Source organism: Ascaphus truei, chromosome 1, assembly GCF_040206685.1.
Source record: "Ascaphus truei isolate aAscTru1 chromosome 1, aAscTru1.hap1, whole genome shotgun sequence".
Lineage (NCBI taxonomy): Eukaryota > Metazoa > Chordata > Amphibia > Anura > Ascaphidae > Ascaphus > Ascaphus truei.
The window spans coordinates 111,302,628-111,374,716 of record NC_134483.1 but is presented as its reverse complement, the minus strand read 5'-3'; the positions used below and the strand labels follow the sequence as shown (position 1 = coordinate 111,374,716).

At 42.0% G+C, this 72,089-nt stretch overlaps 1 protein-coding gene across 1 annotated transcript; it reads left to right on the top strand.

Annotated features, from left to right (window-relative positions):
* The first annotated feature begins 17,410 nt into the window (after positions 1-17,410).
* Positions 17,411-68,075, top strand: ELL2 (elongation factor for RNA polymerase II 2). The gene is made up of 12 exons (XM_075593318.1): positions 17,411-17,596; positions 37,250-37,297; positions 53,049-53,170; positions 53,729-53,892; positions 55,381-55,640; positions 58,256-58,380; positions 58,838-58,922; positions 59,352-59,916; positions 61,268-61,331; positions 61,514-61,685; positions 63,750-63,794; positions 64,168-68,075. Exons 1-12 carry the CDS (start codon positions 17,465-17,467, stop codon positions 64,282-64,284), a joined length of 1,899 nt encoding a protein of 632 aa, XP_075449433.1. The 5' UTR covers positions 17,411-17,464; the 3' UTR covers positions 64,285-68,075.
* Positions 68,076-72,089: the final 4,014 nt, after the last annotated feature.

Here is a 72,089-nt window from a genome sequence, read left to right as displayed (position 1 = left end):
GATGGCCAATCTAATTTATGAGGAGAGGCTTGCTAAATTAGATTTATTTACATTAGAAAAGGTGTCTAAGAGGGGATATGATAACTATATACAAATATATTCGGGGGCAGTACAAGGAGCTTTCAAAAGAACTATTCATCCCAAGGGCAGTACAAATGACTCGGGGCCATCCCTTAAGGTTGGAGGAAAGGAGATTTCACCAGCAACAAAGGGCATTTAAAATGTGGTATTCATTAACCACGGAGACTGTGATGGCAGATGCAATAGATTTGTTAAAAAAAAAGTACAGGGATATACCAAATAAGTAAACATGGGAAGAATGTTGATCCAGGGAATAATCCGATTGCCAATTCTTGGAGTCAGGAAGGAATTTATTTTTCCCCATATATGATATCATTGGATGATATATCACTGGGGTTTTTTGTTTACCTTCCTCTGGATCAATAAGTAAGTATAGATATAGGATAAAGTATCTGTAGTCTAAATTTAGCATAAGTTGAACTTGACGGACGTACGTCTTTTTTCAACCTCATCTACTATGTAACTATGTAACTATGTAATATACCATTGCGTTATTACTAGCAGTGAGTGCTGTTCTGGAGTTCTTTTCAGATCCTTCTGGATCTACCTTGTCAAAACAAATACCAAAGCAAGACAAAGATCCAAAGTTGTGCGCCACTTATGTGTCAATTTTCCTATTAAATGATGACATTAAGATTTGTGCCCAAATCCTAGCAAATTGCTTAAAATCCCACTTTCCACAATGAATTAATCTGGGCCAGGTTTCTGGTAGAGAGGCCAGAGACAACACAGGAAAACCCATAAATCTAACACACTTCACCCAAAATAAACACAATCCTGCTATGTTCCTCTCAATGAACGCGGAGAAGGTGTTTGATAGGGTGGGCTCGGCCTTTATGGAAAATGTGCTGTAACAGATAGGACTAGGAGATCTGTTTACTAAATATGTTAAGGTACTTTATACCAACCCATCTGCTGGGGTAAAAGTAAATCGTGATCTTTTAGAATCCCATATAATTACTAACAGGACGAGACAAGGGTGTCCCCTGTCCCTCTTGATTTTCGCATTAATATTAGAGCCTATGATGGAAAGTATTAGATCCAACCCTGACATAACAGGGATCCAAATTTGGGACAAGTTCACACAAACTGTCCATGTATGCAGATGACATGAAGCTGGCCCTGACCCATTGATATCTATGCGCTCTGTCATGAAAGAAATACAATCATTCAGTTAGGTCTTAAACTTTAAAATTAACTACTCCAAATCGGAAGCGCTTAATATCTTGTGTTGGAAGCGCGTAAAACGATTTTGCAGTTCAAGTGGTGTTCTTTGGCAGTAAAATACCTCTGAATCCATATTTCCCGAAGGCCTGCACATTTCTTTGTGCAAAACTACCCCACACTATTACAAGTGATCAATGGGAATATTTTTTATATATCATGGATAGGCCGAATTAATGTAGTTAAAATTAATGTGCTCCTAAGAATACTGTATGCTCTACAAACCATCACAATTAAGTTAACAAGACATTTCCTTGGCTTGCTCCAATCCCTAGTTAATACATTTATTTCACTATGCAAATACACACCAGTAAAACTTTCCCGTTGCACAGGGCAAAGCAGCAGCAGGGCTTGGGGATTCCAGACTTCAATAGCTATTACATCTCAAACCAACTAGTATGTGTATGTAACAGAGTGCTCACCACAAATAAGGTGTGACCGTGAGGCCAAGGTGGGGATATATATATATATATAAACACCAACCCACAGCCGCGTTGGCGCGTCTGGAGTGTAGAATGGTCGAGGTAGCCGGGTCGGGGTTGGAGAGATATGGATAGTCAGAGATACTTGCCGAGGTTGGGATTGGAGAGGTGCGGATCGTCATGGTACTTTGCCGAGGTTGGGATTGGAGAGGTGCGGATCGTCATGGTACTTTGCCGAGGTTGGGATTGGAGAGGTGCGGATCGTCGTTGGTAGCCATGGTCAGGAGCATAGAAGAGCGGAGTCCAGAAGAATCACCAGGGTCAGGAACAGAGAAGCTAAGAACCGTACAAGACAAGACTGTGGAGGCAAGGGTAGCAGTGAACACTTCGCACATAGGAAGGTTTATGCTCAGCTGATTTGCCAGTGTGACGGCTGAGCATATAAAGGAGAGAGGTACCAATGAGGAGCAGGCGTGTCAGTAAGGTAGGGCGTGATAGGCTGAAGGGATGCAGGAGACAGGTGTGGGGAGAATTACGTGACACGTGCGCATGCTGACTGCGCACCGCGCCGATGACATCACCATGTGGGCAGAGTCTGGAGGCGGGACCGGAGGGACGCATATTTACCTCCGCGCGGGATGCGAGCGCGACCATAGCATGGCGGCTGGTTACAGGAGGAGGAAGGAGAGAGTCACGGTTGACGGGTGGAATGGGGGTCCCGAGCAGGGGTTGGGGTAAGCACCGGGTGATCCGAGAACCACGGATCCCGACAGTGTATAGGATTGGTATGGTAACTTCAACTCCAAAATTTGGGTCCAGCTTGAAAGTGAGCTCACCCTCTATGGGATGGAATTCTACAAGCCTGGGACAAAGTGGGAACCTCACGTCATTTAACCACATTTCCCTCCCCACTGATGCCCATGTGCGGGAATCCTGAGTTTCCTTCAGCTATGATCTCTTGGCATTCGGAAATTGATCGGCGCTAGGGTAGTAACATTGGTGTACATTATCCTTGTCAACAAGATTCTGCCCTTTGGTCATTATGAAAATAAATTCATTTGGTGCCTCATGGAGTATTGGCAGTACAGACAGCTGACTGACTATACATACAGTACATAAACAGAAACCGCAAATTCTGAGCTCTCACGTTAAAAAAAGTTATGGTGGGTATGTAGACGGACGTTCACAGAGGTACACAATTGGAGACTTTATAAGGTGAAATTATAATAGGCTTTATTGTGCCTTTTCCTTTTCATCAGGAAATCATCCAAACACAGGGGGGGGGGGAACAAAGCTTCTATTCACTTCGGAGTATTTCTAGTGAAATCCTATGCAATTAATTCACATCTCCCTTAGTCAAGCATGTCTCGCAGCCCCAAAACATATAGCATGAAATAAGCAGATATAAGCAGTCTCTTAATAATGAAAGTCTTATCTGTTAGCTGCTGTAGAGTAAGCTTCTCTGCGCTCCTGGAACCGCACCCGTGCGTGCACAGAAAATCAGCATCCAGGTTTAGAAGTCTTATTTGGTTTCTTGCAATCAGCTATGCTGGGCAGAGCTCAAGACCGGTCAGCTCCAGAGATGTGTGTTCTCTTGGTCAGTCTCTCCTTGGAGACTCAAGAACACTCCTCTGTCTCCAAAGTTCAGCTCAGTCAGAGCTAAGGAGTTAATTCCTGTCTCAACAGACAGGCTTTTGTAAGCAATCTAGATCAGGCAGGTGGTGTTTATTAATTGACTACCAGCAGTTAACCACCACACTGCTAGATTAAAGGCACATTACTTGAACAGGGATTACTCCCCTGTTACAGGGTACAAAAAAGTGACAAAAACCCTCCAACATAAAGTGTACAGCAAATAACTCACCAAATTCGAGTTTATTTGTACAGTAGGTGTCTTGAGAAGGCTTGGCATAATCTGGCTGTGAAGTGAAAGGGGGTCACTGCCAACTTCTCCGATCCTGCACCACTGAAGAAGCTGAATTACAGGTGACTTTAGATATCAAGAGTGTGGGACACATATAAGGAGAGGCTCAAGCATATTATACACAATACCCTGTTTACATTTAATGTTCTGTGGCTCCCGGGGCTGGACTTTAATGCAACACACGCCACTGGTAGTAATGGAGATGCCACCTGAGTTCCTCATGAGAGGCTATTATGGTAGGAGTGGAGGACGGGAACAGGTACAAAAGTATTGCTAAGGGGGTGCAGACACTGAATAATCCTCAACAGTAAAGTTTCATGATAAGAGCCCAACTGATGTGCGAGTCATTTCATTTTTAATTTCGATTTTACTCAGTATTGGTATTTGCTTTTATTTTCTGTATCTATATAAGTTGTGCTTAGCGTTAAATGTAATAATATACGTAAAATAGGTTTGTCATTGCGATTTTACAGTTTCTGTACCGATATTCTGTGACGCGACACAATAAAGAATGGGCAACAAAAGAAAACTCACTTGTTTTCGTGCTGAGAAGGGTGCAAAGGGTGGTGACATCTGTGGGAGGTCAGAAAGTACTGTCCGGTACCCCCACAAAGGATTCCTCTGCTGGCTCCCTCGTTGATCCGCGGGGCCTGCAGTCACCGCCGGATCCGGGGAAGAGAACGCATCCTCACCGCTCCGTCGGTCCTCTGCATCTGCATGTTTCTCCTGGCTGGGAGCAGGCACATCTGACACAGCCTCACGAGAATCACTGTGCCTCCTCCTCCTGGTGGATCCAGGAGTATAGGCACAAACTGTGGGCCCAGCTCCAGCTTTTGCGCTGAGCCCAGCCCTTACTGTGGGCGGAACTTTGGTTTCATGCCGAACCAAGCACATTTCTTGCAAAGAGAGCATGCAACTTTACAAAGCTTCCCACGTATATCTCCTGTTTTGGCAGGAACCGCTATTGTACGCGATGCAGCTCCTCTGGCGGGGTGTAACGCTGCTGACTGCAGAACAGGATACGGACCCGCAGGGCAGCGGTAGGGAGTAAGTACACCGACCTTGGCCTGGGATCTGAAGCCTGGGATGCAGGGAAAGACAGGTGTAGGCACAGGCAAGGGGAAGACTCAGGACTCAGGAACAAGGCAGAATGTAATCCGGTCCAGGCAGGGGTCAAGACAAACTGGGTCAAAGGCAGAGCAAGGCATAGCGTACTAGACTACATTGCACGAGCAAAGACAAGTTGCAACTGCCTGCTATTTAAAGGCTAGAGGCATGCTTGCTTCAGTGGGATTGAAGTAACTTCCTGTCCATGGACCAAACAACCATACTGTATACAGTACTGGTACAATCAATCTTTTTTAATTATTGCCTTTTTCTTTTTTCTTTTCTCTTTCTTGTTCCTTTTTTGTTGCAGTTGATGTATTCGTGGATATTTTATGCCTGCAGAGATCAGATTGTGCCAATGACATTTGATGTTTCATGGTGCTTTTCGGTTATCCAGACTTTGAATTGTTTATACCCACCACAAGATGTTTTTATATCATTATACATCTTCAGATGGGTATTATGAATAGGGGTCTTTATTGATGGCTAGATAGGAACTTGGGAGTTTATTGTGTGCCACGGCACAGGGGCACAGTGGGCACTTTGAATCGGAGTGGGAGGAGCTAAGGGCACCCGGGCTGCGTGACGTAAGCATTAACGGTATCCCATTTTTGGGTTTCCGATTTGCGCCGTGCGCCATAGCAGCCTATGTGCATTTGCTTCCTAACCACAATCCCCTTCGGGTTGCCCTCACTGCCCCGTGTCTTTCTGCCGGGCGGTTCGCGCATGGGCGTTGGGCCATGGGGGTTTCTTGTGTATGCATGGGATTGCGGGCGTGACTTTGGTGGCGTCGGTTCCATGTTGCTAGGTACCCAACGGCCACTGCATGTCTCTGCTATCCGGATCACTACGCACCTCCCATTGCTATACACGCATTGCGCGATTGGTCTCAGCAGATTGTGGGGCATTGTGGGTATAACGTCATTGATTTTTGGCGCAAATTTCAGTAGTGGTTGGTGTATAAATAGCCTGTTTGTTTGTAATGTTATGTAACTCCTTGATAAAGTGCTTCACAGCACGAAACGCGTAGGAGTGGTGTTTCCTCCACCGTTTTTTTAATGCAGCTTCAATAAATTCATTTTTTATTTGCCACATGACCTCTTCCTTGTTTGCTGTGCGCCACACACATTACTTAGATTTCCATGGAGCGGTCAGAAGAGAGTCCAGGCTGCGGGCAAGGTACGCGGAACAGAAACTATGAACAGACATTAAAAACAGAGCAACCTTGAAACTCCCAGGAAAAGAACTCCATGGTCTGGTGCTATCCGGAGGACATCCAGCCTCCTTAAAGGCAGAGTGCCAGTAACTGCAAAGACAGCTGAATCCTCAGGGAGATCGGAAGTGAGAAGCAGCACTATATGCAAAGTAAGGGTTCATTAGTTAAATGCTTTGGCCAAAGGATTATAAGCCTGCTACCACGTCACGGTAAACCCTCATCAGCAGGTCCTACATTACCCGCAAACGGTTTTCTATACCTCTCTAATGGAGGGAGAAATGTCCCAATATCTCGGTAGCAAGAAGAGGACAAGCAGGAGTCCATGTGGAAGTCCAGGCAGGACAAAGCATACAATAACCAGCAACAAAAGGGGAAAGGCAGGCATCCAGGCGAGGAACATCTAGGGTGCAAGGCACTAGAAAGTAGGTGCTGGCCACGCCAAAGGCCCCATAGCGCCCCTCCCTTCTGGAGAGACGTCCTGACGATCCAAGATGGGGGGGGGGGGTCGGTGTTCCCTACCTCTGCAGGTCCATTGCATGACTCGTGCAACGCTGCTGACTGCAGGACAGGATACGGACCGCAGGGCAGAGGTAGGGAGTAAGTACACCGACCTTGGACTGGGAGGCAGGGGAAGACAGGTCCGGATCCGGGGAAGGTGCAGGCACAGGCAAGGGGAAGACTCAGAACTCAGGAACAAGGCAGGAGGTAATCCGGTCCAGTCAGGGGTCAAGACAAATAGGGTCAAGACAAACAGGGTCAAGACAAACAGGGTCAAGACAAACAGGGTCAAGGGCAGAGCAAAGCATAGAGTACTGGAGTACTTAGCACGAGCAAAGATTGTAAGGAATCTGCTCCTGGGTTTTGCTGAAACCTTGTCCTTACAGAACCTTGCAGCTTCTAGGAAACTCCACCCTTGTTTCTGCAATCAGCATCACCTGTTTCTGCAATTAGACTGCAGCCTGCTTCTTGCTGCCCCCTATGCAGCTCTGTCTGATTGGCTGTCTGTTCTATTTAACTCCTGTCCCGCCCACCAGGAAGTTGCTGAACATAGACTTTCTCAAGTAACTGTGTTTGCCACAGCCTGTGTTTGGCCTGCCTGGCCTTCTTGTCATAGTTCTCAGTTACTGACAGACTCCGCCGCAGTTACACTGTAGCCTCAGTGTTTCTTGTCCTGTCTGCAGTTCCTGTTCCCTGTGTCCTTCCAGTAGCCTCCACTGCTCTAAGCTGTAGCCGGCTAGGGGGTGCTGTTTTGTGCTGAAGCACTGGATCCCCTACCCCTCCTGCAGAGGCCTGCATCGGTGTTCCTGTTACCTGCTGCATATTCTCCTTGCAGAGGCCTGCATCGGTGTTCCTGTTACCTGCTGCATATTCTCCTTGCAGAGACCTGCATCGTTGTTCCTGTTACCTGCTGCAATCTCCTGCTTCCAGTGGCCTCCACTACTCACAGCTGTACCCGGCTAGGGAGTGCTGTTTTGAGCGGAAGCACTGGATCCCCCATTCCTGTTCCTTTCTACGTTGGAGTACCTTCGCTCAAGCGTCCCCTTGCCGAACCCCAACATGGATATCGTTTACCCAGCCTTCTCCTATCCTGACCTCGGCTTTTCCACGGATTATCCTGCCTTCTCCAGTCCTGACCTGGCTTTGTTTGACCACGGAATTCGCAACCCGGATCAGGCTTCGTGGTCTAAGGTCGGTGCATATCTATCCCCACCTCAGCCCCGCGGTCTGGTCCAGGCTTGTGGTGAGCACGTACGTTACAAAGACAAGTTGCAACTGCCTGCTATTTAAGGGCCAGAGGCAGCTACTGGCAATGAGAGCCAGAGAGAGGCTTACTTGCTGTCATGGGGGGTACGGCCAGGATTTGCCGGGAAGTAAGATGGCCACGCTTTCTTCCATGGGATTGAAGTCACTTCCTGTCAGGAACTGAGGGCAGGATTTGCCAGGAAGTGAGATGGTCCCGATTGCTTCAGTGAGGATGACGTAACTTCATGGCAGTAGCCATCTTAGGTATCAAACAGATCTCTTATACGGGGAAATTAGTCCCTCGGCTAGCGAGTCCAATGGGACACTACAACACGCACGATTTAGCAACTTGCACAAGCTTGCAATGGTGTACGCTCATCAAGCGATTCTCTCGGTTTGGTGGGAACCATTATTTCATGTGCAGCAGCTCCCTTTGGTGGTGGGTCGCGTCCTCAAGATCCACAGTTGAATATAGTAGCTTTATTGGTATGGACACACACAGGTAGAAATAGCAGGCTGCAGCACAGTCTCCTCCTCTACGCGTTTCACGTTCTGCTGGCGCTTCGTCTCCCACTCTCGCAGTGCAGTGCCTATGAGGATCCCAGCGTGAGTGGGTTGACTCCTCATAGAAACTATCCTCATAGAAACTAATACAAAGCCATTACCACAACTCACACAGCAATAGTAATAACTAAATTCTTTACCAGCAGATCCCTGCTCATAAGCACAACAACAATAACAATACAATAATACACTAATAACAGTAGTGGTTCCCCCAAAGTACTGAGGGTGCCCTGGGCACCTAGAACCTCAGTGTCCACAGAAAAATTCCCACTTTTGACAGGGTGAATGAACGTCACCAGCCATATGCCTGGAAAACCTATGTTTAGGCTTGCAGTGCAGCAGTGACGAGGTTAAGTTGAGAAGGGCTGCTTAATTAGTCTGACCCCAGCTGCATAATCAAGGTGTTAAAACCCCAGGCTGTACACACATGCAAGAGAGCTGGTGAGGAGACAGGACTGAAAATGCTGAAGAGATTACTGCTGTAAGGTCTGTGTTGCAAAGTACATGTGGGATGAACTGTCTGTCTCCTGTATACAAAAGAGAAGCTGCCTTATTTTTGTTTTGTCTGCTAAAAATAAGCTATTTTGTTTTGTCTGCTGAAGAAGAAGCTATTTTATTTTGTTTGCTGATGAGAAGCTATTTGTTTTTGGTGTGCTGTATGTTTTAGGGCTCAAATAAATAAGCCTTATCCAAAGAACCCGCCTGTGTGGTTGCATGTACCCTGCAACATATGGTGTCAACAAGTGCCGGGATTTTGAAAGGCCCCTGCAGTTAAAGGGCCACACACACACACACAAGAATGAGAAAAATGGAAGAATTTTTTTAAGAGTTTCTGTGCGAGCAGACCAGACAGCAGGGACAGTTAATGCATTAGCAGGCCCGGCTACAAGCAGAGAAAGATGAAAGACTATTGCAGCAGCAAACCCAGCTCCTAACCCAGCAGCAGGCAGCACAGGATGAGCGGATGGCCAAGCTGCTGACCCAATTTCAGGGGTCTGCCAGTCCAGAACTTGCAAACACACCCCCGGTACTCCTGAGGAAAATGGCTCCGAACGAGGATCCAGAGGCTTTTTTACTGACATTTGAAAGGGTTGCCGAAGCTCAGGGCTGGGCTGCAGATCGCTGGGCAATTGCGTTGGCCCCGCTCATCATAGGAGAAGCCCAGGCCTCATATCAGGGCCTCCCTGCAGATCAGGCAATGGACTACCGACAAGTAAAAGCCGCCATACTGGATCGCTTAGGTCTGACCCCAGAGACCTACCGGCAGCAGTTCCGGAACATGAAGTACACCGCTAAGATGAGACCCTGGGTCCTCACTCGGTGGTTATTGGACTTGTGTACGCGCTGGATACAACCCGAGGAGTGCACTAAGGAAGCAATTCTTAAGCAGGTGGTTTTGGAACAATTCCTACAGATAATACCCCCTTCCGCACGCTCGTGGGTAAAATGCCACGCTGCTGAAACCCTAGCTTTGGCGGTCCGACTCGTGGAGAACTTCCTTGGGGCTGAGGAGCAGGCGAGTGTCCTGGACCCGATGGATCCGACTCGACCGGCACTTGCGGACGCCCAAAGAGGGAGGTCGGATCAACGGGGAACCTACGGCCCGTCCATGTGCAACCGCCAAGTCCAACGGAAGGAGCAGTGATTCCAGCAAAGGTGGAGTCCAAATGCTGGTCCCCGCCGAGACCCTCATCTACTTCCTGATGTCAGCTCGTCGCAAAATGAGAGGAGCTTCCGAGGACGTCGCCCACAGGACCCACTAGATGCCTGGTCTCCAGTGTCCGATCCAGCAGAGCGCTATCCATGGCCCCCTCCTACGAGGGAACCCTCTCCATGTTCTGCCTGCGGAGAACAAGGCCACCGGCATGTGGACTGTCCACGGATAGATTGTTCATTCAGCAGGACCGTCGCCTCGGCCTTCACTGGAGAAAACCACAAGCTCTGGCTACTTCCAGCCCAGGTTGGGGGAAAAACTGTCCAGGCCCTTGTAGATTCGGGCTCTGGGAAAACTCTGGTCTTCCAGGGACTGTTACCGCCTAACATGTGTTCTTTTGACTCTCCATGGAGCACAGAATGTATACACGGCGATGTAAGACAGTATCCGACGGCCAAAATCCGGCTACAGGTAAAGGGTCAGGAGGCCTACCTCGAAGTAGGAGTCGTTCCTTGGCTCCCTGCCCCCCGTTGTGCTCGGCCGGGACTGGCCTTTCTTTTTGAACCTAATGGCCACAGTCTCTCACGAGGAGCCTTATTCTGTGGCTCAGGAGAACCCTGGCAAACTGTTCCCCTTCTTGGCAGACCTTTTCCCGAGCCGACACCGGGTTCCAAAGACTCGGAAGCAAAGACGCTCCGACAAACAGGACTGGTTGCAGAAATCTGGGTCTCAAGGTGACCATTCTAGTAGCCAGAGGTCACAAGTGATGGCTGGGGATGGCCAGAGGGAGGGGGATATGGGCCCTGGAGATTTACCAGAGCTATACCTCCCTGACTTTCGCCAGAGGCAAAGGAAAGACCCAGTCCTTGCTAGACAGTATGACAAGGTGGTAAAAATTGATGAGCAGATTTTAAATGCACAGGGGGTGATAGTATTCCCCCATTTTGAATTATCAAATGATATCCTGTATAGGGTGAATAGGCAGACACAAACAGGGGAGGTCACCAGACAGATATTGGTTACCAAGGCGTTTGTTAAATCTGTGTTCACTCTAGCCCATACTGTCCCTTGGGGTGGTCACCTGGGCGGGGATAAAACATTGGACCATATTTCGTCCCGATTCTATTGGCCAGGGATGCATAGTGATATTGCTAAGTTATGTGCGGCATGTCCGGAGTGCCAGCTAACTAATCCGAAGGGACAAAAACCAGCCTCTTTGGTTCCTCTACCCTTGGTGTCAGTTCCCTTTGAGAGGATTAGGGTAGACTTGGTAGGACCTCTAGAACCTTCTGCGAAAGGACACAGGTTTATTCTTGTAATAGTTGACTATGCAACAAGGTATCCTGAGGCGTTCCCCCTGAGAACAGCAACAGCGAAGCAAGTAGCCAACAAGTTGTTGGAGCTGTTCTCACGGGTTGGACTTCTCCAGGTTATGTTGACAGACCAAGGTACAAATTTTATGGCTAAATTGATGCAGGATGTTTTAAAATTATTAGAGGTCAAGTCAGTTCGGACATCAGTCTACCATCCACAGACTGACGGATTGGTGGAAAGATTTAACCGAACTCTAAAAGGGATGCTGAGAAAGTTTGTAGATTCAGAGAAGAGAGCCTGGGATGAACTTCTCCCTTTTCTGCTGGTTGCAGTGCGGGAAGTTCCCCAGGACTCCACAGGATTCTCTCCATTTGAACTGCTGTATGTCCGCCAACCCAGGGGTATCCTAGATCTCCTAAAGAAGTCCTGGGAGGAACAGCGGTCCCCTTCTAAGAATACCCTGCAATATGTACTAGACCTTAGGAAGCGCCTAGATGTGGTCGGCCATTTTGCTAGGGAGAATCTTAGATCAGCCCAGGACAGTCAGGAGAGACATTACAATCAGAATGCTCGCATGAGAGTGTTTTACCCGAGAGACCAGGTGATGTTATTATTACCCAGTTGCGAGAGTAAACTCCTGGCCAAATGGCAGGGCCCATTTGAAGTACTCCGCCGCACGGGTGATGTGGATTACGAGATCGCTCAACCAGGGTCCAGGAAGGGTAAACAAATTTACCATGTGAACGTCCTGAAACCCTGGAAGATGCAGCAGGCTCTATTCATCCACCCGGTGGAGGAGGAAACGAACTTGGGTCCTCAGCCCCCACGGGAGAACATCGTGGGTGATGATAAAATCCCAATGGGTAAACAGTTGTCCTCTGAACAAAAAGGTGACTTGTTAGCAATAATCACTCAAATTCCATTATGTTTTTTCTGATCTACCAGGGCAAACTAATTTAATTTCACATGCGATCGAGACAGCACCTGGGGTAAAAGTACGTTCCCGTCCTTATTGGTTGCCTGAAAGTCGTAGGGCCCTGGTAGAGAAGGAGGTACAAGAAATGTTACACTTAGGAGTGATTGAGGAATCATGCAGTGATTGGTGTAGTCCACTAGTTATGGTCCCTAAACCTGATGGGAAGGTAAGATTTTGTGTGGACCTCCGAAAGGTTAATGCGGTATCCAAGTTTGACGCATATCTGACGCCCTTGGTAACGCGGAATATATATCCACGCTGGACTTAACAAAAGGATATTGGCAAATACCCTTAGAGGAAAAGTCCAAGTGCAAAACAGCCTTTGTCACTCCCATGGGTTTATACCAGTTTGTGACAATGCCATTTGGACTGCATGGAGCCCCAGCCACATTTCAGAGACTCATTGATAAGGTGCTGAGACCCCATAGGGCTTATGCCGCAGCCTACCTAGATGACATTGCCATTTATAGTAAACATTGGCGGGCCCATCTAAATAGGCTGAAAGCGGTCCTCAAATCTCTAAGAGAGGCAGGGCTCACAGCCAACCCTAAGAAATGTGCCTTAGGTAAGGAGGAAACCAAATACTTAGGGCATGCAGTGGGAGGTGGAAAAGTAAGGCCACTAGCCGACAAGGTAGTTGCCCTGAAAGAAGTTCCGACCCCCCCAAACAAAAACGCATGTACGCTCTCTGCTGGGTTTAGCAGGGTACTACCGGCGGTTCATCCCCAACTACTCGGAAGTTGCAGCCCCATTAACGGACCTCACAAAAAAGTCCGCCCCTACACAAGTGGTATGGTCAAGGGAGTGTCAGAGAGCCTTCGAGGACATAAAAAGGTGTCTATCAGAGGGTCCCGTCCTTAGAAGCCCAGACTTCAACAGGCCTTTTGTAGTGCAAACCATTGCATCAGAGATAGGGCTAGGGGCAGTGTTGTCACAACAGTTTGAGGGAGTGGAACATCCGATCCTTTTTCTGAGTAGGAAATTGTTCCCGAGGGAAAAAACTACTCAGTGATTGAGAAGGAGTGCCTTGCAGTAAAGTGGGCAATCGAGACTTTGAGGCATTACCTGGCAGGAGTCCATTTTACTCTGGTGACGGACCATGCTCCATTAAAATGGTTAAATAGCATGAAGGACTCCAATGCTAGATTGACCAGGTGGTATATGGCCCTCCAACCCTTCTCATTTGAGATTCAGCACAGGCCTGGAAAAGAAAATGCAAATGCTGACTTTTTTTCTAGAGAAGGGGTGGAGGATCGGCTTCAGCCGTGCGTGGCCCCAGCCACACACTAACAGGGGAGGAATGTGACAGGGTGAATGAACGTCACCAGCCATATGCATGGAAAACCTATGTTTAGGCTTGCAGTGCAGCAGTGACGAGTTTAAGTTGACAAGGGCTGCTTAATTAGTCTGACCCCAGCTGCATAATCAAGGTGTTAAAACTCAAGGCTGTACACACATGCAAGAGAGCTGGTGAGGAGACAGGACTGAAAATGCTGAAGAGATTACTGCTGTAAGGTCTGTGTTGCGAAGTACATGTGTGATGAACTGTCTGTCTCCTGCATACAAAAGAGAAGCTGCCTTATTTTTGTTTTGTCTGCTAAAGAGAAGCTATTTTATTCTGTCTGCTAAAAAGAAGCTATTTTGTTTTGTCTGCTGATGAGAAGCTATTTGTTTTTGGTGTGCTGTATGTTTTAGGGCTCAAATAAATAAGCCTTATTCAAAGAACCCGCCTGTGTGGTTGCATGTTCCCTGCAACACCACCCCAAAATGTGTGAAGGTAGTGCACGGTTGGTACCTTCCTGGCTATCACCAGGGATTTAGAGGGATCCTCCGGTAGCAGAGTCGCATCAGTGGTCCCACGATACGGGGTCTGCAAAACTCCCCTCACGACTTACTGCTGGCTGCCACATGTGGTTATGTCCGAAGGCCGCAGGTCGCTGCTGCGCACGTCCGTCTGGTTGTACAGTGATGTGGGTCATCGGTCTCTACTGGGAAGGGTCCCAATCTAGGACCTTCCCTACAATACTGGTCTCAGTGGGGATCGGGACCTAACTGGGGCGTAGGGGCAAAGTCTTACTTGCTCCCTGGACACGTCCGTCCTCTTTGCTGACTCCGTGACGACTGAGCATGCCTTCCCCAGTCCGCGGAGGAAATTCCTGCTCCTAAGCCCCTCCCCCTACGGCGTCGCCAATCACAACATGACCGCCGCAGCACACAGTTCCATAGGCTTACATGCAGTGCCAATCCCAAGATGGTCACCGCAGCTTTCCCCCTATCTCCGATATGACGGAGCCTCAGATGACCGGGGCACCAGCGGGGCGACACAGAGCAGCTCCCCCTCACCCAGGCAAGTAAGGGGTGACTCTGCTATATATATATATACCCACCCACTTACTTATATGTATATATATATACATATATATATATATGACGCGCGGGGTCGTGACATCATGTTGCCATGGTAATATGATGTCATGTGACCCCGTGGCGTCATTTGACGCCGGGTTACCAGGACGACGCGACACGGGAAGGTAAGTGTGTTATAGAGGCCTCGCACTGCCTGCACCAGATTTTCTGGAGCGGGCACAGCAGTTCTAGAGATCCCGCGCTCTCCCCCCAGGCATTTAAAGTAAATGTTGGGGGACAGTGCGAGGCCTCTATAATACACTTACCTTCCTGCATTGTCCTGGTAAACCGGCGTCACATGACATCATATTACCATGGCAACATGATGTCACATGACCCTGCGTGTCATTTGACACGGGGGGTCGAGCGTGGGGTGCGGGTGCGAGGCGCTGTGGCGAGCTGGCAGTTTGCGCACCCCTGGTCTAAGACATGCAAATGAGCACACAGTAATATTTCCATTTGCTATATATATGTAGCCCCCTCTCCCCGTGACTATGGCAACAACGCGTGCTGAGTACCTGTCTGGCATACAGGAGGCCTGATCCTCTGCCACTGGGAGCCTGGGGGTGATCCCGTTCTCTCTCTGGTGACAGCGCCTCCACCTGGGAGGGATCATAGCACAGCTGGATAACCCCTCACAGGACCTAATACAGTCGGGGAATAAGTATACACACGCTGGTATAACGAACTTATCTTTACTGACTCACATAAACTAACAATACAGGTCCCACAATCCAATACCCACACACAATATATATACGCCACCCCGGTGAAACCCCCAAAGTACTGAGGGTGCCCTGGGTTAACCACCCCGGTGTCCACAGTCAGCACACCTGAAGTGTGTGTGGAGTAGTGCTACCAACTGTGTATGGCCGTTCGTGCACGTTGGGTACCTTCCGACCAGGCTGAATTGGATGGTGAATCCGCTGAACCGCAACATGGTCCCACGACGCGGTCTAACGGATCCTCTCCTGTCCGTCGGCGTCCTCCTCTTGAGGGAGCATTAGCTGGAATGTGTCCCTTAATGTCTCTGATAACATATGCCTGGGTCTGGTCCCAGACCGCAGGCCGAGTACACCGCGTGGCGTCCGTCACCGGTGTACTAACACGCTATGCAGCTACTGGGGGATGTGTCCTTATCTATGGGCCTTCCCTGCAGCAGTCACAACCTGAGGCGAGTCGGCCTACCTGGGACCTGGTGGGGCTATCTAGCCTAGTCCGGGAGCCACTTGTATCCGGACACTACCTACTCCCTCGCAGTCCCTGTTCCGACTGACGCGCGGTCTGCTTCCCACCAAACTGTACTCTTTCCTCTGCATGGATCTGTCCAATTGGCTGTGCTGCGCCACGTGATGAGCAGCCCCTGTGGCTGCTGGGACATGTAGTCCCTTGCGGAGCATCCCCCGAGGTGGCCACTGCAACTCTGCTCTATTGCTCATGCGCGAGCACCTAACATGACGGCGAACTGATCGGCGGTCCGCCACGGAGTTCCGGAGCACCAGAGCGCTCTCCACACCTAGCAGGGTCCTCCTGCAGCTCCCGCGCCCGCTGCAGAGGTAGGCGGAGAGCCCGGCTACATATATACCGGTGTATATATATATATATATATAAATACATATATATATATACCCATGCTGTGCTTAAAAGCTGTGTTAACAGGGACCATTAGTTTATTAGGGTTCCATGTAAAAATGGTTTTCAGGCAAAAGGTGACACGGTATGCTCATTTGCATGTCATTTCCCAGAGTTCCTTTCCACAGTGGAAGCAGTGTTTGCTAGGTGATAATGGTGAAAGCCAGGGTTGCAGACCTGTCTAAGACATGTGAATGTGCTCAAAAGTGATCTTTTTATTTTCTATATGTTATACAGTGGAAGTTTCTTGTTGCCTTTTTCACCCACCATAACTTAAAATGTGTATGGTGTATAATATATAGCAAATGGAAATATTACTGTATGCTCATTTGCATGTCAAATGATTCACCATTATCACCCAGCACACAGCACTTCCACTGCAGCAAGGGATTCTGGGAAATGACATGCAAATGAGCACACAGTGCCACCTTTTGCTTCAAAACCATTCAACATGGTTCCCCTATAGGCTTAAGCTTGCTGCATGGTCACAGCTTTGAGAAAGAGAGAAAGTGTGTGTGTGTGTGTGTGTGTGTGTGTGTGTGTGTGTGTGTGTGTATGTATGTATGTATGTATATATATATATATATTACAGATGTTATGCATGCTTTTCACAATGATGAGACAGTTTCAAGTTTTTAAATATGTTCAAAATAATATTCTCATATGTTTGTGGCTCTTCTACTCCTGAATGCTTTCTGATCTGCCCATTTGGAGAACTGGCTAAGAGCCCCTGACATACAGTAGATGAGCAGTCCCCGCTCCTGCCTCTGCTCCTGCCTCTGCCGCCTGTCCCCGCCGCCTCCTCTGCCTCCTCTGCCTCCTCCTCCTCCGCTTCCCTGCGCATCCGTACGATTCACAGAGCCTGATCACCACAGCTCAGCTGGGAAGAGACGTCACCCATGATGTCAGAAAATAACCAATTCAGACTTCCCTACGTCATCGCTGGCCCCTCCCACCCTGACTTCGTGACGTCGCACATAAAAAAACTCGTGTAAAACGTCCAGAGCAGCTATCAAGCCCCTGTCCCATTGTGCACCGCATACCAAGGTTTGGTGGGCGGAGCAGGAGCTGGGTAGGACAGTGGAGCCAATCAGCGTCGCAGGCTTTGGTGTGCAGCGCATGCAAGCACGGTAGGCTGCGCGGTATATACACTCCTGCTCGGCTTACAGTCGGGAGGGGAAGGAGAGGGAGTGAGAGCAAGATGGCGGCGCTCAGTGAGGAGGGCAGGTACGGGCTCTCCTGCGGGAGGGCGTCGCAGGATCATGTCACCGTACTGCACGTCAAACTCACCGAGACCGCCTTCAGGGCTCTGGAGAACTACCAGAACACTAAGGTGAGTGGCTGGGGGGGATATAGGAGAGACCCCCAAGGATGTTGGGGGGGGTATATAAGAGAGACCCCCACAGATAAGAGTGTGTGTGTGTGGGGGGGGGGGGTGTAGGAGGGAGACCCCCAGAGATAAGGGTGATTGGTGGTGGTGGTCAGGGAGTGGGCGGTATATTCCTGAAGGTGGGGTGGACGGAGGGAGACCCCCAGAGATAAGAGTGTGGTGGTGGTGGTGGTGGTGGTGGTGGTGGTGGTGGTGGTGGGGGGGGGGGGTATATAGGAGAGGCCCCCAGAGATCAAACATGGCGGTGGGAGGGATGCAGGAGCGACTCCAGAGGTTAGAATGGCAGGAGAGAAACTCGAGCGTTAAAATCTCTTCCATATATATGGGGGCAGGAGAGATCTCCGATGTGACGGGGGGGGGGGGGGGGGGTGTTAAATGGAGAGCACTGAGACAAGCCACCAGAGAGTGGGGCGAGAAGAGACCCTGAAACTGAAGAGACAAGCCACCAGAGAGTGGGGCGAGAAGAGACCCTGAAACTGAAGAGACAAGCCACCAGAGAGTGGGGCGAGAAGAGACCCTGAGACTGAAGAGAAGTCGCCACTGGAGCAGAGAGCCAGCTGATCCCTGGTCTCCCACATGCACATATTTCTTGCTTTAGGTCTATCATATTGGCTTTTCCTCCTCCTCGGAATACAGACATTTCCAAAATGTCACCCTTTTTATGATGCCCAGCACCAGTGCAACATTACGAGGGCATTTATAGTGCTGATTTTGAAGTGTATACTGTTTCAGGAAGCAGGGGGGGGAACTCTTTCTGCCCCATGTTGCACTCTTCGCTTTGCTCTGTGCTCAGCAACATTTTGGTTGCTTTGCCTCGAAGTTCGTTTAGTTCTCAGATAATACAAATGGCTCTGGAAACGCACTGCTTGGATTATCGTTATGTGCATTTAGGTATCTTTCATGCTTGACCCTTAAGTAATCTCTTCCCTCCCCAAGAAATACTGCCAAGTGGATCTTGGAAACTAATTCGCACAGCCCTGCTTACTTTTAGATATGTTTATTTATGTAACCCCCATTCCTCCTTGGCGCATATACCCTTAGCTTGGAGTTTTTAATAAAAAAGGGGAAACCCCAATATGTTTAAACCTGTTCTTAATCCAGGGTCATGATTTTTTGGGGGGTCTCGGTACTGTGGTTGGCTTGGTGTTGAGGGAGTTATATCCAGGCTGCTACTGTAGTCTTGGCCTCTCTGTACAGATAATTTATTTTGTTTTAAATATGGGCGTTATACGGGCCTAGTTGTACCTGTATGGGAAGAGCTGAGTAAGCTCTATAAAAGCTGGGGGTGGCTCATAATGCTGTGCTGTTGGAGTCTCACTTTAACCCTCCCCCATGTCTAGGGTTTGGGGGCAGCTGGTTAAACTGTTTTTAATGATCTCTGCCCCCTCCTGGGCAGCAAACAACCCCAGCCATTTCTAAGCCTCCGCCTCTGCTTTCCCCACACTTCAGGAACTTTTTAGATTCTAGTTTCACGTACATTTGCACAACCTGTTACTGCCATAAGATTAAATAGCATGCGATATGACCGTACGAAAAACTATATTGCACTATTTTAAATAGCTGTTTTTGTTTGCAGTCCAAAATGATTTGTGTTGAACGTGTTCTGTAATGGCAATACAAATGTTCTGCTACTTTCAAGGTACTTGGCTTTTTGTGTGTTTTTTTTTTTTTTTTAAGGTCTGGTGTAGTGCTTATGCAGAAGGGGTACATTTTAGTTGAGCTTTTTAACGTATGTGACGTTTCGGTTTACATGAAAGGGAATGGAAATGTTATATAGAATGAAGCAGTTTAAAAGTCTGGGACATGGTTGTGAAGGTAAATAGAAGATGAAGTATATATTTATACTTTGTGGACCTTTTTTAGTTGTGTGCTTTTTGTTTGGTTTCCTATTTGATGCCATCTCGTCTCTGGATCCTTCAGTAAACTGAGCCAAAGTCCCAGCTGAAAAAGGAGGAGGTTTTTTTTGCTGAGCTGTCAATTTCTATTTCTCTTGCCTTTGGCCCGTGGAGCATTTCTCCATTTTCTTTTAACTGTAAGGAAGTCTAGTGATTCTCAGATGAGGATTCTCAGATGCTTTTTCTTGTTTGATATTGCACTTAATCAAAGCGCTTTGTTTTGTTTTTCCTTTTTAAAACATTATTTACCTGATTTTGAAGTCGGCAGTTTAAAATTAAGTTTGTTTCTAAACATCTGTTTACTTGCTTTCCAACCAGTCCAACATTTTAATGTCTTTTTATATGAAAAAAATGCTAAACTGTGTGTACTTTATCTGATCTTGCATATTTAAAGCCCTGGCCTCCATTAACAAATCCATTGAGGGTAAATGAGATCATGGCAATGTATGACTCTATGCCTATTTTAAGTTGTGCCACAATTTAAAATGTTTATTGGCTTTGCAAATTTAGGCCTGAACCTAACTTTGTATGTCTTTAAATAATATGCATTATATTGTATTGGCTACATTAATTACAAAGCTAGTTAAAGGCTCCGATTTTAATTGAGTAAAAGGGGGGGGGGGTGATGCTTCCAGAATTACAGTGAATGTTTAAAAACTGATTTTGAAGTCATGTAACAAAAAATTGCATCTGCTTTCTGCCAAACTTCTGAAGACTTTCCATATGTAACTATACTAAAAAGGCAAAGTTAAAGCAATTTCTACTCCCACCACCTCCCTTAAACCCCCCTCCCCCCCCCCCCCCCCCCCCCCCCACAGCCAGTCATGGTGGAAATGAGACTGTAAGAATTGTCATGATATAGGGGAGTTCAGTCTTGTAGTAATTGTACCAAAAAGCTAAACAAGTATCTTAAACTCCTTTCCCCAAAATGTATTTGGAAATTGAGCAACGTAAAATTTAACTCTGATTATGTTTTATCAAACTGCAATAAAAGCACACGTTTGCAAATTTATTTTTAGACATTATATCCTATCCATGTGCTGCAGTGTATTTGGGTAAAATGCTACATTTTTTTTTTAGTTTAAAAGGCCGAAAATAATGTCAATGTAATTTCCAGCTCCACTTATTTACTCCAAATAACTTGCATTAGATTAGTTGTAGGTTGTGATATCTTTTATGGGATCGAGATTTGTGTTCTTGATAAACACAATCTCCCCCCCCCTCTTTTTTCTTTTTTTCTCTTTTTTTTTTCTCTTCTTAAACCTTAAGTTTCTTCTCGTACTCTATGTATATGTTTGTACGCTAACTGGTACTTCAAATCGACATTTATTTTAGATCAATGCTAGAATGTTTGAACTGTTGCCAAGAACATGTTGTGCAATTGGCCTCTCTTTGCATATTCACCTTGATCGCATATTTTACTATCACAAATATTAATTTTTTTTTTGTTTTTATGAAGAAATATCCACGTTTTTGTCCTTGCTTTGGAATATTCTAAAACCTGTTTTATATATCAATCCTGAGTTTGTAATTTTTAGTGTGGTTTTTTTTTTTTTCTCTCCCCCACCCCCCAGTTTTGGTATGAGTTTCCTTTCACCTTTAGTGAAAGTAGTATTCTGTAATAATATTTCTTTTTTATAAATAAAATCATGAAACTGCTATTTGGTAGAGAAATGCTCTAATTTTACTGCAGCTTGAATATGTGCTGCTAAGCCAGGGGTGGAAAAATCCTGGCCTCCTTAGAATTCTATCACAATGTTTGCAGTGCCGACTGATCTGTCAACCGTGACCAGCAAAAGTTCTCCCCAGCATGCTTTCATGCCTGATGCCGCTTTGCGGCTGAGCTGTGACTGGCTGCAGCGGTGACTGACAGGCGGTCACGGCCATGCTGCGAAGTGTGGCAGAGGAGAGCAATGGTAGAAGAGAGTTGAAGTTCTGCAGGACTCTGCCCACCTCTCCTCTCCATGCACACAGTGGCAGTGGGTTGTGTCAGTGTGCTTGCCGGTGGGTGAGGTAGCTGGAACACCCTCCACAAAACGCTGGCTCCTAAGTATTTTTATTTTTGTGCACCCCTGTGCAAAACATGATTGGGCTTTAAATGTGCAGTGTTACTGTGACCCAACAGCAGGTTAACACTGCTAGATTAGTACTCCTAAATTCATGGGGCTCGTGGACCGTATTTGGTGTGGCCCTCGGACCCTCTGCTCCTGCTAATTTCGTACTAGTTGCTTGGTACAATAAGCTTGCGGCCCTTCTACTAAATGTTCTTATGTGGCCCCTTTGGATAACTAGTTGAAGAACCCTGCTACATTCAGTGACACCTAAGCCGTGTCTGGGCCACTTTTTTAAAATCGAACTTGGGCACATTGATTATTAAATTGAATGACCTACTTTGTTAATTTTGTTTAAAAGACTGAAATATTTTTGAATTCATCATTTGCTTTACCTGTGTACCCTTTTTGTGCTACTGCAAAGTTCCTAAGTAGGGCTGTACCTTTAAATTAATGTTGGCTGTATGTGTGTGACTGTCCAAGGATTTTCGTAAAAAAAAATGTTTTAATGTAGTCACGTGGTTAAAATATGAAAGCCAAAGTACGTGGCTGCGTCTCTGGCTTGAAAGGATTAATCATTGCTGCCTGGCTTGATTAGGAAGGCTTTATTAAATAAAAAGGACATTGGAGACCTAATACCCCCAGAATCCCACACAGGAAACTGCTTACTGAGCAAGTCCTTATTTTTTTTTTTTTTCCTCTATAAAAGGGATCTACTGTTCATTGCATGAGGTGTCACTCCAAACTAGGGTCTGAAATGCCTTCAGCCTTTGTTTCTAAAACAGGCAATGTACATTTGGTATTTGAAAGGGTTGAACTACAGAATATATTAACTTGTTTCGTTTTTTTCAAGCCTTGGTAGAAACCGTGGCTTTTTTTTTCCTCATCACACTATTGTGAAATCTTCCAGTTGTCTTGAAAAATTGTTGAGCAGTGCTCTAGTCACAAAGAAAAGAATGATATCTTGTACATTCCGATATATAAAAAGCAGGCATGAAAGATTAACAAAGAATCCTTTAATTGCAGTTACAATCTTATTCTAGTACTATAATAAAGAGAACCCACTCAACACTTTAACCGTGACTGCACATTTAAACAAGTTCTACCCCATCCTCTCGTGCGTCCGACCTTCAATAATCAAACAATAGACGATACCGTTCTTTGGCTAACGAAATGCTTTTATTTGTGCGAGCTTTCCAGATACACTGATCTCCTCTTCCGGCGATGTTACAAAGGTTACTTGCTTCATTCATTGTAACATCGCCGGAAGAACAGATAACTGTATCTCGAAAGCTTGCAGAAATAAAAGCATTTCGTTAGCCACAGAACGGTATCGTCTATTTATTATATATATATATATATATATATATATATATATATATATATATATATATATATATATATATATATATATATATATATATATATATATATATATATATATATATATATATATATATATATATATATATATATATATAATCTGCACACCGCACGTGTATGTATGACCTGTGTTGAAGGAGAACAGAGTTGAAGTTAGGTATTTTGTTTCCATTTGGAATAATATGCTTATTACTTATCCTAACAGAATGTTTGCAGCTATATTAAGTCCTGTAACTGATTTTCTTATAATTTAAAGGCCATTCAGGCACTGTAGAGGTTAACACTGCTTCTGATTGCTGATTTATTTTCTGCTAGCTTTGGGTTTGTTAGGAACTAGTGTGGTGGTAATCTGCCTGTGGCCTTCACTCAAGTGTATGAAACAATTGCCCACCTACAGAGGAATTTTAGCACTAGTAAGTGTTGCCACATTCTGGATGCATTTGTCAGCTGCACACTTGTTCCCACTCTTTCTGCATTAGGGTGCTGTGGACAAAGCTGTGCACAACTATCAGACATGAAAAAAGAAAGTGAATTTACAAAGGCCCCCTATTGTATAGACTCCAGTCGGTAGGGCTAAACTAATTTATTTTCAGTTGGCCCCAGTGACCTCTTGAACCACTCACGCTTTTGTTGTTCTCCTTCACTCTTGTTTACCCACAGCCATCAGGGACTTTTGGCGAATTTTTGGGGAAGAGAGATTCCCTTCAGAAAGATTTGCTATGGGTTCTGTCAATCCACACACAACCTTGCAAACTGTGCTTCTGGAGAACTGTTGGTGCTTGCATTTTCTCACTTAACACAGATGGCTCGGGTTACCTTTGCAGAATGGGTAGATTGTCCCCTTGTTTCTCTATGCAGGCTGATAAAACAAATACGTGCGATGTTGGGCAGAACTCTCCTAGTTTCACTAGTATAAGGTTGTCACTCCAATAACTATTTGTACTCTGGTATGTCTAACTCTTCTGTACAATCTTTGCAAGTACAATAGTGATTCTATTTTAGTGCTTCAATTTACTGTAAACAGTGGCTCTTTCCTTTCATGCTTCTCATGATTGATTGCAGTCGGCTTTGTCACGTAGGGCTGTGGTTTCCGTCTCTAGAAAGCAGTTTATATGGGTATGTTAATTATAAATCTAATTCTACAGTTAATAAATCAATTAAGTTATGAATAAAGTGCACCCCTCAACTCTGATTACTATGTATATTTATTTAAAGAAAATGTAAAGCACTTTCTGTAGCGTGTTGAATTCTAATTTATAGATTGCCAACCTAATCTGCAGCCCAGTACTAAGGGGGAACAAACAATACAATAGGTACGGAGGGTAATGCTTGTGAGAGCTTAAAGGTCATAGTTAAAACGGATCCTCTATCTACGTAGCACTGGCATTTTGTGCTGACATATGGAGGAAAAATATCAGTGATTCTGAAAGACAAATATAGCAGATATATAAATATTTGCACTTCATGCTGCTAAAGTACTCAAGGTTGGCACTCTAAGGTGTGTGTGAAATCTAAAAGTACAACAAGATTTTTATAAATAAAATGCATGAAACAAATGGCAAATGGTATTTTGAATACATACAAGGAACAGTCACTGGCACAACTGTTCAACATTTTCTCCTCCCCTCTCCTTTTATGAATCGTGCTAATTGTATAGTTATTGTAGTTGAATGTTGCTGTATAGCCCATTCAGCAGTAAAAGGCTCCTTGGGTTGCTTGGCAGGCAGCTTCTGTACAGAAGGAATGGAAGGCTGCTACCTCCAATTCCCCTCCCCCACTGAATTCCAGTAGTTCTTGAATCCTCCGGAGCCTTGTACATTATTCATGGCCTGGCTGCTGTAACTACCCAATATGGCTGAGGTACTTTTCTCCCAGGGCAGAAACAAAGTTGGACCAGTTAAGTGTGTTATTTATTTATTTTTTCTCTCCCCTCCTGCATTTTGAATGTAGTATGTTCCTTCATTTTTTGCGATCAAGAGTGAAGAAACTGATCCACAACCATTAGGAGGCAAGTTTCTCTAGGTAAATGTGAATTTAGGAAGGGTAAGACGACTATTCTAGATCCTGAGGTTTTCAATAAATAAATTTAGTAAAATGCTGTACTGGAGGGTCTTTTTACTGCCAAAGTTTAGGCATATATTGGGTGTGTCCTTAAATGGCTTATTTGGAGAAGTCCACACGTGGTGTGGTGGTTTTTCATAATGGCAAAGTTTGGGGTGTCTTCTGTGAGAGAAGAAAATGGCTGCTAAGAAACTTCCCAAGTCCTCTGAACTAGTGCATGTCCCATCTTCTGCTTATTTTACTTCAACCTCCTGGTAGCGTGAATAGATGGGCCTTACACCAGACTAGAAAAACAAACCTGGGGGGGAGGGGGGTTATATTCATTTAATGTCTGTTATGGGCTAAGGCACCAAATCTGGTGTTAATGCCAGGTCAGGTGTTTTCACTTGCAATATGATGTGATTTGGTCAGAACGCTCCTAGTTTCACTAGTATAAGGTTGTCACTCCAATAACTATTTGTACTCTGGTATGTCTAACTCTTCTGTGCAATCTTTGCAAGTACAATAGTGATTCTGTTTTAGTGCTTCAATTTACTGTAAACAGTGGCTCTTTCCTTTCATGCTTCTCATGATTAAGTGCAGTCAGCTTTGTCACGTAGGGCTGTGGTTTCCGTCTCTAGAAAGCAGTTTATATGGGTATGTTAATTTTTATATTGTTATGGGCTAATGCACCAAATCTGGTGTTAATTGGGTGTATTAACCTGGAATAATGATGGATAACCCTGTGTCCCCCTCAAAAAAATGTCCGAAGGACCACCTTCTAGCCCCTTCCCTGCTATAGCAGCCTTGAGTGGATTTCAGTGGATTGTTGCTTCTTGCAGGCAAAATTTTAAGCTTGCTTGTATTTACACAGGGGACTATATCCAAAAGGGATTACTGGGTGGCTTATAAATTACCTAATAAACTCGGCAGTACCACCTTTCTTGGAAGCTGTTCCATTATGTTGAAGTGGTTCATTTGAGAGCATGGACTTCAATGGAAAACACTGATTATGCTCCACTTTGAATACATCTTGTTCATCTGCAACCATATAGCAGGTTGTTTTTTTGTTTTGTTTTTTACATTGGGCAGAATGCTACAAACATACCCCCAATTAAAAAAACAATTGTGTATTATAAAAAGCTTATTAATGTTCTACAAATGCATTCAGCTTTTCTTTGTAAAACTGCTTGAAACATCTGTCCCCCCTTTTTAGCTAAATCTTTAATGCTGAAAGGTATTCACTCTTGTTTTTGAGTTTAAACCTAGCTTGCTAATATTCTGCTGTACAGATTAGATGGTAGACCTGATCTAACAGCATATTATAAATTGCACATCCTGTTGAAGGTATTTTTAGTATAATTGGGAAAACTCTATTTCGGCATCCTGTGTCAAATTAAATGGCATACATATTTTTCTTTCGCTGTAGTTCTCGCTATGTAAATACAGATTTTATGTAGCTGTTGCTTTGTCACAGCTGTCATTCTTACAATGTCTGGGGTAGGACACAGAGCGCAATAACTTCCCCTCAAAGGTGGAAAAATCACATGGAATCTCAAATCGATAAAGGATGCTCCAGGAAAAAATAAAGCAGTTTAACCAGTTTTCCTGGAGCATCCTTTATCGATTTGAGATTCCATGTGATTTTTCCACCTTGGAGAGGAAGTTATTGCGCTCTCTGTCCTCCCCCAGACGTTACTTTGAGTGATTGTGGAATCTCTCACAGCAGCTGCATCTCCTCTTGGTGATATTTATTTGTTTTTGTTTTTTAATAATGTATTTTTAAGGTTTGCGCTTACTTTCCTTGCACCGTCATTCTTACAATGTAAGGGAAATGTGTGACCTGTGTTGGTCATGATCACTTAATTTTCTCTAATGACTACTCCTAATAAAAAATGTCAAATGTAGTAGCAGGGTATTTCTAACCAGGTTGATGGTAACTATCGATTAATCATTGGGGTGCTTCTGCAACTAGATTGCATCATCATGGCTTACTTGTGGGAGATGGGGGAGTCCTTTCTCAGTCTGAGGGCAATAGCTATTATTTTCAGGCCTACATTTGCAAAAAATAAAAAATAAATAGCTATTAAAAAAACACCTTGAGTACATTTGCATGTCTCGCAGGTCCAGAAACCTGCCTTTCACCATTCCCTTAGCCTGTAATGCTTAAATTGCTGCCAAGGATTCCGGGTATAAAATCTTGAAGACGCCGTTAAAATGGTAGAAAAGATGTTATGTTGCCTAGTGCGTTCAGGTTATTGCAAATGCAACATACAACTTTTTTTATGTTGTGTACAGTAACTTGACAGGCTTGTTTGCTCATTGTAATTTTGTTTTGGAATAAAAATTTGTCTAAGATGAGCACGCAAATTGAAGCGACAAATTAGGATTACTCAAATATTCACATTTTGGGTGTGGTGTAAAATAGGTGAGTGAGTCCACCACAGCAACATCAGAGCACAACAATTAGTGAACTCACAGAGGTCTTTAAAAAGGTCAGGCCAACATTTTTTGACTGACCACCATTTCAAAAATAAGTTTAATTGCATTTGCATCTGATGGAAGATCATTAGAGGGACAGAAACATAATAAATTTTTCATGCAGTATGCCACTGCAGACTTGCAAATATTTGAATATATAATAATGTGTATATAATTAATAAATGCAAATAGCCACATTTTGGCTTGTGTAGTTTCATTTTGTAGGGGTCATTTATTGAGGCACAAAAAAAATCCACCATCTGTTTTGGTGTGCGTGCTTCCATCGATTAACTATTCTGTTAGTGCTTCAGTGTGACTCATATACGTATTAAGCAGCATAAAATGTTGACCGCTTCATATATTAACATGCAGGTGTTGTGCATTATTTTATTTCCTCTTCTGCATTCATCATTGTTGCATACTTATGAGCATGTTGCAGAAGGTTTTTATGATTCAATCATTTGGATTTGTTTCCTTGGTGGATTCCTGTGTTGTATAAATAAGACTAGAGCTACTGTTCCTGACAAGAAACTGGTTGTCTTTGTGGTGCAAGTGTACGGATATGACACTTGTAACTTGCAGTACCAGACAGTAATGAACCTCTTCCCTGCTCTATAAATTTGTCTACGCTGCTGCTCATGGGGGGGGGGGGGGGTAAATTAACTTTTTGCTTAAATGCATAGATTTTGTTAGTTTTTTTTTTTTTTGTTTATTTGTTTTTTAGGCTAGAGAGAGTAACGGGCACAGCTACATCGCTTTTTCTTTAGAATTGCCCTAGTACTCATTCATCCCTTAGGTAGGCTATTAATTGCCTTTCTGCCTCTAACAAGCCATGTATATTGTAAAATCTTACGTTGGCTGTGGTTTTTGTATTTGTTTGACAGCTTTGCTTTGAAAGAGGCAACCCCTCCTATGACCAAAGTTACTTTTTTTTTTTTACATTTTGTTTAAGGGGTCTCATCTGGATAATTAAAAAAAAAATTTTTTTTATTAAAAAGCCATTCTGAGGTGGGTGTTGTGACCTCCTTTTTTTTTTTTTTTTTTTTTTTTGGTACTGTCGCTGTATTCGGCAACAACTTGTGCAGCCAGTTTATCCCTCCCCCAAATGCTTAATTTTATTGGTCGTCGAATAAGGACATGGTGAGGAAGTAAAGAAAGCACTTGATGGAGCAAACTTCTCTGTTCAGAGGCTTTTATGAAATGTAATTGGCTGACTGTAGGATTGTACCTTTCACAATAGCCAAATTTGAAATTATGCAGTCAATTTTAAAACCAACTTCCGGCCACAAGCCTGCATATTGTATTACTTAAAACAAATGTTGCAATTGGTTGACTTGCTCATACACGGATTAATGCTTTCAATGTGTTCAAACTAAATAGATATATCTATACCAACTCCAAATCAGCACTCATTCCAGGTTCTTTGCATTTAATCTCCATAAATTCTACCCCCCCCCCCCCCTCGCTTTTCTGGCTCTTGAGCCTCGCCCTCTCTCCAATTGTATCTAGTAACTACATTGCCCAGAATGCTGTGCAAGAACTGAATTAAATAACCCTGAGCAAGCGATCGATTACAGGAGAACGGATCGATCTGCAGCTTAGCTAATCGCTTATCAGTGCAGATTGTATTGATGCACATATTGAATGGAAAAAAATATATATTAAAAAAAAAAAAGGCAACTTGAACTGCAGCTTTAATATCCATTCTGTGTGCTGGCAATCTGAGGCACCCATGACAATGCTTTGAAGTTGTAATCTGCTCATGCTGGCTGTATTTAGAATACAGTTGTAGGAGCTGTGTGGTAGTTCCTTCATTGTCACATCCATTAGGTGCTCTAATTGGGTAAACAGTCAGCTGATTATTGGCTTTTGTGAGCCTCTGCTGAGCAACCCTACGTCAGACACAGTTGCCCATTTTACATTTGTTTGCTGGCAATTACGGTTTACTTTTTAGATGTTTAATATGGAACAGTCCAGTATTTCAGTTCCCTTTCATTTGTTCAAGGGTTGTGGGTTTAAAGGTTTAACAGTCAATGCATGTCGCATAAGGGAGTACAGGTGTTGGATGTAAAAGTAAACATGACGGGGGTGAGGCAGGGGACGGCATACCTGGTGCTTTGGGTTTATAATGTCTTCATGCTGGCTGGGCTGAGCTTGTCTCTGCTGCAGACGGCTGCACAGTGCAATTCAGTTTCTGTAGACAATCTCTTGGTAAAGACACTGGCTCTATGGTGAATTCACACGACCTACTGAAGAGATTAAAGGCATACTGGGGAAAAGTAAAAAGTGCTTTTTGTTTAACAAGTCTTCATTCGTTTGGCTTTTTTGCCACATGGCTGTTTCTGAGACCAGACGTAAGGGAAATGAGATTAACAAAGTAAAATCAACATGGAGTAGAGACAGTGCATTGTTACAGCTCCAGGGAACCGGCTTATTTTTCTTGGCTCTGGAACTGCTGTTGGGAGATGAACTAACTCTTGTCTGATAAGACTGGATTATCTGCTGAATATGTTTAACAAGGTGCACTGTACTGTGAACCTGCTCGGGGTGACCGTTCTTTGAAGCATTTTGACATGCTTTCTTTAGTAAGAGGGAGTTTTTGTCAAAACAAAAAACAGGAAGACAAAATTACTCTTAACATTAGTAAGTGATCTGTGTAAACCCTCAGGAAATTCATTTTATTTTACCTGCTACAAGTATAATTAGGGACCTACTGTATAGCGATAACATTACCATAGATGGTTTAAGCGTGTTGTATTACTACAATTTTTCATGAACGAATTATACAAATCTGGAAAAGAAGTTGGTGAAGCAGTCTTTTTTTGCTTAAAGTTTAATGTTGAAGATTTTACCCTCAATTTTTCAACCGAATACATCACTTTACAACTAGATTTCTAGACCACTACTAAAAAAAAACCAAAAAAAAAAAACCCAGCTTTCAAAGAGGTAAACATTTGAACGTCTGTAGATTGGCAGAATTAAAATGCTGCTATTGGTTTCTTCCAGTTAACATGTGCATTTAGATTAACTGAATAACCTCAGAGGGTTAAAGAAGTCAGCGGTGAGGATACGAGTATTAAATACTCGTAAAGCCGGGTTAGTTACTATGTAAATGCTGAGTCCATGGTGCTGTCGCCTGTGGTGTTATGTTGCTGTACAAACAAAGTACATAATGTTCACTTCTTTATTGGCCTTCCTCCTAAGACACTACTTTCCACAGAAGTGTCTGAGGGGGCCCAATCTCTGCATGTCATTAATTTAACTGCCATAACCTCTCTGCCGTCATCGTAAACTGTATGTGATGTTCCTGTTTGCAGAAAATCTATTTGTATCCCAAATTGTCCTCTCTGCATGCAAATAACCAGATAACCCAAGATGCAAAATACATAGCCACTTATTGATACTTTATGGCAAAGTAGAATTTTTAAACTCCAGATTGGTTTACATAGTGCCAACTGGGTGATGTAAACACAATTATTTTTTTATATATCTATATACTTACCAGAACTCCCTCCTACTGTCTCTGTACGTTCTCCCTACCTACCAATTAGACTGTAAGCTCCTCGGGGCAGGGACTCCTCTTCCTTAATGTTACTTTAATATCTAAGGCACTTATTCCCATGATCTGTTATTTATATTAGTTATTTAATTGATTACCACATGTATTACTACTGTGAAGCGCTATATACATTAATGGCGCTTAATAAATAAAGACATACAATACATTACCAGGTTTGTGTAGTAACCTATATGGAAGTTCAGTAGCTATTATTTTTCCAAGTTATAGTCAGAAACGGGCAACCTATGTTTAATCAGAGGAGGATGTGTCACTGCTGATCTCCTCTTCTCCCTCTACCACTTGCCCTCTTGACCCCATTCCCTCACATCTCCTAAGGCCTCGTTCAGGGTGCTGGCTTTAGAGGGAGGGTGTGCTGCCGTGGGACACAAAGTATTCAAATTGAATACTTGTTGTCAGGGTAGCAGCTGCCCTGTCTCCGAAGCCAGAAGTTGACGCTGGCTACAGTTTCAATAAACGAAAAAATCGTTTTTTGAAGCTGCAGCAGCGTCACTGGGACCTAGGCAGCCAATGAAATCATTCTTGAGAATTATTTCATGACTGCAACTTGGATCCCTAAGCTGCCGTGTGTAACCCCGCCCCCTCCTCAACTCCTGAAACAGTCTGCTGGGGATGAACACACATCGCCCAGCAAACTGCCGCCCTCCCTCCTGAAGGCCCTCCCTCCAACTCCTGCCTCTGGCACCCTGAACGAGGCCCAAGGCCCCGTTCAGGGTGCTGGCTTCGGAGGGAGGGCGTGCTTACGTGCGAGCTGCCGTCGGACACAATGTATTCAAATTGAATTGTTGTCAGGGTAGCAGTTGCCCTGTCTCCGAAGTACGGAGTTGACGCTGGCTACAGTTTCAATAAACAACCCAGGTCGTTTTTTGAAGCTGCAGCAGCGTCACTGGGACCTCGGCAGCCAATGAAATCATTCTTGAGAATGATTTCAAGACTGCAACTTTGATCCCTAAGCTGAAGTCTGTAGCCCCGCCCCCTCAACTCTTGAAAGTCTTCTGGGGAGGATGAACACACATCGCCCAGCAGACTGGCGCCCGCCCTCCAACGCCTGCCTCTGGCACCCTGAACGAGGCCTAAAACCTCTTGCTCCTACTATAATCCCTATGCTCACACACATTTTTAACTCCTCCCTCTACTCTGGTACCTTTCCCTCCTCCAAACATGCAACGGTTACACCATTACTCAAACGGCAAGCTTGGCCCTACCTGTCTTTCTAACTATCGACCTGTCTCCCTCCTGCCTTTTGCTTCAACTCCTTGAATGTCTTGTATTCTCTCGCTTGTGCCATTTTCTCAACACCTATTCTCTTCTAGACCCTCTACAATATGGCTTCCGCACAGCTCACTCGACTGAAACAGCCCTCACTAAAATAACTAATGACCTCCTTGCTGCCAAAGACAGAGGTCATTACACTCTGCTCATATTACTTGACCTCCCTGCAACATTTGACACTGTGAACCACCCTCTTCTCCACATTCTCCATACTCTTGGTATTCGTAACAAAGTATACAACAAGAGACAGAGGTGCCCAATGCTACATCAAATTGACATTACATATATGGTAATAAGTATAAAGTTAAATACTTCAATAATAGTAATGACTTGGTTATTTAGTTAAACCCGTTGGCCAACGCGTCGTTTTAGTGTTAGGATCTGCATTTTTGGTTATACCTTGACGTTTGGTATGCAGGCTTACGATGCTTTGGCCACAGGGTTTCACTAAATAACCAAGTCATTACTATTACTATTACTATTATTATTATTATTATTGAAGTATTTAACTTTATACTTATTACCATATGTTTTGTCAATTTGATGTAGCATTGGGCACCTCTTTTGTTGTATACATTTGCCACGCTCAGTAGCACTCATTTTGGCATAAATATATATTCATAATGTGGTGGGTGTAGGCGTTTGAGCTAGCTGGGAAGGTGTGCTATACGTAATAAAGCTCTATCCTGCATCTCCTCTTGCCTCTCCTGTCGTACTTTGTCTTCTGCTAACACACCTCGATCTCTCTGTGGGGGGTACCCCATTGCTCAGTCCTTGTACCTCTTCTCTTTTCTCTCTACACACTTTCTCTAGGTGACCAAATCGCATCCCTTGGGTTTAAATATCACCTCTATGCTGATGACACACAAATTTACTTTTCAACCCCTGACCTTACACGTGCTGTACAGACTAAAGTTTCTGAATGTCTCTCTGCGATATAATCTTGGATGGCTCTCCACCGACTTAAACTTAACATGGCAAAAACAGAGCTCCTCATACTTCCTCCCAAACTTGGTCCTACTACCTCCTTTAACATTACTGTTGGAAGTACTATTATTTACCCAGTAGCCTAAGCACGCTGCCTAGGTCACTCAACTCCTCTCTCGCATCAAAAACCTGTCACTTTTTTCCTCTGCAATATTACAAAGATACACCCTTTTCTCTGTTGCTCGACTGCTAAAACTCTGCCTCAGGCCAACATTCTCTCCCGTCTCAATTACTGTAGCCTCTTGCTGTCCGGCCTTCCTGCCTCTTGCCTGTCCTAAACGTTGCTGCCAGAATCACTCTACTCTTTCCGAAATCTGTCTCTGCGTCTCTCCTGCTGAAATCACTCTCCTGGCGTCCTATCAAATCCTGCATCTCGCACTCCTCTCCTTCTCACTTTTAAAGCTTTACTCTTCTGACCCTCCTTACATCTCAGCCCTAATTTCTCGCTATGCACCACCCGACTTGCGTTCTGCTCAAGGATGTCTTCTCTCTACTCCCTTTTGTATCGAAAGCCCTCTCCCGCTTTAAACCTTTCTCCCTGACTGCCCTGCACCTCTGGAATGCTCTTCCCCTCAATACCAGACTAGCACCCTCACTAGCTACCTTTAAGACCCACCTTAAGGCTTGGGTTCCGCTGCGTCCGGCGGCGCGCGTGCGAGTTACTCACCAGCAGGGGTATCCTCCCGAGCCGGTCCCAGTCTCCCCCCCCGCTGCACGGCTCACTACGCGCTGTGACGTGTCAGCCACCAGGGGATGCAAGAGAATTGCGATCCTGAGCGGTGACGTATATCACATGGTGCGCTGGTGATCCAATCAGCGCCGGGTCTGGAGTTAGAGGCAGCTTCCCCCATCTCCAAAAGGTGGTGGGGGTGAGGGACGGACCGATAGGGATGGGGGGGATAGCACGGAGAGCCCTCTGCTCAAACCACACCCCCCCGCTCCCTACAGACCGCATATGCGGTCAAGTGCCTCTCCACGCGCCGCCTGTCTGCAGTGCGGGCGCGTGGTCTGAGGCAGCAGGGCCTTGGTATTGGACACACTTGCTTAAAGAAGCATATGAGTAGCACAGTGGATAATACTATACACATGAAACATAAAGCTTTGCCCCCTGCAGACGCACTTACTGGAATGCCCTCCTACTGTCTCTGTATGTCCTTCCTACCAACCAATTAGATTGTAAGCTCTTCGGAGAAGGGACTCCTTCCGAAATGTTACTTTTGTCTGAAGCACATATCATGATCTGTTTGTATTTGTTATTTATGATTGTCACGTTTATTACTACTGTGAAGCGCTATGTACATTAATGGCGCTATATACATACCAGCTTTGTAGGTTTCGGGCTGAAAGCTCAACTGTGAATATACAAACATACTGCAGAATCTGTCATTGGTACAGTGCATACTAGAATTTTAGTCTGGCAATGACTGCATACTTGTGGAAGCAGTACTTGGTGGCACAGTTGAAATGATCGGGGTGGTTACCATGAGCCATTTGCAAAAACGGGATAATTTTGACAGTATTGTATGTGACGGTGAAAGTAATCGGCTTGTACAAAACATTTGTTCTGTTCACTGTGCTGTTTTGTGCAACTCCGGTGCTGCATTAGCCAGAGTACTCCAGATTAAGTTTGTTTCAAGGCAGTCTAGTTCTGTCCCTAGAGAAGATAAAGGCAGGTTATTTGAAGTAGTTGAGCAAATAGTAAACATTAAGCAATTAAGAGATGCTAGTCATTTATCAGTCCAGTTGTGTGTAAATAACCTTATCCTTGGGGCCTATCATTTGTTGGTGACACAGTAACTCTTGGAGAGTGAAGAAATGTTACTGTAAAAGGTTCTCTAAACAAATTAATCTTAAAGTAATTTCAGTATTAAAAAAAAAAGGGATTTTAAAGATGGCTGCTCTTTGGGTGGGTGTGACTCTGCTTTTTGTATTGAACTTGTCTGTTGCAGGATACATTATCAGAAGAGGCTAAAAGGTTCAGCTCCCCTAAAAATAACCTGAAAGGGAGCTGAACAAAATGCCATTTAATGCTGATTTGCCAACCTGTTTAACTGGCACAAATCCTTGAGTAATGTTTTCACATGGAAACTTTTGCTGCTTTATTTTCCTTGGCTCCATCCATCCAGGAAGTGCATTGCCCATTTTTATGTCTGCTTTGTATTAAGTGAACGCAATTTGACAAACACAGAACCTTAAAAAAATCTATTGAGATGGTAGCTGTTAGTGTAGTTAAGTCTATTTTGTGTTTTTAAAGATTTATCACGCAGAGACAAATAAAATAATTTCTACAAAGCCATAATTTTCCTTTTCATTATTTTGTTTATGCCCATGGACAAATGTCTAGAATAATCCTATCTCGTCAGTCCCACTAAGACTTCTGCTTGGAAAATGCTACATAAAGAAGCGTTTATATACACCGTTGGTAATGATTGTGTGGTACCAGCCACAGGGGGCTCTCATAACTTTGTGCTCACTTAATTGTAATTTGCTTTGTTCCAGAATTACCCACTTGTTGAGTGTCCCATATACGGAATATATTTGCCTTATATATGTGCACTAAACTGTATATGCTGTAGTTTTTTTTTTTGTTTTTTTTTTCTATTGCTCAATTTTGGTGATGACCTCAGTCACAAATCCATGTCTTTCTGCACGTGCACTAAACCTAAAACTCCTAGCACTGGAAAAGCTTGTTACCTGTATTTAGCTGAATCAGACACTGAAGGGAAATATCCAGGTTCCTGCGTTCTGTAAAGATATCTATAGCAGGTACTTGATGCCTTAAATGATTGAATCTCCTGTTACGAAGTAGGACTGGACTAGTAACTGCTTCTCAGCACCGGAATTGGTTTTGCATGGGAAAATAAATTGACTAGAGCATTTCTGCTGAGATTTTGCCTTAAACTGAATTTATAATTATGGCAATATTGGTGAAATTTATAAATATAACTACATTTTAGTAGTTTAATTTCAGATTCCAACTAGTAACCTTAATGAACATTAAGGTTTGAGAACACAGTTGTAAAAGTTCAGTAGAAGTAAAGTGGTGGATATGACCTTTGCTGTAGCAATAAGCTGGGAAGTACATACTGTATTTGTAACTTGTTTTTTTTTTTAAGCTATTCACTAGGTGACTAGGGCACTCCTGGTACTTCAACCAGTTTTAACTGCACTGTAGCGAATAGTGCTCCTAAATTTTAACCCCTTGGGCACCGCATGCGGTTGGCTATATAATTTTGTTTCCTCTTCTCTATGCAGTGGAAGAAATACAAGACACAGAATAAAATTGTTAGCGTAGAACCGGCCGAGATGGGTTTACCATAACGCAGGCTTCAAATGTTTTGTCCAAAGGATTGAACTAGATGACCCAAGTTGAGAAGGAAAAATATAGAATAAACGTAGTAATGTACCAAATTGTCATATTGGATGTGCACTGGGGCTTCTTTATCGTAGTGTGTGCATATATACTGACTCACTTTCCCAGTCTGTCACCAATTGTGTCAAACCAATATATACATCTGTAATATTGTGGCTTTGAGTTTTCAGCTCGCTTAGATATTTTACAAGTAAAAGTAGTGTTGGCTTTTGCAATAAATTGTAGAATTGGGGACAAACAATAAATGTGTTTCATATTTAAAGCTTTCGTGACAATTTACTGTGTGAAACTTAACTCTAATGTTGCTGCTTGATAAGTTATCTGCATACTGTATGCTCCTTAGAGGTTGTGTGCAGCATCTGTTATATATTGTAATCTCTAGCAGCAGTAAAACTGTTAACTCCTTAGTTCCTGTTATCAGCAATTGCCACATGTCTGGGTTTAAGACTTGGTACTACTGTCTGAAGCTATCTATATTTTTAGAAACCTGTACTTGTAATAGCAAACTTATTTACATTGGATTTTTCTCCCCTGCAGAATTCTACGCCTTCACGCCCATCCATTCAATTTAAAGGACTCCAAGGAGTGAGTATAAAGCTTTGTCACTGACTGTCTAGGGTGGGGGGGTTTTTTTTCTTTTATTTTTTTTCTTAATTGCTAATTAGATTTTAAGTGACTGGATAAACTAAACAAACAAAAAGATACCCCAATGAATGCACTCAAAATGATAAAGTAGGAATGGTGAACGTTAAAACAAACTGTTATATATATATATATATATATATATATATATATATATATATATATATATATATATATATATATATATATATATATTTATATATATATATTTATATATTTATATATATTATATATATATATATATATATATATATATATATATATATATATATATATATATATATATATATATATATATATATATATATATATATAAATCCAAGACCACTCCCTAAAGACATACCAATTGAGACGTCAACATGTGTTCCGTGTAGAAGAAAACCTAAGGCAACACTAGTCTATAAAGAGCCTAATAATGAAGAGGCTATCTTGTCCAGAAATAAATTCCTAAGGAATTAATAGTGACAGTAAATATCTCACTACTATTATCTAAAAAAACTGGTAAGGTATGGTATTACCAAATACCAGCACTGGTTCCGAAAGGAATAATAAAGGACATAAAATATATACCAGATTGGTAGACCTATGAAATAGAACTAGTGTACCTTAATAATAGGATAATATTTCGACGTATGGTCACTAAATATACACAGACCGGTGAGAGAAAAGAACACTGATGGTATATATTTTCTGTCCTTTATTATTCCTTTCGGAACCAGTGCTGGTATTTGGTAATACCATACCTTACCAGTTTTTTTTAGATAATAGTAGTGAGATATTTACTGTCACAATTCCTTAGGAATTTATTTCTGGACAAAATAGCCTCTTCATTATTAGGCTCTTTATAGACTAGTGTTGCCTTAGGTTTTCTTCTACATGGAACACATGTTGATGTCTCAATTGGTATGTCTTTAGGGAGTGGTCTTGGATCAATTTACCACATCCCTCTGTACAATTATTTTTATTTTCACTATATATATTAAACAGTTAGTTTTAACGTTCTTCACCATTCCTACTTTATCATTGTGCATTCATTGGGGTATCTTTTTGTTTGTTTAGTTTATCCAGTCCCTTGTCCCTATTTGCACCTTATGTTTTGTTTTTTTACATTGCTTATTACCAGATTCGCTATTTAGAAGCTGATGCGGGGGATTCCTCCCTCTCTTCCCTTCCCTTTATTTCATATAGATTTTAAGTGAGTTTGCTTTTTTGTTTTTTTACTTATGTTTTTTTTTTTTTTCCTTTTGGTGTACATTCTGTGTTCAAAGGAATGCCAGGCAGTGTACAGTAGATGCAACAATAGAACTATTTTTTAATTGGCAGTTACATGGCCCTGCTACCTGAATATCTGTGGTACTTTCATGCAAAGTGCTTACAGTTGTAGTTTCTCTGTATTAGGCCGCGCTTATAGTGCCGGCGACGCAACGTCGCCCGACAAATACATTGCCGCCGCGTGCGCTTGTAGTGCACACGACGGCGAGGAGCTACTGCGCCGTCGTGAATTTGATTTTTCAAGGGGCGTCACGTGACAGCCCTTGAACAAATCAAATTGCCGGAATCCCGCGGCCCGGTGAAACATAACTTGCGACGGGTGATGTCACCCGCCGTGTCGCCAACGACGGCACTATAGGCATGGCCTTACTCGGTGAGACTACTGCTTCAACACAAACATGAGTACTGCAGAAAGACTACAGGCCACCTAGTGCTTATTTCCCTAACTTTGACAGTGTTGAGCTCTTCCCTGATTTCTCTCCCTACTGTATTCCCGAGCCCCTTCTCCCATGCACCTCAACCATATTTGCTGCCACACTTTTAGGCTGCGGCCCCGCTGTACACGTCTGCGAGGCAGGCGGCATGTGCAGCTGAGTCCCCCGGTCTGCAGAGAGCTACGGGGGGTGGCTGTGACGTCACCGGGCAAGTTTGCCCTCATTGGCTAAACCGCCGGGGTGTGGCCTAGCGTGACTCCTGCTCAATTTTCTTGAGCAGGAGTTTATCAGCGCAGCGTGGCGGCCCCCCCTCGCAACGGGCCCAGCCTCATTGTGGGGTGGATCTTGTCCCTGCAGCGTCCGTCACAACAGGCGCTGCAGTTGCCAGCGGAGACCTGGCCTTAGGCTAGGTGCCCAGTGCAGCATGTGGCCGTGCGAGCGCCTCTCTCCAGCCCCTTACCTGATCCCTGGCTGTCCCCAGTCCCTCCTCGCTCCCAGGCTCACTGCGCACTGTGACGCGTCAGCTGGCACGGGCTACAGCAGAATTGTGATCCCGAGCGGCAACACGTCACGTGGTGTGGCAGGGAGCCAATCAGAGGTGCAGGGGGCGGGGAGAGCGGGAGGTGGGAGAAGTCTGCTGAACTCGGTGTGTGTGGCATGGGGTTTGTTTTAAGTTTGGCCGGCGTCGTGGCCCTGCCCCCTCATCATGGCCGCGCCCACACAGCCCTTTTTGGCCACGCCTCAGAATGCCACCTGCAGATCGTGGTATAGTGCTCTGCACGTGTCGCAAGACGTGCATGAAGTGGGGCCTCAGCCTTATGTACTTTCATTGACATAGTAGGTACTGCATTTACCCAAGAAAATACAGTCCTCTCCCTTCAAACTGCAGTTCAGGTTTTTTTTTTTTTTTTTTTTTTTTTTTTACTTCAATAGTTTCATGTGTGCAATCTCTAATTACCTAAAGAACTGTATAGCTGCCAGTCAATTCGTTCTCCATGTATTGATAGGCGAAATTTGGTGACATAATTAGAGCTGGCATATGTTTTTATTTGCTTCTGTCAGTCAGTGGAAGCTCATGAATATTCATGAGCACTCCTGCACTGACATGTGCTAGAGGGAGGGCAGGGCTGACAAAGGGGGTGTGACAGGACATGAAGGGGCAGTGCCTTAGCAAATGGCTGTTAAAATAGAATACAAGAAAATTGGTCTTTCAAAGTTGTTTTTTTAAAAACAGAAAATGCTAAAAGTATTTTTTCTTACTACAGAACTGATTTATTAAAAAAAACACACATGCAGGATATTGACTGAACTGCAGCTTTAAGTGCATGACTAATTGCTGTAGAATTCAGATTTCTCTCCCAACTGTTTTTTCCTTGTACTGTACATTATTGAAACAGTTTCTTTTATAAGTCCCTAGAACATCTGCATGTGACTTTCAGGGATTGTGCATTGAGATCCATATATATATATATATATATATATATATATATTGTTTTTTTAATTTCCTCATACAATGCTGATTTCTGAAGCAAATTAGAACCGTAAAGCTTACGCCAGTAAAAATTGTGGCATGTTGAAGTTTTCTGTGCTAAATACACCTGGACCGTTCAGGACCAATTTATATGAATTTGTGAAAATCTTGATAGTTTTACAGTGTTCTATATAGTGCCACACGTCAAACTGTTCCTACATTTACCACCATGGGGCTAAAACCTATTCTGCTTGATACCAGAGGAGCTCTTTGCTATTTCTGTGTAGTATTTGTGCAACAAGTTGGGTGAGTACAAAGCCTCTTTCTTAGTTAGTCCAACACACCGTATATGTTGCGGAATTCATTGCAAGTGTGGTGTGTAAACTGCTCCATGCTGACTTTTTGTGTGGCGATGAGCACATAACTGGACCTGGTGTAGGTTATCCTGGATTTATTTTTATTTGTAAGGTGATCAATGGATTAATTATGAATTCCATGTTCTTGGTACATTTCTCCATTGCCTCACTAGAATGGCTACAAAAGGGAACAAGTGAACTGCTAAAAGCCAGTGTAAGCCAAAAGAGAAGAGGACCGAAATTGCTAAAACATTACTTTCATACTGTTTTCTTGCCCTAGCTTGTATTAAGGGTTCCTATTTACAAGCCGTGTACTATTTATTGTCCCTTTACAATTTTGGAAGTGAAACGCACACAACCACAGCAAGCTCTTTTTGGGAACCCCTGGGCCTCCACAAAATATATATGTATACAAGTGTCAAAAAGGAGAGCTATTGAGCGTGGCATATGTATACAACAGACAGCGAAGCCCAATGCTACATCCAACATGACAAAAATACACAGTAAAATACTTATACATTCTCTTGAAAAAGGGTCATTTTAGTTTAACACTTTGGCCAAAGCATTGTAAGCTTGCGAGCCACGACAAGGCAGACCCTGTTCGCAAGTCCTAACACTACCAGATAAAATACTAATATACCTCTATTAGGATTAAAATTCTCATTTACCTCTATTAGGAGGGAGAAAGACCACATTGGATCTATATCCAGTAAAATGAAAGGATCTACTAACTTGGGATGTGGGGAGCGGCGGGCTTAAAACCTAGGAAGGAGGAGCCACCAACCCCCAACAGCTGAGAATAGGTTAACAAAACACAGAAAACCCCAGCAAGCTTTTTGGGAACCCCTGAGCCCCCACAAAATATGTATAAAAGTGTCAAAAAGGAGAGCTATTGAGCGTGGCATATGTATACAACAGACGACAGAGAAGCCCAATGCTACATCCAACATGACAAAAATACTGTTGTTTATTTTGGAAGTGGTTGGGAAATTATGGACCTTGTTGACCTTAACTGATTATCAAGTCATTGCAATGGTCGGAGTCTTCAACAATTTGAAATCTGGATTTTGCTTTTACAGTTCTAGTTAGTTTTTGCATCTAATTCAGTAGGTCTTAAATGTGCAATAGTTGAAGCCTACTTATTTACGAAACGGCGTTCCATAACTGGTTGTCAGTGTAAATCAACAATGCAAAACAAGTGCCTCACCCCACTTACTGTCACTGGCTTGATGGTAGCAGACCTGAGATTCGGATGTTACGATTCAGCTGTGACTCGTACTGTAGCTGCTTCTTCCCTTCTCACCTTTGGTCGCAGATCTTGAACTGTTTAAAATGCTGAATTGTGGTAAATAAACTATTGTTACTATAATGTTACTATATCAAATAGTCATTACTAGAGGAAAGTGTGTGGTTTGTGTTTTTTTGTCCAATACATTGTCCCCTAATAGGGAATCTACAGAAGTCACTTGATCAAATGAGTGCCGCTAGTGTAGTCATGAGGGCAGACAGTGATGCAGTTATGTCTGTGTAGCAACACCAACAGTTTCAAAGTATATCTCGGACTTGCCCTTTTGCTTCAATATTTGCTCCTACTTTTGCCCAGGCTATTGATATTCCCTTATACAAATGTGTATTTGTGTTGAATATATTAGTTATTTTTTTCTTCCTTTTAGCTTTTTGTTCACTGCCAAACCTGTTCCAAGTCTCCCCTTTAAAAAAAAAAAAAAAAAAAAAAAATTATTATAGAGTCTAGAGATCTAACTTCCTGGTTTTAAAATGGCTTTCCAGTAGGAATGGTTTTAAAATGGCTGTCCAGTAGGAAGCAACAGTCTGTATTGTACCTTCATTATTGCATATTACCAGTACAGGTTGATGGTACTAACGTTGCACTTTTAATGACCTGTTTGCACCAACTTTACACTTTAAAAGACTATTCCTTAAAATGAATCCGTTTCATCAAACGTGTACAGGTTTTACTCCCTTTTTTTGGTCACTTTTAACCCCATGACATTTGTCACGTCTCTTAGTACTGATTTGTCCTGTTGTCTTAACTTGATTACATTAATTCACGCGCAACTGCCCATGAAATCGGCAACAGCATAAGGACGGGACCCACATACTGATTCATTAACTCTTGTAGAAATGAAAGTAGGAAGAATATGGGAAAAATATGCTTCGAGCATTATTTGGCTGCATGGAAAATATATTTGATTTAGTCTTAAAAAAATAAATAAAATAAAAAACATGGCAACCAGTCCCCCAAGGGTTTTGTCCTCCCAAAAAACTCCATGTAATGTGCCATCTTAAATTCAGTGCAGTTCCACATAATTGCTAATGTTGGTGAATGTAAACGTTTGATTGGATGACTACATTTAAATACTAGACTGATCTGTTGTACCCTGGAGTTCAGGGTGAGATTTCCTGCCTTACTTTATCCCATCTCCTAATTTAAAGTGTCATCAAACATCCAGTTCCAACATAAAATCACTACTATGGGATGGTACCTTTTTAAAGTAATGATTTGGTTATAATGTACTTGGAAGTATTAATAGAAAAGTATTGGTGGAAACAAATAAGCTCATTAGACCAAGTTAAAAAAAACCAAGTTGTTGTACACATATATGCAGAGCTTAGAATGGGTTAAACGGTGATGGGAAACACTGCTGCTGCTGACCTGTTTGTGAGGATAGGAGGAGGGAACCCAAAAGTATAATAACCCCAATACCTTAGTGAAGAGTATATATGCAATCCTCGCTTAATGTGGAGGGCTAGAATACTTCCATGTTTCTGGCTGTAATGATATGATATCGTTACATAACTGGCTGACATGATACAAAAACACAAGGACAAGAACAAAAAGCTCTCCTCCCCTGCATTTCATGACCAATATGGATGGCACTTTCTCCTTGAAAGCGCCATAGTGGGCGTGGAAGAGCTTTTTTGTCAGTGTGTTTTTGTATCATTTTTACATGTAGTTAAATCTTTATTTTTTCTATTCTGGTGAGTTATGAGTTTATTTTTCATGGAGCTGCAGTTTCATTGATCCGTTTACTTTTTTTTTTTTTTAATGGAGAAGTTACTGTGGAAACGTTCCCTACAGATGTAGTGCATATTTCATAGACTACGAGAACCATACAGGCCCAAACTTCTGAGAACTACCAGGCTTACGAAGTTCTTCGTGGCAATTAAAGCTACATCTCTATCCTCTGAGTCTAGAGTGATGGATAGCTGGCAAGCAGCTTGTAACTGAATGTGAAGCCAAACATGTTGTTGGCTGTGTGCCTAGCCCTAGCCAGTCCCCTGCACACCACGCATCTAACACTTTTTTGTGCTGGAGCACCCATGAAAGAACTTCTAGGTTTCAGGTCACTTCTATGTCCAGCACCGATAGGGTTAAAGTAACTGTTATTTCCCCCAACAATTTTCATAGGTTACATTTAGAAGTGTATAATCTGAAAAAAATTGGATGCGTCTCTGCGTTATTTCAGATGACATGATTTTAACACTGGTGCAAAGATGAGCTATTGGTAGAGCAGCAAATGCCACCACTTCTCCGCTGGGATTTTAATCCACATGGAGGACAAACCCACTACCAGCAGAAGGACTAATACATAAATCTACTGCTTCACTAGCCAGACTGAGATGAATAGCACTTTTTTTTTTCTTCAATGTTTCTATTTATGTACAAATGCCATTTCTATAACTAAAACATTTTCTTCTATGGGTTATTTAACCATCTAACAATTATGAATCTGCATTAGAGGCCAGAGTTTATTTTGGGCTTGTGATCTTTGACAAATACTTGGTAGTCCACTACTAATATCTAATGGTGTTGGAATACTACAGTGTGCACATAGGAGTTTTTATTTCTTATAGAAGTGATTGGGTTTATTGGCAGGGTATATTGCACATGTGCAAGTAAGCCAACTGTTGCACAATTTTTGTTTCCTTTGCGTCTGCCTCAAATACAAAGTATGGAAAGGTACAGCGTGCACTTAAGTATATAACAAATAGGAAAAGTAAACACTGTTTTTACTTGAGTTTAAAATAATCTATGACAAACAAAGTTATTACCAAGAAGTCCTTGAGTTATGTTTGGTTTAAAGGTCATGATTAGGTGATACAGCGACTTTTTTAAAAGGAAAAACCTGAGTATATTGAACTAATTTGAACCCCCCCCCCCCCCTCCCCTAGAAAAGCAAGGTGAATGAGTCGCTACGTTATGGGGTCTGGCACACCAGGGGGCCCCATGACAGTGGCTCCACCCAAAGTGTTAATAGGCCAACTTTAAGTAAAAGTTGCCCTGTGTATCCCTCTGTTGCTTTAATGCTCTAGGTGGAATTGGAACAAGTACATAAAGAACTATGATTTGGTTTATATAGATAATCTGGACCTTACAGCACCAAAACAATCTCATTTTGTTGGTGTAAAGAAAAATTATAAATTTATTTCCATCCCCCACAAAAATTAACTTTTGGATTTGGCATAGTCGGGTGTCAAACTCTAGAGCAATGTGACTAAATTGTATTTATTCCCTTTATTGTATTTCCTAGGAATTTGAGAACATTCATATTTTGCCTGGATATACCTCTGGTGCCCCTGTGCAATTCCAGAAAAGATGACCCGAATGTCTTGATTACATCTGATCTGCTACAGGTTTTAGTCCCTAATCTAAAGGACCACAACTTCCTTTGTGTCCCTTGACATTCAGGGTTAACAGTTGAAATGAGGAGTAACAATGAATATTTCAACATGATCTAGCAAGTCAGGTGCCTAGTTTCCTGTAAACTAATGCCTTGTCATTTTTGTGAGGTTATTAGAATTGACATGGCCTGTGTTTAGGCAGTCTAGCACATAACTCTTTTACCCACTGGTTCACTGAAATATTGGTCTAAAGGGTCCAATTTTTTTTTTTTTAACAACCAAGGTTCCGCATGCATCCCTAAAGAAATATATGCAGTTTTCAAGTCATTTGAAAAGATGAATTTACAATGTTTCTGATCTCTCATCCTATTAAAGGGTTGGGGTTCTGCAAAATGTCACAATATAATAATAAGGCTACTTAATCCAAAAAGCTTGAAACCAGTACTATAGACTAATATTATTCCGCTTTGCTCACCCTTATATGCAGTATTCATCTACTTGCCCACTGTGGTGATTACTGGGGGGGGGGGTGAGATATTATCCCTATGAGGGCAGGTTTAAGGAATGCATTTGGGCTCCTCGGGCACAGAAGGTGTTAAGGCAACTCCTTTTTATAAAGGATTTATGAAGCTTTCCATATTGGCCCAAAGGGTGTCAGACTCCCAGCTGGGAGCCATACTATTGTTTAGACTGAATCTGATTAGCAAAGTGGAGCAAGTAATTTTGACATTTAATTACTAGTTTGATGTTAAATGGCTATAGTCTCTTGGTGTGTTACTGGGTTTTTTTTTGTGTTTTGTTTTTTTATAAATTATTTTTAAACCATCCTTTATTGTAGATTGACATACAGTGAAACAAAGCATCAAATAAAGAAAACATAAGTTTACATCACATGGCAAGCCATACAATATTTTGCCTCATTCTTTAGATTATCTGAGATCAGATCTTGCTACATTATTTTCTTCACTGGACTGAGTATTGTTAACATTTTAGTGTGTTCTCCTCACCCCCCCAGTAATGGAGGCGCTAATGACACATAGCTTTCCATTGAGTGACTATCTCAGATTGGGTTTCTCCCCCATGCTTTGCTACTGTATGTATTGGTTTGTATTTGTAGTAAGTTTAGTTACTCATGTTTATAACCTCCAAGGTGGCAATAACCTACAATTTATCAGGGCAAACCTGTAATAGAATTATTCTTCAACTAAGGTAATTAAACAAAAAAATCTAAGGCCTCGGCCATGGTCAGCGCTGAGGTGCGCTTGCACTTACCTGTGAGCCCCTACAGCCGCAATGAGAGCGGCTTTAGTAGGGGCTCGCCTACGCTTCCGCAAGCACGCGGAAGCGTAGGTCTTGGGTAATTTTTAAATTGAAGTGCTTGCCGGAGCGCAGGGCCGGTCACGTGAGCGGTTCGCCCAATGAGTGCGAACCAGCTCCGTGACGTCACTGGCCCGCCCCCTGATGGCGCGCTGTCTAAGGCCAGGGAAAGCACTCGCTTTCCCTGAGCCTCGGCACGCCAGCGGGGAGCTTGGCTGAGGCCTAATTCTGCTGCTCAAGATATAGTCTCACTTAAATGTATACCATGGATTGCTGCTTTGTTTTCTTACCTGTGGCAGATCAGCTGTCCACTGGGGAAGCAATATGTCCGGGGTCAAGGCACACTCCGGCAGCCCCCCCAAAATCTGCTTTTTAGTCGTGGCCTCCTTTTTGTAGTCAACCATTATTTATTTATTTTTTCTGCACAAACTATAAATCTCTGGAAGCAGGATGGTCCCAGATACGAAGGCGGTTAGGGGGCAACAACCAGTTCTGTTACACTTTCTGCAGTGGGGGACACTTATTAACCCTTTCATTATCATGGATGTTTGATGCCCCAGCATGTTCTATGTACTGAGGCTAGAGATGTTAAATAGCTACAACCAGGCCTTTCTGCCAGAAGCATTGGTTACAAAAAGACTGGGGTAACTGAAAGATATTAGTCAAAGAAAATAAATAAATCTAAAGTTGGTGTATTAATATAGGGCAGCTCTAATTCACTTGAAAGGAACCTCTTTGACCGTCAGACAGAATAGCGCTGCTCTGTTAAAATATCCCGCAGATCTCTGGTCTGATTCTGACATGAGGTAGGATTTTCCTTTTTTTTTTTTTTTTCTGCTTTGAAGAAGAAATGTAGAGGAATTGGCAGCTTCTGTTGGACAAATCCTCTGGCCAGCACGTCTCTGCAGATTGGTAGATTCCCATGGAGCTGAGCGGCCAAGAGTTTACAAGTGGTTAACTGTTCCAGCAGTACACAGTCCAAAGCACACTGATTACGTTCATAGCAAATAAAACGTCTGATTTGGGGTTGCTTGTGTCGTGCAGCCTGTTTAGAAACCCGATGCCGCAGTTGATTCTCCAAAGATTGCTTTTAACACACTATATTATATATTATATATTTTTTTCTTAACTTCTTTGGTGCTGCAGGTATCTGCAGTGTGTTTATAGATTTGTTGCTCCGAATTATTCATAAACGGGCGTAACATACATTCACATTGTAACATCTAAAATCTGCAGCCTGTCCTCATTTTAATTGAAATGGCTGTAAACCGGAGTCTATATTTTAATACATACTTAATAGGGATGTTGGCAGTCTCGTAGATTTTTGCTATAGACTTTTGTAGCAAGTGCTGTATAACGCAATACTGCATTAAGTTTAATATATCGAGCATAACGCTGCTTGGCTGTACAGCACTATTTCCTCTTTCAAATGTTAGGCAAGTCCTCTTGGATGTGCTAATATCCTTTTTTAGGAAATTACACTTGCTGTTGTGTGAGTTTCCTTTCTAAACAGGTTGCTGTAAACCAGGGATATTGACATCTTTTGGTGCGGACCACCGTACACAACAAATCTCTTAATGAGGGACCTAAAGGCTCCCCACTATCCAGAGTGGTGATAAGGTTGGCCTGTAGGACACTGGTGTAGCTAATCGTTTTTAATACTTTCTGCGGACACAAGCAGATGGATATGGTTTGTCAACTTTTTAACTTCAGAATTTTATCTAAACTATTAAGACTACCGTCATAGCACGTACTTATCTCAATACTGCTTCACTGCTGGGAACAGTGATCTACTTATGGCTTTTTTTTTTTTTAATTTATTTTTAAACAAGCCTTTTCCATCTGTGAACAGTGGGAGGTGTGTGATGTTCAATGCTTGTGTAGATTTGAGGCTCAAAAACACAGGTTGCAGAAGGCCGGGCATAGTTAGAAGCAAACACCTTCAGTTTTGTATGTGTCGTGTACAGATGAATGTGGAAGAGTAAATGCTAGCAAGGAGAAACACCATTTTATTAGTTGAGGTGGGATAAATAATACCTTAACAGGCTACGTTTGTTTCAACACGGTTAGCAACATGGCTTATTGGTGCTAAAAGATTTTATATAATTTTTTTTTTAATTGAAACTATCTAAATCTTAGAAGGGTTCAGCAGTGTCTGTTAATGGAAATTATTTTCTTGCCAAGAAGACACATTTTTGGGGGGAGGGGGGTATTGGTGTGCAAGTAATCCCTACTCACAGATTGTACTGATGTACTAAACACTGGGCCAGATTTGTTAAATTCTAAAGCACTTTACAACCCATTCCAGTAAATGGGCCATAAATTGCTTTACTGCTTGGCACTGCTTAGTAAATGTGTGGGGCTTTTTTTTTTTTTGTGGATTATTTTTTATGTGGCAGGGAACAAAGTTGAAGAGGTTTCTATTTCAATGGAATGTACTAAAGAGCAAAGCTGCCTTTTAAACACTAGTATGGCTGTAGCAAAACTCTTAAGTGAGCTTACACTCAAAGAATGACATCTTTCCTTCCACATATCCAGATATTTGTAATGGGGAAATGTACTTTAGTGTGAGTGCACTCATAAAATCAGAAAGATGTTGGGTGCTTGTATATAAATACTTCTCTGCCTGTGGCTTAAAAATGGTCCCCCTTACAGTTTCAGATACTCTGCTTGCAAATTTGGGCCATTCTGATAACTTCATGCACTAATAAAAATAGGTCAGGGGACTTCAGGAGGATTTCTCATAAAACCACGTCAGAACAAATAGTATAACTCTCAGTGCCAGTGTCCAGCAATGCATTGCAATGTGTTGCTGACTATTCTGGCACTAAAGTCTTAAAACGTAGCTGCTCCAAATTATTTAAAGTGCTGCTTTCCTGGAACTCAATCTTTTTCCTGTTGGTAATATACTCAATAGAAGGAAGGATCTCAAATTATCATTAAATATGTACAATACACATTTTGTTAAGTTTATGATATAAAGTGGAAATTTACAAGATCCCTTTAAAGAACAATGTTTGTTTAAGTGGCCAGTTTAATTTGGTTTATTAAACTATGTAATGAGATAAAAGGCTGCCTTGAACAACTGCACTTAAGGCAAACATATGGCTAGTTTACTGATGGCCCTGTCCCACAGAGGCCAATATTGAGAAGGTGAAGCAGATGTCAAGGCACTGCCTATATACGGTCCTGCTCAATATTGCCCACAGGTAGCTACAATAAATTAAAACTGCCTAATGTGTATAGACTAGCTTTTAAATGAATTCTACAAATACTGGTGTCCATTATTATTATTATTTTAAATAACTTTAACTTGCCAAGTTTCTTCTAGAACTGATGTAAACTAATGGCGTCAGCAGGTTTGCTGGGTTACTGTAGATGTTTCACACTTTAAAAAAAAAAATAATAAAAAAAAGTTATTAAATGAATCCATTTGTTTGGACTTCTCTCGAGGGGTGAGTAATTTATTTTATATGAGGGATAAATTGTTAATTCCGAATTTATTCCACAATGTTTTAATCTAATTATTCTACAACCTTTAGCCAGAGTGGAAAAGCAACAACCAGATGGTAGACGTGCTATCTTTAACCTTCACAGCCAGCAACACATTGCAAAATTCTGATCTTACAATGGATTGCCTTATTAACCATTTTGGGGTGCCCCAAGACTTTGCCATGGGATCTGGCACTCCAGGGGCTCCTTGATGTAGTGACTGTCATGACCAAAAACTGCACTTTTTCTCTTCCCCCCTCCCCCCCCATTCAGCTTGGGGTGGCATTTTGCATTCCCATGGCACGCAGAACACTATCTGAAGGGAAATGGTAAAAGATGGTTCTTGCGCTTCTGGGCTATGACCACTGCAGACACTTGACCTCGCAGTGCCGGAGGGTTAAAGTAGGCTTGCTTTGTGTGGGTTTTTTTCCCCATTTAAATTGGTGGCACCTCCAGAACTGACTGACTTTCCTCCCCTGCTTCCTGAGGTCTCCTCCCAGAGGAAACAAGGTGGTCCCTGAAATCTTGACAATAGGATAATCTGTTGCGGCTTCCTATAGGTTGACACCAGCACCTAAAACGCATTATTTCGTGAGCCAGCTTTGGAGGACCCCTGATTCCAATTATGTAAAAATATGACTTTACCATTCTGAGGGATTCCTCCATTAACTTGCCAAAGTTAACTTGATAGCAGCAGCATGGCAAAATTAATTGCCTTGCATAGAAAAGGTGTCAGTTTCCATAGTAACCAAATGCTTTGAAGTGTTTAATCTGTACCAAATATTTTCTAACTGTAAACACGTATACAAGCAAATTATCAACAATTATTTTATGTAAATGTATGCTGCAATAAACAATAGTTTAGTGGAGCAGTAAGTACCAGGTAACATTTTTCACAACACATGAATTGAAAATGTACATTAAAGGTATAACATTACTTCCTCACTATGCAAGACAAATTATTTTATTTTGAGAAACTTCATTGGCCAGTGAGCGAGTACAAAACCTAATCTTAACAAAACCCTAATTTAAAGTGGCAGACTATGAAACATATTTCAAGAAAGTGAAGCTGTTACACACTTTCTATTCGCAATGTGCCACATTTCTTTAACGCCATTTACCGTTTCCTATATAGCTATGAAGACACTTGTGTTGTTGTTTTTTGCTCTATTTGCCTTGGTCTATTTAATGTACATTGTTTGGCACATTCCAACAAATGCTTTCCTTAGAAATGTATTCAATAATCTGCTTCAGTATATGAGAAGTTCCATAATTTGCGTGTGCTTTTGGTTTCATAACCATTTCGTTTACTCAAACTTAACTGCCTGGAACTAACCTCATGCTTACAAAATATTTTGTTTAGATATTTTAGCAGAATTACGGAATGAGTGCAAAAACTTCAGCTGCCTTTTTGGAGGCAGAAATGTTATACTTGTTACTTATTATGCAACATGTTGGAAAATGGTTCATCTTTGCCTCTGTTTATTTATTTTTTAACCACCATACAGTAGTATGCTTGCATTTACGTGTTGGTTACTTGCAGAATGGGAAGAGGGAGTATGTAGTCTTGTTTACATCTAGCCATGTTGGTCTTAAACGTCATTTTACCAACGTAAGGATTAAAGAGCAGTTCCTAGTAGTAGAGAACATATGTGGCTGCATATATAAGAATCTGTTTCTTGTATCTAGTAATGTAGAAAAATCCTTGCTTCCCATTTGGCTTGCAGTTGTGCATGAGGAACACATTATTCTGCTGTACTGTTGAGTCCAGTATACATTTTTCTTACCCATGCCATTTGATCAATGTAATGTGCCATGAACACTAGCCTTCACATGAACTGTTTCTGGGAAGCTTCTTTTGTTCCAGCTGACATTTTCCAGAACTGCCTGCCCTTGTTTATGACATTACAAAAATGGCTAATGTATGAAAAAGTAAGCAATGCTTTTGGAGGGATGTTTATGTATAGTATATATTGTGAGTAACAGCTGATGTGCCAAAGATCTTGTAAACGCCATGGTTTATACATTCTGGAAACATGCAACCAGTTCATGGGCTTGTTTTTTAAAAATTATTAGCATCTCTTGAAGCTCCAAAATGCAGATTTTTAAAGATGGCTGCTGGAAGGCAATGGCCAAAGTCCAAGAATGTGCAATCACAAGTTAATGGTTATACATGTTGAGCAACATACAAGATTGAGCACTTGTTATGCAGGTGAAATGCACTTTTTCTCTGCACTAAGCTTAATGTGAATACACTTCATAGCATGTAATACATTAATAGCTACAATTCAAATTGTGTAACATTGCAAATGTAATAAATTAATTACCCACCCAAGAAAATACTGCATGAATTAATTATATAATTTCCACTTTTTACTTCAACTCATCAAATTTTTCTTGCATGAAGTATAAATGAAATCATACCACTGACCCCCTGAAAAATGTAGTTGAAAATCTGATTTAACAAGTGGTTTTATGGTAGACGATATCACTTTTGTGGGGTGTTTGTGGTTTCATACGGTCAAGAGGTGCTTAGTCTTCTGAAACAAAACATCATGGTTCCCCTGATACAAATTTGTGTTCAGCAAATAGGGTGGCTTTGGTGTGTTTGCAACTGTTGTGTGTTTAACTATTGATCTATCCCCCCCCCCTCAGGCCTAGTTGTCTCCAACCAAATTGATATATATATATTTTTTTTTTATTCTCAGTGCGTCAAGATCCCAAAATCAGATTGCCCTAGTGAAATGCACAACTTTAACTTCTATTTGTCAAATGTGGGCAAGGATAACCCTCAGGGGAGCTTTGATTGTATCCAGCAAACTATCTCCAGGTAAGCACTGTATAAATGCAGAAATCTACTGTGAAAGTGTTTTCAGTGTACTGTACCTACTTTAGAGCAACTGCAGATGACTTCATTTCAGGTCCCCTGCCACTCAAAAGATTTCACTAGGCAGTTTTGCATAACACATCTATATAAGCTCTTGTCTGCAGTATTATAATTGAATATATAAAGTACAGCTCAACCCCCTTATAACGCTGTTGTTAGGATCCAAAAAATCACATCGCGCTATAAGCAGATCGCGTTAGAAATGTACAATTGAATGCATTGTACAATAAAGTATTTAAGATGCCAATAATCGTGTTGTAAAGTATTCATAAATACGAAAATTGGGAGCCACGATTGCATCGCTTTATAAGCGGATTCGCGTTGGAACGGGGTTGAGCTGTAGTATCAACTCCTGACGTATACCCTGAATGGCACACGTGATCTAAAGCACACCTACCCTCTGCAACACCCTAGTTTTGAAATGCTTTTATTTGACTCCTATATACCAGCTAATATTTTAGGACATGTTCCAGTAATGCGCTTTTTTTTTTTTTTTTTTAGTTCTGGCGTGTCGAAATTGAATTGTCTGGGATTCATACAAGATAAAATTACAGTATGTGCCACTAATGACTCCTACCAGCTGACCAGAGACCGCATGACCCAGGCAGAAGAAGAAACAAGGAGCCGCAGTACTAAGGTCATAAAGCCTGGAGGACCGTTTGTAGGTATGGCTAGATAACCTAATATAGGTGGGGAAGGGAGGGGTTTGGAAACAGACACCAGCATTTGGTCAGTGGCTTCTCATAAAAAGACTTGCATCTTAAGTGAGGCCAAGATACAAATTTAATGAGATTCGGGACCAAAACATAAAATTTTTAATGAGCAAATTTGATTCAAGTTCAATTTGGTTGAATCCTGCATCTTGTACTTACTACCTCATCTTCAGCTACCTAAAGATGTCTACACTTCCATGCTGCTTCAGACTTAGGCCGTGATTATGGTGAGCGCGACAGTGCGTGCAATTTCGCGCGCTGCATGAATAAAGTGCAGCAGCTGTATTGGCCCGGCCATAGTGCGCGCGGGCACAATGAGCGTTCACACGGCAGATTATTGAAAAGACCATTTATTTTGTGTATTCGTACGACTGCCCCGTCACGTGAGCAGTTCAGCCACACAGGGCGGACCAGCCTGGTGATGCGTCCGCCGCAACTCCCCATCGTCTCCATCTAAAGTGCACACATCGTTCGGGCGACAGGCACGCGCAAAGCCATGTGCTCTGTCCCACACGCCTACTGTAAACGCAGCCATAGAACGAAGTGTAATCGTGCTCTGGCATCTGCCTTGTACCCAACATATCATGCAACCCAAAGGCCTTAATTTTATTACTGTAACAGGGGGAACTGAGATGTAGATGTTATCTTTGAGGAAGGTGCCAAAGCTTTCTTGAACTATTTCCCAGCCTACTTCCATCTAAAATGTATCAAGCAGGCTGGCGTGCTGCTTTAAAGTTCATGGAGTGAATCAGTTTTACTACAGGTTCTCGTACTAAAGTTTGTTCTGCTACCCCACTAGTGTAATGGTAAATAAACTACGTCAAATTAATGTTTTGTTTCTATGCTTTTGTAACGGGTGACCATTTATGATAAAGCTGTGTGGTGTCAACTTGTTACTCTGTAACCTATTGCACGCACCTTCTGCCAGTGATGGGGTCAACAAGCATGAAAAATCACTAAATCACCACTGGAAAACAATTGGTTATTTCGATTTTGTATTGCTTTTTTACAGCTAGATTAGTTGCAATAGAGGGCTTTTTTGCTTTTATTTTTTCAGCAGAAATGTGCAGGCTTTAAACGGTACCGTAGCATTTTGCTGAAAACATTGCATGTTATAGTGGGTTCCTTAGGTATGCATGGAGGGAGAGCTGTTAACTTGCAGTTCTTGTTAGACTTGGCAGATGTTCAGAGACACTGTACAATAAAAAGGTTCTACAGCAAAGTGATTGCAGTGTAAGACCAAGGACAAAAAGCAAACTAACTGCACAGGGAGTTATAATAATGTGCACACAGAAGATACTGGTACTGTTTTGAAAATACACTTCATTTTTCATTTTTGAGCTTTAGATTAGCTGTGTAACTTCCAAGCAAACAAGAAACATCTGGGCTATAATGGTAGTTTCTTTTTTTTCCCCTAATGTGTTTTCTGTTCTATTATAGGTAAGAGGGTCCAAATTCGTAAACCAGCAAACAATATTCCAGATACAGCACCTGAGAGGAAAAGGTCAACACCCATTAACCCTGCAAACACACTACGAAAGTCAAATCTAAGCAGCAGTATTGCACAACGGCCGTATAGGGATAGGGTGATTCATCTGCTGGCTCTGAAGCCATATAAGAAACCAGAGATTCTTGCTCGCTTACATAAAGATGGCGTTAATCAAAAAGACAAGAACTCCCTGGGAGTTATCCTGCAACAGGTGAGAGCCGCTAGATCAGATGTCTCTGCCTTCTCACTTCCCCTCTTTGTATCTTAAAATAGACTAGGAGCTTTATTGCAATTTTTCAATGGGATTGGTAACCTGTACTAAGATCAGTATAGATATCTTTCTCTTATGCAGTGTAACAGACTTTTTTTTTCTTTCCCCCACAGTCATATTTGCCATGTGTTGCTTTTTATTTATTTTTCTGTAATCTAATTTCTGATGGCAAAATTAAGTTCCTGTTCATAATTTGATTTAACACCTTTGTGTATGACTATGGAGTTACTAAACACTTGTTACTTCAAATAATACACCTACATTCTTGCTGCATTCAACAGATACCATTTTGCTCTGTCCCATTGTAAATCCAATTAACTTTAATGGTTCATTTTCAACCTGGATTAAAAAAAAAAATAATGTCGTATCTGGGGGGGGGGGGGGGGGGTGTGTGGTTAAAATCCTTTCTAGGTTCAGGGCAATTCTGGTATGTTACTATTTCTTTGTATTGGAATATCTGTCCAGTGCCTGCCTACTTACTTGCTGGTTTATTTTAATTCACATGCTTACACCGGCCAACTAACTCCAGGTCAGCAGTGTAATAATATATTTGACTTTTTCTAGTGTATACCTCTAAACATCAGCAAATTTGTCTAGTGCTATTGGGATAGTGTCACATTTGTGTTGCACTGTCGAGATGCCCTTTTGCCCTATTTTTTTTTTGTCTGCCTTAACACATTGCGCTCCAGAGGGGCCAACAACGCGTTGCATTAAACTTGCAGAACAATGGTCCAACCCAAGTCTCCATTCAGCATGTAATAGCAGATATCAAAGTACTGATGGCAAACCCCCTCTTTAGGTATGACATGTAGGCAAACTTTGCAGTTACAGGAGAAATCTAAATATGCCAGCACAAAGCCATCTATAATGGTTGCAATGGAGTTTCTCTAACCTTCCCCCGCCCCCCCCCCCCCCCCCCACCCCCACCTCTAACCTTCAGCTCTGGTATTAAAACAAAGCAGGTTGATTTTTCAAATCAGAAACCTGATGGTAAGGGAGTGTGAAAGATTCCTGCACTGCTACATTACTTTTTAGATGTCAGCAAGGTTTCTGCTTTGGTATGATGCTAGCTCATCATACGCAACTGGCATACTATGATGTCTATGTTTAGCTGCAGCAAGCTGATCATTTCTGCTGCAAAATACATGCAGACCCATATTGGGCAGTCTTGCACCTTGAATAGTGAGCAACCATTAAGTCAGCTGTGACTGGCAAGCATAGTGTTACATGCGGCTTTCTCCAAACTTATTTAATACTGTACTATATTCTGGTGTATTCTTTGCATGAAGCAAAAAGCTGAAAGACTCTATGAAAAACCCCTGTATATGTAGCCAAATCTCTCAAATTTAGATTATCTTCAAGGCATGCTATACACATTAAAAAACTAGCCTAACACATTCTACATGTATATTGTAATACCACACAAATGTAAAGTAACATTTTGGATGCAGGAATTTGTGATGGTATTTGATGCTGCATTTTAGCCTCCAATACTGCCAGTGAGCCCTTTGTACAGTATTGTGCTTTCTCTGGAACAGCACAGACCTGTACTCTTTGCTGCTGTGTATAACACTGGGCATGAGAATGGATTCTGCTGGTTCAGAAGAAACACTGCTTATTTTTCTGCAATCACTATACTTCTCTACGTCCAGTGAAAGCAAATACTGGTTCAAATACATTCAGAATTGATCAATGACAAATTATCAAATATTTTGTGCAAATTAATTAAAAAAAATTAAATAAAGATCCCCATAGACTGGTTTTATTGATAGCCAAGATCCTACTTTAGAACTGACAGTCTATCGCCTATCACTAAATGTGTATTGGGGCAAGAACGTGTGGTAGTAAAGAATGACAGGAAGAAATGTCATTGAATCAATTTTAATACTGCATTAAAAGCAAGCCATTTTCATATTTAGACTTCAGTGAGCTAGGGTATCTTTAGTTTTCTGTAGGCAAGTGTCTGCTGTTGAGCTATACTGTAACGTTGATTTATTTAGCATATCCTTTTAAAGAACTTGGATCAACTACAGACTTTAAGATGGCTGTGTAAGGTAGTAATAGAATATGTTCTGGGGAAGTTGTATGCTGTGTTGTGGAGCTCTAGATCTCCAGGCATTCCATAGTAGTACTCAATGAGGCCCAAGTATAGTTGTTGTGTATTAATAGGTGCATTCCCTTTTACTTTGCTAGGAAGTTGTCCTGCATAAAGCACGTCCACTGCAAAGCTGGGTCTGTACCCCAAACTCTTCCCCTCTAGGGATTTCCTTCAAGTCTTAACTGTATGCTTACATCGGTTAAAAGAGCACCGATACACTAATAATGCACTGTAATGGCCAATTATAACTCTCACTTACTCTGGCATGCTGCTTTTAAATGTAAGTAATGGATGACAAAGTGTGTGTCTGAAACATCTCAAAGTTGATGTATTGCTTCCAGCCAGCACTAATACAGTTAAGCAAATACTGCACAATAGTGGCAAATGGTTTACTTATCAAGCTATAATTTTTCCTTCATTTTGCTCATTTTTGACATAAAATCTTTCTTTTTTGTAGGTTGCCAATTTGAACCCCAAGGACAACTCGTATACGCTAAAAGATTTTGTGTACAAAGAAATACATCGAGACTGGCCTGGGTACTTGGAGGGTGATAAACAGTTGTTGGACAGAGTGCTTTCTAGGTATGTTTTAGTTTTGTTGCCATTTTGTTTCTGTTGAATATCTCAAAGCAACATTGCATGATCAAAATCTCTCCTTAAAATGTTCTGACTACCGTTTGATAAAATGGACTTGCCAAGTGGTCCAAATCTACAGTACTGTCCATTTCTTACAGGTTGCCCTTGAAGCTACCTAAAAGCTTTTGCGTAGCTGGAAAAAAAATTTGACATTCTACATTAGTCACACCCATTATAGTGAGGCTCATTAGTTATTGTGGGGGTAGGTTGTTTCAATGTTGACACTACACAATCAACAGGGCAGATCTCCTGGTATATTCTATTTTATCCATAATGTGCTTGGAATTCATATTCTGACTTTTTTTTTTTTTTTTAACCATGAAATGTTGTTTAAACTTACTAGGTCTGCATTAATTTTACTTTTCTATTTTTGTTAACTGGCATGTGGTTTCATTTTTGACAGAAAACTTAATCAGTCTCAGAATGCCACCAGTACCAGTCACTCAGACTCTCCTCCTTTAGGTGCTGCATCTGCTTCTCCTTCCCAGGTATTTTTTGACTCTCACTTTACTCTGTATTTGTAGGGTTAATGGTTTTAAATATTGGGAGTCGTTGCAGGGTGCAGCAAAAAACTAACAGTATGAGTACTGGGTCTGCATCATGAATCGGCAGTAATGGAGGAAAACTGAAATTATATCTTGGAACTGTTCAGAGATGGTGTTTTTCGGAGACTATACATTGTAGTGGTGTATTTATATAAATGTTTGCACTGTTAACGCTTATAATAACTGTTGACTGTTATGCTAGTTTTATAGATTGGGATACTGCCCTTTTAACAGATTGCTGTCACTCATGTTGGGTCCATTGTTTTTGTTTTCCTTTTGACTTTCGCTTTAATTTCTCCTTTTGTTGTGTGGGAGTTGTCAAAACATAAAGTTAATGGTTCATCCATACTTTATTTTTTCTTCTATTCCAAGAAACGACACCTGGATACAGAGTTTATTGATCCTTTGATAACTAAAAAGCCACGGATATCTCATCTTACGAACAGAGTCCATCCAACTTTAAATGGTCACTTGAGTTTGACCAATGAAAAACCAGCACCTCCACCTCCACCTCCACCCCCGCCCTCTGCTGCCACCCCAGCCCTCCCACTTCCACCTGCACGCCTTCCAGGTTCCAACCCTCAAAATATGAACTCCAACTCCAATTCTCCCAGTACGCCTGAGGGCCGGGGAACTCAAGATCTGCCAGTGGACAGCTTCAGTCAAAATGGTGGCACCTATGAGGACCAGCAAGAAAAATATACCTCTAGGACTACTCTGGAAAACTCCATATCAACCCCAATTAAGTTGGGGAACTCCGAGCCCACGGACAATAAAAAACCCATGTTGCACAAAAAGGCAAAGAAAGCCAAAAAACACAAGGATAAAGATCGTAGAAAACTGGACCCTGAAACCACAGAAGAAAAAAAGCCGGTTCCCCTTAAGAAAGAAGAAATAGTCAAGATAGAAAAGAGCCTTAGCCCAGATACAAACAAAGGTATTTATTAGCCTGTTGAATGGAAACATGATTCGTTTTAATTGCAGATTCAATTAGGTTTTGGATATTCTGAATAGGTTTTTTTTTTTACATTATTTTTAAAGAGATGTTTGTATTTAATATCTGCTTGCCATTACTTGAGAAATGGCTTATGTATATGAAATGTTGTATCCCTTGGTGCGGCATAGTATAAGGCTTATTCAGCCGCAAACTGTATAAAATAAGGAAATTTCAACCAAAAAATTGTCACTTGCTGCCTATGGGTGTTTCCTGTTGTGCAGACCAACCGTTCCGCCACACTTTTCTACCAAAGCATGACAGTGCAAAATATGAACTTGTTTGCCATTTTTCATTTTCCATGATGATTAGAGAGGTAGGAAACTGCTACTCATAAAAAATAAACCTGGGGGGATTGCTGGTTTAACCTTGCAAAATGTAATTTCTTACAAGTGTATACAGGCATACCCCGGAGTAAGGACATATCGCCCAATAGGCAAACGGCAGCTCGCGCATGCGCCTGTCGGCACGTCCTGAACAGCAATACCGGCTCCCTACCTGTACCGAAGCTATTCGCAAGCGGGGAGACTATAGAGCCTGTTACAAATGCGTTATTTACATCAGTTATGCACGTATATGACAATTGCAGAACAGTACATGCATCGATAAGTGGGGGAAAAAGTAGTGCTTCACTTTAAGTACATTTTCACTTTACATGCAGGCTCCGGTCCCATTGTGTACGTTAATGCGGTGTATGCCTGTATACTAGTTTATTAGTAAAATCGCACCATTTGGTAAATATTGGCCAAAGACCCATATCTTACAGCACCTGAAGGCACATTATAGCACGTAGGCCACAAGTTGGCAGCTAGTTTCAAGTGTACATATAGACTCCTTGGTAAATGAGGCTATCTTTTATTCCTGTGTAATATTGCTTTCTATGGTGCTGGGAAAAAAGGTTTTAGAAGTTCAGTTGATAAAGATTTAGGTTTATTTAACATGTTTATGCAAAGTTAAACAAGGCAAACCTTTTGTTTTGGATTATGTGACCTAAACATTTAGAACTTTTTTTTTTTTTTGGCACAATTTTCAAATGTTAATTTGGTTTCTCTAACATCACGTTAAAGTCTGACAACTGCAATATAAGTAAATGACGGACATTGCAAATGTGCCTGCAATTAGTGAGCTAGACACATAGTCTATATTCTACAGAAGCTGCTTTGCGGCCAGCATTTGTGCTTGCTTGGTTGTTTATTGGGCATCGGCGGTTTAATTTTCCCTGTACTTGGTTACAATTTATGTGGACAAACTTAATTCAGTATACAATGCGAGTCAAACTTTCTTCTCTCTCCAGACGTTAAAGAGACTTGCACTGCTTCTGATCCTTCATCAACAACGGATCTACCAGATTACATGGTGTAAGTAGATATTTGTGGGAGTAAGATGAACCTGAAATTAAAACACAATTCCCAATTTATTTGCGGGGGCAGAACTTCTAGAATTAAATATTGTCAAGAGGAGTTCCATGACGTTCTCCCTCGACTATTCAAACCCATTGCATAAATAGAACTTTGTAGTGTAATCTGTTTCTTCCCCCTAGAAAATACACTGTTATAGGGTCTACTGAGCAGAGGCAAACTTTCAAGGATGACTTCAACTCAGAATATGACGAGTATCGGAGCTTGCATGCCAGAGTTGACAATGTCACTAGGAAATTTATGCAACTTGATGCACATCGTAAGCGTCTTTCTCCTGGTTCTAAAGAGTATAAGGTAAATAGGTTTAATTTTATTCCATTTGAACTCCATAGAAGGTTTGGTGATTGATCATGGCTTTACAATGTATGCCAACATTGAACAAAATCCAACCCCTTTCCATGCCGGAGAGGGCAGACCTGCATTACATTGTTTTTTTAGTAATTGAATAGCTGGCTTTAAAGCTTAACTGCACAGCATTACAAACCTGACACTACTATGCTGTTCCACTTTCTGCCGAAGCACAAGTAGTGACTGTGTTGTGATGACCACTGCCAGTGCTGGCGGTGTTGTCAGTGCCACTGCACCAAGCCGTGCAAGTAGAGGCCCCGCGCTCTCCCTCGCAACAATTAAACTGATTGCTGGTGTGAGACCACAGGGCCTCTAATTCATATTCTCCTCCCGACATCACCACCTGCATGGTCCCATCATTATTGCTGTGCGACGTCAAATGGTGTCTCTTTGCCATTACAACGGTGTGCCACATGACATTGCCATGACAACAGGACACCCTGTGTTGCCCTTTTGCTGTGACATGACTGCGTGGAGTCCTGTTGTAATGGCAACGCCATTTGATGTCGTGGAGCCGTAAAGACGGGACCATGCAGGAGTAGATGTCAGAAGTTAAGAGCCGAGGCCCTGCACATGTCACTGCACTGGGCCCTGCAAACATCCCAGCCAACCCTGGCAACTACTAGTTGTGTTCCTCAAACAGCGCAAATAGTAGCAAAAACACAATCTTTATAGCAATAAAATCACTCTAAGCATGTATCAAAAATGCAGACATCAGGAAATTATAAAAAAAAAAAACGGTAATTGCCTGTTAAGAGTAGTAGCTTCTGCTATGCCCAATGGCGTGAAATCCCCTGTCTCCGTCTTTGCAGTCGGTGGGGAGGGGGTGCCAATGTTGCCACCTGGTGGTTGTTCCCAATGCTGGCGTAATGGCCCTCTGGGTGGTAGCCTCAGGGGCTTTCTTAGCTTGGCTCGCGGTGGCTGGCATTCTCCGTTTCTGCCGATCCCGTATGTGGCGTCTGCGTGATGACCCAGACGTGACTATTTCCTGTTCTCAGGAAAGGGTTTCCTTGGGCCTGCAGTTGCTGGTCTCCAATCAGCTGGCAGAGCTCCGTGAACTTACGGGTTACTTCTACGCAGTTCAAGAGTCCACAGCCTAGACAACGGGTGCTCGTACGTGCTATCTGGTGACTCACCTTTCCACTGCTTGTGTTCCTCCAACGGCTGATCTTATAGCGAACGCGATGCCATGTCGCGACAAAACAAATGCATTGCTTCATTCGCTTATAGTAATCGCGACGGATTGGTCGCGATCGCTGGAAGTCATCTCTATTTGATTTTCCAGCGACGTCGCGTCACTGTCACCGCCGGCACTATAAATGTAGCATAAGTAAGCTGTTGGTAATGTTTACTGCCTCATGCATAGAAACTTCATTTTGATAAAGATGACATGTTAAGAGCTCATTTAAAAATAAAAAAAACCCACTTTGCACTGACCATTGGAGCTTTTAAAATAGCCATGGTTTAGTAATGCCCCACACCAAGTAACTACTGCTATGAAGGTGTTAGCCTTGTGCGGCACACTGAATAAAGATCTGAATGATGGGGTTACTAAAAAGGAGCAGTGTCTCCAGGATTGTGCAGTTGCAGTATGTGAGCGTGTTTTCACTTGTGTAGCACAGTAAAGTGCCCCTTTTTTTTTCTTTCCAAAATGGTAGAAAAGATCGCACTTTAGAACTGTGGTTTTACCTGGTTACTGCCCATGTTAACAGCCCAATTGCTTACAGGTGAAGATACAAAATATGCTATGTGGATAAGTGTTTATATAAATATGTACTAGTGTGTACAATGGCTTAGGCTTCCGTCTATTTAAAAAATTACCCAGGAGATGTAAATAACACCACTACCTGTGTGTGTGTGATGTGGAAAAATCTCATTTTTGAAACCAGATTTTTGAGCATTAATACTTGGGGTTGTTGTTAATTGTGTGTATATATTTGTATGTATGTTAATCAAAATTAAGATATACATCATTGGTATTTCAGTGTCACCTTTTTGTTTAACTTGCAGATTATACATGAAGAGGTTCTACAAGAATATCGCAAGATTAAGGAGGTATGTATAGTGCCCCTCCAACACTAGACATAGAAAGGGGTATAGGTTTTAAATCTGCTAGCAAATAATCATACATGCCTCAATCATATGAGAACCTGTGCATGAGTTTTGCAGAGACTAACATTTATTTTAATTAAAAAAAAAAAAAAAAAAAAAAAAAAAATTTGACTTAATGGTTTGCATCATTTTTTTTTTTTTAATGTTTTAAACATGAAACAAACCGTACCCAAGTCCTATATATTAGACGACTATCAAACAATTTAGAGCTTGGCAGAACAAAGCATGCTGGTTTAGTGTCAACACTAATATATGCTAAGGGATTCAACTGCCCTTTTTTTAACTAGTGTTTTTTTTTTTTTTTTTTTTTTTTCAGACCAGTCCAAACTATCATGAAGAAAAGTACAGATGTGAATATCTGCACAACAAGCTTGCTCACATAAAAAGACTAATAGGAGAATTTGACCAACGACAGGCAGAGTCCTGGCACTAAAGCTTTGCTTAAACAAGATGTGAATAAACTTAACGTTATTTATTTAAAATTCCAGATGTTACTCTAGGATAAAAAAAAAATGAAACTTTGCTCAGAAGTTTCAGTATTAGCAGAATTGAGTTCCTTTTTTCCTTGCTTCTCTGCCTATTTAAAAGCTGCTCTCTTTTCCTTATTCTTCAGACTTTCATTTATCTGTGAAAATCGATGTAGCTACTAGAGTTCTGGTGCCTACACTTGGTGACACGCACATTTTAAGTGTAGCAAAATATGATGTGCTTTTGGATAAATGTCTGTCTTCTGACGTCTCTTAATGCAAACCCTTTGCCTTAAACGGTAGAAGGTTTAAAAAAATTTGCACAAAATATATATATCTAAAAAAAAAAAAATTAAAAAAAAAAAAAAGATTGGAGGGTTAAGGGAAGAAAGGTGTAAAATAAAACCTATCTTTACCTTGAACATTATCTTGTCCTTGCAAATCGGACCCCCAATGCAATTGATGCCTTAAGGTGTTTGCTTGTGTATACTTAGTGTAGCTGAGTATTAGCTACACCGCTTCCCATTTTACTGAAACAACGGGAAGCACACTGTGGCCTATCGGCGTCTGGGAGTGTGCTTGAATGCGTGCAAGGGCTGCGTGGGTGTGAGCATGCATGAAGAAAACAAAAAGCTGCTATTTAATAGGCCAAACGCTCAGGTTTAAACAACTGGCGAGTGTTGTAGGGTTTTTCCTATGAATTTGCTACTTCTATAGTGGAAAATGAAAACATTTCCATTTCAACAATTTGTCAGCTTTATTAACATTGACAGGGGAGGGGGAGTGAGGGAGCTGATACTTGTACAAAGAATGAATGGCCCCTTCAATACTGAAGGGTTCTACTACTTGTGAAGGGGTTTAACAGATAATACTTTTTGGGCAAAAATTTCAGAAATTTAGCCATGTAGGTGACCTATTTATATACTGATATAAAGTATTTTTTGAAAAGAGATATGCAAAGAAGCTATTACCTACATGTATATTTAAAGAGTTTTCTTTGCTCCTGAGAGCTAGGAGTAAAACAAAGTACAGATCTATTTAACTTTAAGAAATACTGTGATCATCAAACAGCACAAACTTTCATTTCATGCAATGTACCAGTTTATTTTGAAACTATCATTTATCACATGGGAACATTAAATTATTTTGTTAAAATGATCTAAGCATTTTGAATTAACCTGGACTTATGTTCTTTTATTATTTTTTGGGGTCCTTCAATAAGTGCTGCCAATGAGAAAGGGAAGCATTGTTTACAGATTTGATTATTGGAATGTTTGCCAAAAATGTTGGTAGTATTTTTAATAAACGTTGCATCCAGCATCAACTTGTTTTTTTTTGTCACTGTAAACCAGAATGTTTGTGTGCAATTGTCACAAATGTTGACTACCAGTAAATAAATAAATGAAGGTTTTTTTTTTGTTTTTTTTTAGCACTACTTCACATTTATATTTTGGCCTAAATAAGAAAAGCAAATTCAAACACATTGTGTTGAAACGATGTCCGTATATATTATTATTTATTATATAAAAAATTTTATTTGAGTAGTTCTTGCCCCTATTTAAAAAAAAAAATTCAGTGGCCTGCAACACATAGCTATGCAATGTAGCGCTCTGGCTGTTTGAAATGCCCGCACTGACTTCTAATAGTAAACAATGGAGTATTCAAAAGTTACAGGACAGTCTGCCACTTAACCTTACATATGTCACAAATGGCAACCATGAATCTATTATAAACTTAATAAACAGTTGTATTTCATAAATTACCCTGTTCACATCAATGCACTTTGTCTGTCCAGCAATTCTTGTCTTCATCCAATGTAAAGTTGTAGTATGGAAAAAATACGATGCCCTTTTTGCACTGTAGGAGCAGTTTTCTTTTCTTCTCTCTTTTTTTTTTTTTTTTTTTTAATCAAGCAAATGGCTTACACATATTCTGGTTTACAGGACAAATGTTCAATAAAGCTAGAAGCTGGAGTATGCAGATCCAACACTGTGTTTAATAAGCCTATACCCACTGTAAAAGCCTTAAGATAAATAGTTTGCCTTATGATTTGGGCATTCTACAGGCCTAGTAAATGTTGTACACCTTAACCTACAGTATGCTACATTCCTGTTGAACAAATAATGAATCCGGCAAATGAAGACCTCTTCAGTATTGTCACCATCGACTTGTTTGTTCATGCAACAAAGATTAATAGATAAAACATTGAGGTTTCAATTACTGTGATTTGATCTGTTGTACAGAAATGGTGTTCACCTTGACAAAGGACAAGTCTTATTGAGCTACTTGTTTAATAAATACATTGTTAAGCATATGTTTAAAGTTGAATTAACATGTTTCTGTCATTCTGAAATTGTATGTTAACAAAAGTTTTAGCAAACATGTGGATAAGGTGAATGTAGATGTATTCCTGAGCACGTCTTGCCACTAAATGTTTCCAACTTCCCTAGGTATTTAAAATGTAATCCACAATACCCTAAAAGGAAAACTGGGGAACAGAATCAAATTGTCATATTTGCCATAAGCTTTCCTCAGTCACTTATTGTAACATATTTGTTCAATTTACTATTGAATTCCACATTCACAACAATGTGCCAGCCTGATATTTGGGGTTTTCCCTTTTCAGGGTACTATGAATGATTGCTCATAATATAAATATGTTCTTTAATATCCATGTTCTTACTGCAGATCACTTTCAGAAATGTCATTTGTGCGTTTTTGATAAATGTGTATTTGTGAAAAGATCTGAATCTGACAGATATTTATCATGTTTTGCTATGTTGGTGATATTGTTGCTTGACTTGGGGATGAAATTTTAGGACCCCCATCCTCCAGCAGAAACATTAAAGCGGTAGTGCTACCTATATAGCCCTTGCATGTTTTTATAGCTGTCTAGGTTCAAGGGCCAATACGAATAATACTTGGAGGTTTGAAATACAAATAAATAAAATATTTTAATGGGATAACCGCTTGAGCCTCCACTGAAGTCCTTGTAGCAACTGTTTGGTATTTTTGAGACTGCCTCACAAATGTATCTGGGAAGGCATGAAATTGCCTCAAAGTAGCACTATGTAATTTTGGAATTGTGGCTCTGACCGCTATATCATCCAGGTGTAAAGATGCATCTTGTGAATAGTGAGCTTGTAGGATTGCATTTGCCATCCTCTGCCTTGTTGCCGGTTAACAGTCCACGCCTTCTATTGGCAGTTGTATGCATGTAGTACAGTTTCTCAATCCTCTCCTCGGGACATCCTCCCCCCTCCCTCCCCCGATACAGCTGATTTTTAGAAATAATCTGTCACTAAACACACACTTATCTTCTATCTGAAAATGTGGTTAGCTGGTTATTCCTGATGCATCGTATGGCTGGGGTTTTGACTCCCAAGGAAAGTGTTAAACACTTGTATATTCCATGAAGGGTTAATCTAAGTCTATAGCTGCCCCTTGCAACTTTTTAGAACGTGCAACAGTTCTGCTACAGTGGTACCAACAGGGCTACTTATCTAAAAGTAGAAGTGTAGCACTACTTCTGCGTTAAACAATATTAAGAGTAATTGAAGTTTACATTGGCTGTTAACCCTGCACAAAACTATAACACAAAGTGTTATACCTTTTCTCAAATGGTCCATACACGCTGTATTAAAAATCTAGAAGGTAAAATGGCGTTGGGGTATTTTATTAGCTAATTTTTGAGCCAATGTTGCCCCATTGTGGTATACAACAATTTCAGTTGTTTAATAAAATGTTAACTTTGCAAGTGTTGCATTTGTTGTGTTATTTTGTGTGTGTGTTCTAAAAGCATCAACTTTCCAGTCAAATTACAGCAATCTCTTTGCCTCAAGCTTAAGGCCTCGCTCACTCTGCTAGCTACACGACGTACACGTTTGTCACTCGTGTTGGCAATGGGAGTTTTCAGATTTGAAACTACTCCCAGCGGTAAAGTACAGCGTTGATGCTGCTGAAACGCAGAGACAACTGAATTTGTGATTTTGTGCGGCAGCAACGTCACGTGTACTTCGCCAGCCAATGAATGAAAGGGCCATATTTTTGCCCTAAAGAGGATGACATCTGCCCCTGTCTCGCCTACTGTCGGTTCATTCAGTCTGCTGGGGATGTTCACACAGGCTGAGCTCACTCAGGGGTTGCACACATAACAGATCAGTCTCTACCAAACCTGGACCACCAGTGTTCCCTTTTTTTCAGTCAACACTACTATGCATCTAGTCTTGTAAGCGTCCTGGCTAGGGGTTATTACATAAGACTCCCTTTCTTGCCGCATATGAATACGGTTACAAAAAATGTTTTATTTGCAATGTTGCCAAGTACGACACCTATGTTCTATAAACACGAAAACATATACTTTTAAATAACCTACTTGCATCAAACCTCCAACCATACAATCCATTTAAAATGCTGCTATTTGCATTATCTCCTTCAATATGTGTATATGGTTCTGACCTAAATACGCTGCTGTTGCCTATTAATCATTTGTAGAAATTACAGCATTTGCCTTTCTGCCTGTGAACCGCCATATATCACTGTACTCGTTACACCCCTAAACACCTTGTGCTCAACTCAATATCTCCCCTTTGCATCTTTTATCTCTCTAGACCTCTCCTGGCCTAAACCTTTATAATCACACTTACCTATGGAATGTTCTTCCAATCAAAATTCACCTCTTAAAATAATCATCTTTAAATTACCCCTCTACAAATCACTCCAGATGCCCTTGACCTCTCAGGCGAAAAAATGTCCGCAATGTCTTCGAACATACCACTTGAACTGTAAACTCTTTGGCAGAGCCTCCATTTGCCTTATGTTACGTCCATCACACTTCTACCCTCTGTACTTTAATTTACCATGTAACAATTTTGTGATGTGCTTTGTAAATGGAGCTATAAAAATTATGCTTGCATATATTTAGCAAATATAGAAGTTGGGTGAAACCAAAAGTAGTTCTGCAAATGTACAAAGATAATGGACAGTCCTTGTTTGAATTGCCATTTGCTTAGGTTGTGTATCTTGACAATATGAGAGATTAACTTTTGCCTAGACTGATATTCAAGTGACGGTCACTGAGTAGGTTATCTCAAAGATGCTACATGTGTAAGGCTAAGGCCCCACTCCCTCAGTCAGCGCGCCCGCACTGCAGACAGGCGGCGTGCTGACAGGCAATTGACCGCTACTTGCGGTCTGTAGGAGGGGGCGTGGTTTGAGCTGAGGGTCGGTCTGTTCGTGTCCCCCCTCCCCTGCGTGCAGGAGCCTGGAGATATGAAACCCACGACACACACACAACAGCTTCCCTCACACAGCGCTCCTCCACTCACAGACGCTCACACACACAAGGGGAAATCGGAAAGGGGGGGAAATGTAGGCAGAAATATTTAGCCAACGATCCGGTTTCCTCTACAGAGAAAGTCAGGATATGTGATATGTGATTTAATGGTGAGCCGATGATATGTCCTGTGTATGTTTACACGCAGCCTGCTCAGCCCCTGCTGCAGTGCAAGGGTAGGCATATACATACACACTTTTCCCCCCGAAGCTCCTTCCCTGCTCCCCTCCCAAGCCGCCTCCCATCCGTAGCTCCTGCCCTCATTGGCTGACTGCCGCACCAAGTGACGCGTCAGAGCTGCAAATCACTAGGAGCTTGTAGCATCGGCCGGCTGACGCGTCACAGCACGCAGTCGGCCAAGTCAGAAGGTGCAATAAAAACTGTTAGCTACAGATCTGTGGGAATGCAATACTGTTTACTTGGCTGCAAGAATTGCCAGTAATCTAGTGGAGCATAAAGATGTTTAATTTGCAAGTAGATATTCTGCATCCTTTCAGCTTTAATTTAGCTGTCTTTCAGACTTAATATCACACTGTTTAAAGTGCTTTACCACAGCACTAGTGCTATATGTACTGTAACTGGAGCTCATCTAAATTGGCTAGGAAAATAGCACTGCTACAAAGATATATATTTTAATGTTGATTTGTTATGCACTACAACAGTATTGGATTGGCTGCGGACAGGAATTGTTTTCCACTGTACACCAGATTTCGATAAAACACTTAATATTAAATGGAACTACAGAGCAATGCATTAGTGACACGGCAGGAAAAGGATTACATTTACACATTTTCAAATATTTGATTCCTGCAACATGAAGGGTCGCTGTATCATCTTCTGCTCCAGTAATAAACACCACACTCATTCCAAAGTACCAGTTGATGAGAATTGGCAGCATTGTCTTTTTGGTCTACATTGTAAAACAAGACCAGATTACTGCTCCAAATCCTTGGAGTGCCATGTTTTGGATAACCTACACTGATACAATGCGTGTGAAGCTACATTGCCAGCGTAGGAGTGAGGTGAGGATGGTTTTGTCTGTCTAACATTTATTGGTTTTGTATTGAGGTTTGGTCAGCATAGGATTTTAATCTCCCATACTGAACCAATGCATTATTTCTAAAGTACTAATTAATTAGAATCTAAAAACGGTACTAAAAAATAAATAGAAAATCTTTTTTTCGTAGCCATCACAAAATATAGAACAGTTATAAAACGTGTAATGTACTTTTAATAAGAGTAAGGTACCAAACCTTGGCATGAATATTTCACCCATTGACGCAATGTGTTGCTGCTGCATTATTAAACGGTGCAATTTTAAAAACAATACGTGTGTACGTGTGTACGTGTGTACACAATCACCATGTTGGGCCAAGAAATGTACGACAGCTTGCAACCAGGGCTACAGAGATTTCCCGGGGCCAATGACGAGTTACGTCAGGGCATCCCCCTCCCCCTATTTCACTCCTCACGAGCCCCTCTGTGTACCCCTCTTCTCATGTCTTTCTTTCCCCTCCGTCTCACTCCCTCCTCGCTCGCTCCCCCTCCCGCCTCGCATGTATATATCTTCCCTTCGTCTCACTCTTACTCCCTCTTTTCCTCACTCCCTCCTTCTGTCAATTATCCCACTCGCTCAATCCCCCAGCACAAAATACATACCAAACCCCCCCATTCCATATTAAAGACCCCCCCCTACTCCCCACAATACATATTAAAAGACCCCCACTCCACATATACATACACACCCCCCTTGGGGATGGCTGGGCCCAGTGGCTGTGGGGGTCCAGCGGCCGGTGCTGCAAGTTGGTGCCAACCTCTGGCCAGGCCAGATCCAGTTGTGGCCGGGTCCCGGCTCTATCAGCTGCAGGCCTCCTTGCTCTGTGTCCCACACCGAGCTTCAAAAGTCATTGCGCACCGGAAGCTGAGGCTCAGCTTACGTCCGGTGTGCTGACGGCAGAGGTTGGAAACTCTGTGTGGGACACAGTGAGGAAGAGGCCTGCATCTGATGGAGAGTCAGTGCCCGGCCGGGAGCCTGGCCAGAGGTCTGGGCCAATTTGCAGCACCGGCTGCCAGGCCCCCTAGAGTCACCGGCCTGGGACACTTGTCCCTTCTGTGTCCCCCCTCCCCCCCCCTGTCGGCGGCCCTGCTTGCAACAAACATATTGCATAATGTTCATAAGATTTAACACAAATATTACCATAGAAAATAGTTTAAGCTGCATTAATAAACACTGATTGTGATTAGTTCTGCAATTTTTGTAATGTTTAAATATTTTTTTTTCAGTTTTTTTCAGTTTACTTAATTTAGTAAATGATTCAAAATCGCAAATCATTTAACGTTGTTTTATATATCACCCATTGAAAAATTGGTTTCTAACCAGTGTAACACCCCCTCCTATTTTCCAACCTTTTGGATGGTTAGTAATCAACTCATTTG

What these genes read in the sequence shown, in the direction of transcription:
- ELL2 (XM_075593318.1), top strand. Translation starts at nt 17,465, where the DNA reads ATGGCGGCGCTCAGTGAGGAGGGCAGGTACGGGCTCTCCTGCGGGAGG. An exon ending in TTGGACAGAGTGCTTTCTAG is followed by an intron (nt 58,381 to 58,837) that starts GTATGTTTTAGT and finishes CATTTTTGACAG; the next exon opens with AAAACTTAATCAGTCTCAGA. An exon ending in TAGCCCAGATACAAACAAAG is followed by an intron (nt 59,917 to 61,267) that starts GTATTTATTAGC and finishes TTCTCTCTCCAG; the next exon opens with ACGTTAAAGAGACTTGCACT.